We start from the raw sequence: 72,089 nt of genomic DNA, 5'->3' as shown, positions 1-72,089 counted from the left end.
GTCACGCGACCACTCACGCCCGTCTAGCGGCCCTGTGCGCACCTTGCTCATGTGCTAAGAGTTACAAAAATTAAAGGAAGCTCACACCAATGCATGGCGTCTCACTTCTAGTACGCCAGTGCTAAAGCCTGTGGCCTCTAGTGTTCACGTAAACAATCACAGCTCCTTGTCGTACGCCCTCACGCCAAACAAAGGAATAAATTCAAATACTCCTTGATGGCCACGCCACCACTCCAAGCCCCAGCATGAAGATCCCGGGCCTACATCTCGAGGCTAATACCAAGAGTGATGTCCCCTTGCAGCGCCCCAAAAACAGCATTAATCAAATCATGCACATCATTAGGCGAGTTGCCACCAAGAAGCGAGGCCTAAAAGTACCTTTCGATTAATTGAAGCTTTTGTCATCTCGAGAGCTACTTACGTCAACCCCCTGTCTTCTTCTCGACAGGGAATACATAGAGATGCTTTATAAAATGATTAGAAAGGCGGTCGAGAAGGCCGTTGGTCTTCTCGTTTGTGCGTCTACACAGAGGCTGCTTAGCACCGGGCTCCACAACACTGTGGAAGAGCTGATAGAAGGCCACCTTTCTAACCAGAAGGTCCGACTCAGGACTGCGATGGGTAACCGCATGCTTCACCAGATCGGCTGGGCAGCCCAGAATGTCACTCCGCTTGACGTACTCCCAGAATCTTGGCGACTAAAACTAAAGATGCTCCCTTTGCTTAGAAATATAAACCCCTCACATAACGAGGGTCACCGAAAAGCACGGGCTCAAGCGCTAAACACTACCCTCGGTTCGGATCATGCAGTTATCTGCACAGACGCCTCCAAACATTGAGGGAATCAATAGGCCATCATCGTGGTTACTCCCAAAACCAACCTCCTTGCGTGTAACTGACTTAGCACCCAAGAAATGACGGCAGCAGAAGAGGCAGCCATCACTTTAGCTCTCGCTCAACCAGGGGTTCGGAGGGTAGTCATCGATTCCCAGCAAGCCTACTGGAATTACCAGTAGGGTTGGGTGTCCTGACCTGCACTGCGCGTGATAAAAACCACTCCCCAAATGGTTCCATTCAGCTCATCTGGACACCCACTCACGCTTCAATGGAGGGCAACAAATACGCCCACCCAACAAGCCTGCGCTTTTACCTCCCGTGCTATGGAGTTGCACTAGGACAGTCACCCGCTTGTCACGTTCAGTGAGGTAACCCAGCATTATCGCTTTCTGAGACAGACCGTACCTTCGCCTTACCCTGACATTTCCAGAGAACAACAAACTGCCCTACGGCTCATACAATCCGGGCTCCTTCCCACAGCGTACGCGTGTTCAGTTAATGTATCCGAATCGCTACGACGCTGAATGTAAATTTTGCTCAGAAGTAGGAACACTCCGCCCCGTAATCGGGGTGTGTGACTTTAGCAATGAGCACCCTCCTCTTTTTCCGTCAACTACCCAACAAGAGCAATGGGAGATGCTGCTGTCCAGTCCCTCTCTGCCTACCTAGCTTCAGCGGGTGGACAGCATACAGGCCGCGCGGACTGCATATGGACCCCACAGAAGATGGAATCACTCCCCAGGGCTGCATTCTGGGCCGTTGAGAAATCTGAACAGAAGTTTATCTTCCTCCCATTCCTTCTCTGCCGGAAATCTCGTCGCCTCCGTGCACGGCGCAGAGACGGAGAAAACAGATCGTCTAACACCAGGTTGGAGCTTACTTTAATTTTATAATAAAAAGTTTCCACTCTTGTGCTATACCAATACAACTCCACCAAACACCTTTGATGCTTCATACTTTGATTTAACCTTAACAAGAATATCTCTTTGAAGTAATAAATGGTCTGGTTAAGTGCATTTCACTTCTGGCTGGTTTAGCTATTTGTAGAGCGACGTGAGTGAATTTAAGTGACGTCGCATGGGTAATCGTAATGGGTGCCGTTTACAGCTTTGCTTTCCAACCACATTCACGGGGTGGATTGGCGCGATTTTTTTGTTGTCAGCATCAGCTACCGTCTTAATTTTTATAGTACATGCCAAGTGTTTTTATATCTTTCTTGCACAATATTTGATACCTTGGTAACGATCTTTATGAGTGACTCGTCAAATTACACTGCATGTCGTCAAAACTATAGGTGCAGCACGTCACTGATTGCTTACGTCGTGCTTACGCAAAAAAACATGGGCGAGTTGCCGGCAATTTGTGCAGTCGAGAATAGGGCCCCATGTCAGCGCCATCGATTTGTACGGTCTCAGCTAGAGTGAACTAGAATACTTGGGTAGTGGAAAAAGTGGCCGCCTCCGACTGAGGCACTTAATATGAACCCCACGAGGTGGCGCTCGCGTGCCCCGTCCGAGCACTTTTTCGCCTCGGGAAGCGGCGGGAAGGCTTGCGTCGGGGCAGTCTCTCAGGAGCCACAGTTATTTTTTCGTGTCAAAACAGTAGGGAATGCTATTAATGTACCAATGTTTTTATGGGAAAGGTACCTACGTTGTGTATTTAGTGTTTCTCATTTTTTCAGCACATTTGACCAACCGAGTCGGCTGCGCAAGCCGGGCTCAATCCAGGCTAGCGTGCGAATACTTTCTTCTTTGTTGTCATTATGGTGTAGCTTTTGTTTCAAACTACTTTTACACGGAACAATTAACCCTTAAAAACTGCCGCCACTGCCAACCGCCAGTCACCCGCGCCGCTTATAAAATGTTTTTCCTCGCGTAGTAGCAAGCAGGTCAGAAAAAAAGACACAGAACTTTTGGACGACTTCTTTGCTTGCGCGTTACTCATAAAAATATGATAAAAAACAAAACTTGCGAGCGTACCCGCATGTTTCTGATCTCCTGGAATAATCCTTAGGGCACTATAAATAAAATATGGTTAATCGGAACTAAAATTTTGCGACCACCGGTTTAAATACAACGAAAACAATTGGCTCCAATCCACGCTGTGAAGGCGGTTGGAAAGCAAACCTCTGAACGACACCCACAACAACTGCCATTACGACGTCACTTGAATTCACACACGTGGCTCTACAAAGAGTGAAACCAGAGATTCTGCCTTACGCTACCTAGAATTCGCAGGGGCGTCGTCCTATACGAAGAGTGAGAGAGAGAAATAACCTGGGGCGGTGGCGGCTGCCCACACGGCCGCAGCGGCCTGGAGGCCTCGGCACGTAACTAGCACCTGGTCCGAAACCTCGGAGCTCGAAGAAGCGTCGTCCACGGCCGGGCTAGTGCGGCGGACGCCCCCGATCTAGCCCAGCCGTGCGTCCGAAGAAAGAAAACGGAGTCGAGCGCGTTTATACGGATTTAAACTAGTTAGTTTTGTGAATTGCGAGAAATCTGAGGGAACTTTTGTAACTTTTATAATTGCTATTTGTCATAACCAGTTGCTCCTTTCGCCTTTTGTAATAGTTGTTAAAACAAAACGGAATTGGTATTCACCAATTTAGAATACTGAGTCTCCTTCGTGGCAAGAAGTGTGCAAAAGGTAGTGCTTCTTTAGCGGCCAGAGGTCTGTATGTGGTCTCTACATTTTGTTTTCTTGCCCTGCAAAACAATCTTTAACGTATCTTCGCCGTACGACCACTTAACTCCGTCGTGTCCGGGTTACCCAGGAGGTGCTGTAGGACAATTTAATCAAGCCGTGCGAAAAAGCGCACAATGGACGCGAAGCTGCGCCTAAACAGGCGCAAAACACCGTCGCTAAAGCAGACGACAAAGCTAGTCGAGGCGCCCGCCCGCGTCAGCGAGCGGGGATCGCTGGGTGAATTCCCCGCGCCATCTACACTATGCTCCGTGAGTGAAAACCACCGTTCCCTCCGCAGCCCCGTTGGGAGTTACTTGCCCCGCACACCACGAAAGCACCGTTGGCTGATAGAGGTAGAAAGCTTTGCTTTAAAACCGACTCGAAACCGTCATAGGTCAGCAAGCTGAGTGCCTTTCACGGTGTGCACCCCTCCCCGTTTGACGCCTCAGTCACTTTTAGGTTTTATCGCATATTCCGCTACTTTGGGTCGTAATTGTCGTGTGCTTGCTTTTGTTTTCAGGAAGGGTCTAGCCTAAGATCCCGTAATAAAGCCTAAAAACCACCCAGTCTGATACTTTGGCTGCACCTCCGCAGGCATAATAGGGACTGGGAACGACGACATTCCTTCCAACCTCAAAGTACGGAAAAAAAAAAAAGAAACGGCTGCCAGAGCTACCAAAAATACAAATATACAGGTCCTTCTCACAAGCAAACGAATCTATGTTCTAACACCATTTATACGTAGAATGAATGAGTAGAATGAAAGGACTAGTTTTTCTTTCTCGCAGCAATCAAGAACAAACTTTGTCCCCATAGCGTGCGCTTCTCCTGAGTGTATAGATTTCGCATCGCGTAATTATAAACATATCATTTTTGTAAACGAAGCTGTTGATACACAGAATGTATTTCCCCGGTACCCTGAGGTTCCATGTAACGAGAGGTCACAGTATCTGTTTGCTTATTTGTCTTTTCGACGGGCTGCGTTATTATACGCACGTTTAACTTATATCTTCGAAGCAGTGCTGAAGTGCCGTGATGTGCGACATAACGGCATGAAAAAATCCCAGGCCATCTCCACTAACGTAAAATCTGGGCAGGAGCGAAACATGGAGTGTATAAGTGTGTTCTTGGCTCCTTGGCGTTTTGGCCAACGGAGATGAAACCGGTGGGGGGGGGGGGGGCGGAAGAGGTATACAGCTTTGCTGTAAACGTCTCTTGTCTTTAAAGAACGAAGCTCTCTAGCGCGAGGCGTAAATGACTGTTCCGGTGTTTTTTTTAGTACGCGTGTCGGAACCCTCCAGCGCGAGGCGTAAACAAGTGCCCCGGTGTTTTTAGCACGCGTTACGTTCCAGGGTGAGGCGTAAACGAGTTTCGCGCTGTTTTAATACCGTGACTACATGAGAGGAGCGACGATTGCGACGACGACGACGACAAGAGACGCCAACAGCCCCAGCCCCTAAGGGGGCTCTCCCCTAAACCGGCCATCGTCCCGCACTAATTCACGTCAAGAGCGGAGTTCCTTCATTTTTTTCTTTTTCCTTGCGTAGGGTCGCGCAGTCCTGTAATCACGCGCGTGTGTGGAAATCGTTTGCGGCTCGTGGCTTGCCCCTTTGGGCGGTCATAGCATCGACGACGGTCGCGTCTGTGCACGCGCCCCGTCTGCACAGCCTGCGGCGGGCACCTCAGGATCTCGGCGACATCAATCAGCCGGCCACTCGCCGCCGATAAGGCTGGCCAGCGCCCACCGCTCGCACTATCGTCGCCATCGCGGACCGGTTAGGAGCCGGACACTTTAGGCCAGCCAGGCAGGAAGCGAACGTCGTGGTAGGAAAATGGCGAGAAGTTTGCGCATTCGCGGCGCCCCGTGTGCATGTCGAAGCGGCCCTCCGGTAGCGTGCCAGGAACTCGTGCATGCGTAACGCCGCCTGCGCTTTCCCTATCGCGTGTGTGACCGCGGGCGCCGACCAGCCAGCGTGCCGCCAGCTGTCACCCACGCCCCGCTTTGCTAATCTCACTTAGGGCTTGCCTCGTTCCTTCCTACGATCTCGTTTTTGTTTCTCACATTCCACAGGACCCGACCCTGCTTCGTCCTGGGCGGTAGAAGGGGCGGTTGCATAAGTAAATCTTCTATGTTACACAGTTGCATGTCCGCGTGTTCCTTACCGCTGTCGTTGCCTGCACGGCGGGCACGCTTTTATGTCGCGAGGAGGACTTTTTACGGAAACGGCATGTCTTGTTTTCGTGCCTGAATCGATCGGTAATGCTACTGTTAGTCTCTACGCTAAGAGAAGAATGCGAACAGCTTTAGCTCCGGAAGAGCACGTTTATCCGCCCGCCCGCGCATTCGTGCACTCTGTGTGAGAGAGAACAGCAAGGGCCGGAAACCCTTATTGGCAAAAGCAAGACACGCCACACGATGTTCCTTCACAATTTTGCCGTGCATCGTCGTCGACGTCATCATCACCAAAAGCGGCAGCTTGTTCTATACTGGGGCAGTATTCTCGTAACTGTCCCTTTTGAAAACGTCCCTTTTGAGTCCCTTTCATCGTGACGTACTTCCGGTTAAGCAGTGAGCGTTGGCAGTAGGTTTGTTGCGTATGCGTTACGTCAGTTCCGGTTGTTTGCTTTTAGCCAATCAGAGCTCGCCAAAAGGGACACTTTTGAAAGGGACGCAAAAGGGACCAAACTCTAGAATACCGCCCCTGCAGGGAAGAGTTCTTGTCACACGGACATCTGACAGCACCTGCAACCGGTACCCGTGGGAAACCTTTCGGGCGGTAGGAATCACGACTGTGTCATCCCTTTCTTCTATTTATTTCATGTCTTTGTCGGACGTCCAGAAGCGTTGTGTGTGTGTGTGTGTTTGTTGTGGGGATGCAGTCTTGCCGTGCGCCAACGGCCTGTCCCTCTTTGGTGCTTCAGATTAGACAGCATTTTATGTCGTTAAGTTCGGGCACCTGACTGTACAAGCTCGCCACAGGAAGAATACTTGCTGTAGTTGTTCTTGTAGATAGCACTTATTTGTACAATTTTTGTGTTCAAAAAGTATGCACGAACGCCAAACGAGGCGTACGTTATCATGCCGTCTTCCTAAGCATGATAATACCACGCCGGGATATTTTGTAACATACGGAAGCGACAGCTGAGGTGGCTTTGCCTGATGACAGAGAATATACTACACAACGTTAGATACTTTGTAAAACGCTCGAATGCGTTTTTCCCTTTTTTTCTTTTTTCATGCGACGGACATGAATGTTCACATTAGATGCTAGATTTAGGAAGGATGGTGAATATTGCTGTACCTCGGCCCGGGATGTTTCGTTCAGTTCAAGAAACAAAGTCACATTTGTTCAGGAAATACCTGTTTCGTTAAACGCGTTGGTTTTATTTCCATGATGGGCTTAGAACAGTGTTGAAAAAACCAAATGTTGCCGAAACTAAAACAAGGTGTCAATCCTTATAGAAGTTATCTCCCGGCTTATAGGTAAAAAGTGTTCCTGCAAAGTAAAAGAACCAAGACCACCACATTACTTATTTTGCAAGTATACATGCCTCGAGAAGGTAATATTTGTCTGGAATGAAAAAAACACCACTCCGAACCACCACCGCACCATTATTTGTGCGTGACTGCGGGGGCCTAATTCTTTGCCCAATACTTCGTGTGCCTGCGTATTATAACCTGGCAAGCACTTGTTGCAGATGGACCTCAAATGTGCTCCAGCGATAGTCGATATATATAACGATGAAACTAAAAAAAGTAGGAGCGGAAAGTAAGTATACGGCCTTTGTCCGACAAGCGCGGTAAATGCTTCAATCTAGAAATGCTGAAACAGGCCAATGATTCATTATCACGAACGTTTGGGGATTGTTGCCTAAAGTAACGTAACTACAACGTAACTGCCTTGTCCGACTTGGCTGTTAATTATAACGAGGTGGCCGTAATATTGTAGCAGAATGCGCAACGCACACGCAAAAATCAATCCCTGCAAGAGCCGAGAATGCTGCGGGGGCACCAGTATGCTAGAATGTTTTCAGAATGAATGCAAGTCAAGCAGTAAGACGCCACTCATCGAAGTGCAGCTAGCGATCGCGGAGCCACCTCCGCGCCGCTGCCCAAATGGCGCGCGCGCGTGTGGGTGTGTGTGTATGGGGATGAGTAAAAGGGGTAAGGTGGGCGACAAAGAACAACGGAAATTTGAAAGCAGAGTCCGCTTGTTCGTTCATGCGTGTACCGGCAACACATGTCTCGCATATACGTTTACAGCGCATGAACGCTATATTTTCGCGCAGTGCACGTGCGTGCTTTTCGCTGGTACATTGTTTATATCATCATCATCATCACCAGCCTATCTACGCCCACTGCAGGGCAAAGACCTCTCCCATTATTCTCCAATTACCTCGGTCCTGTGCCAACTGTGACCAATTTATCCCCGCAAACTTCTTGATCTCATCTGCCCATCTCAATTTCTGCCGCCCCCTGCAACGCTTGCCTTCTCTAGGGATCCACTCTGTTACCCTTAATGACCAGCGGTTATCTTGCCTTCGCATTACATGCCCTGCCCACGTCCATTTCTTCTTCTTAATTTCTACTAATATGTCTTTAACACCAGTTTGTCCCTGACCCACTCCGCTCTCTTCTTGTCCCTTAATGTTACACCTATCATCTTCCGCTCCATTGCCCGCTGAGTCGTTCTCAATTTAAGTTGAACCCTCTTAGTCAGCCTCCAAGTTTCTGCCCCGTAGGTGAGTACCGGTAAGATGCAGCTGTCATACACTTTCTTCTTCATCGACAATGGTAGGCTGCTATTCATTATCTGAGAATGTCTGCCATATGCACCCCACCCCATTCTGATCCTTCTAATTATCACTGCCTCATGGTTGGGATCTGGGGTCACAACTTGACCTAAGTAGATATATTCGCTTACCACTTCCACTGCCTCGCCACCTATTTCCAACTGCTGTGCTGTCCCGAGGTTATTGATCATTACTTTAGTTTTCTGCATAATACTTTTCAGGCCCACGGTTCTACTCTGTTCGCCCAGTGCGGAAAGCATGCTTTGCAATTCGTCCCCCGAGTTACTTAGCAAGGCAACGTCATCAGCAAATCTGAGGTTACTGAGGTATTCTCCATTAACCCTTACTCCCACCTGTTCCCAATCCAACGTTCTGAATATTTCTTGAAGCATGCTGTGAATAACATTGGAGAGATTGTGTCTCCTTGTCTGACACCCTTCCTTATAGGTATTTTACTGCTCTCCCTATGGAGGATGATGGTAGCTGTAGACCCATTGTAGATATCCTCTAGTATTCTTACATTATGCTCATCTACCCCCTGGTTCCGTAATGCCTGAATGACTGCTAGGGTTTCGACCGAGTCAAATGCTTTCTCATAATCTATAAAGGCTATATATAGGGGTTCAGTATACTCAGCGCACTTCTCTATCACCTGATTGATCGTGTGAATATGGTCTATTGTTGAATAACATTTACGGAACCCTGCTTGTTCTTTAGGTTGACTGAAATCTAAGGTTGCAGATATTCGGTTAGCGATTACCTTGGTAAATACCTTGTAGACGACTGACAGTAAGCTGATCGGCCTGTAATTTTTCAAGTCCTTCATGTCGCCTTTCTTATGGATTAGGATGATGTTCGCGTTCTTCCAAGATTCCGGTGCCATTGCGGTCATTAGGCATTGCGTATATAGGTTTGCCAGTTTTTCAAGTACAATTTCTCCGCCATCCTTCAAGAGGTCTGCTGTTATCTGATCCTCACCAGGTGCTTTGGCCCCTTTCATTTCTTTCAAAGCCTTCCTTACTTCTTCGGTCGTTACTGGTGGGATGTCTATCTCCTCTGAACTACTGTCTCGTTCGGCATTGTGCTGAATGTCCCGGCTACTGTACAGATTCCTATAGAACTCCTCGGCCACTGTGACTATTTTATCCCTATTTGTGATGACATTGCTTTGCTTATCCTTAAGTGCATACATCTGATTTTTCCCCACGCCAAGACGTCTCTTCACTGCTTTCAGGCTACCTCTGTTCTTTACAGGGTATTCGATCCTCTCCATATTATACTTCCGTATGTCAGCTGTCTTGCGCTTATTGATTAACTTCGAGAGCTCGGCTAGTTCTATTCTGTCAGCTGCGGTAGAGATTCTCATGGTTTGCCGTTTCCTGATTAGATCTTTCGGCTCCTCAGAGTTTACCAGTATCCTCTCTAGCCATAGTGCCCCCGACTTCTACTGCACACTCCGTGATAATGCGTGTAAGGTTGTCGCTAGCTTCCCGTGTCGTAAGCTCAGCTTCCTCGTTAAGGACAGAATATCGGTTCTGCAGCGCGATCCTGAATTTTTCTACTTTACGTCTTACTGTTAGCTCATCTATCGGCTTCTTTCGCACTAGCTTGCTGCGGTCCCTTCTCTGATCTAGCCTAATTCGAGATCTTACCATGCGGTGGTCACTACACCTTACCCTTCCGAGCACTTCCACATCCTGCACTACGCCGGGGTTATCGCATAATATGAAGTGTATTTCATTTTCGTGCTCCCCATTCGGGCTCCTCCAGGCCCACCTCCGACTCTCCCGTTTACAGAAGAACGTATTCATTATGCGTAGGTTATTCCGTTCTGCAAACTCAACTAGTAGGTCCCCCCTGCTATTTCTACAGCCCAGACCATAGTTCCCAACTGCCTTGTCTCCAGCCTGATTCTTGCCTACTTTAGCATTGAAGTCCCCCATAACTACGGTATACTGTGTTTTTACTTTAGCCATTGCCGATTCCACATCTTCATAGAAGCGTTCCACTACTTGGTCGTCGTGGCTGGATGTGGGCGCGTAGCCCTGCACCAGCTTAAGCTGGTACCTCTTATTGATCTTAATTACAAGACCTGCTGCCCTTTCGTTAATGCTATATAGTATTCGTCTATGTTGCCAGCTATGCTTTTATTGACTAGAAATCCCACTCCCAGTTCTATTCTGTCCTCTAGGCCACGGTAACATAGGACGTGTCCATTTTTCAGCACCGTAAAGGCTTCCCCTGCCATCCTAACCTCGCTAAGCCCTATTACATCCCATTTAATGCCCTCTAATTCCTCGAACAACACATCGAGACTTGCTTCGCTAGATAAGGTTCGCGCGTTAAACGTTGCCAGGTTCAGATTCCATTGGCGGCCTGTCCGGATCCAGGGATTCTTAGCACCCTCTGCTGCGTCACAGGTCTGACCGCCGCCGTGGTCAGTTGCTTCGCAGCCGCTGGGGACTGAGGGCCAAGAGTTAATTGGCGTATTGATGGGAGGTTGTGGCTGTTACTACACCAGGGTGGCCAGTCCTGCTCTGGTGAGGGAGTGCATTACCGGCAATGGTCGCCGGGGTCAGGCCGCACCACAAGCCCCTTTGTGCAATTCCATTAATACGCGAATTTTTTTTTTAATCCGGTGGGAATTGTTTGGCACCGGGATTCGAGCCACGGTCCTTCTGCACGCGAGGCGGGTGTTCTACCTCTACGCCATCGCTGCATACATTGTTTATAATACTCCGCTTAATCTTGGTTCCCGTCCGCCGGTTTCCCGAAACGAACGAGACATCCTTCAAACGCTTGCTTACCTTGTGACGACTTTGCGGCGTCCGACGCGTTTGTATAAGTCCTCTCCGGGCTTAACATTGTTTATAATACCCCGCGTAATCTTGGGCATAAATGGTTGCGTATATACTACTACCAAATACTTCATGCAGTGCCTAATATTAACATAAGGAATAGAAACCCCATATGCTGGTTCCCCAGTTCAGAAATATTCAGAAGGAACCCTCTAGCTCACGCCACAGTCACTGCTTTGGGGTTCTCCGTCGTGTAAAGCAAATTCAAGCTCCAAGATACTTGAACCAAGAGCACGAAAAATTGTAAAATAAACTTGCAGTCATGCGCGAGCACTAAACTGCAAGCTAAATTGCCGAAAAGGTAAGAGCCGCTGCCGTGCGATCGTTCCCAATGCTTCCGACAACCCGCGCGGCCAAAGGGTGTCCTCCTTTGACGTCATGACGGGCGCAACCAATCAGAGGCGTGAAAGACGAAGAGCGCGCGTCTTCCAAACGGGACCGTGCGTTTTGCAAGATAAATGCCGGTTGAACTCATGTGCGATAAAATTCAATGTGATATTCGGAGTCAGCGCGCAAGAAACTACATAAACGTGCCTCTAACGCATTTTTCGAAAGCGTTTCAGCGTCCATTTAAGTAATGGTTGCGCGAGTTGGTGTTTTGTCTGTGTTGGGCTGTTCCCCTCTTTGCAGTTTTGGTTCGCCACGCCTTTGTGTTCTTTCGGCGGGAAGGCCCGGAGAGGACTTATACAAACGCGTCGGACGCCGCAAAGTCGCCACAAGGTAAGCAAGCGTTTGAAGGATGTCTCGTTCGTTTCGGGAAACCGGTGGACAAGAACCATTGACATTTTAACGACCGCCATTACCATCATTAGAATGCCCGCGGCCCGCAAAATCTGTGAGGTGGTTCAAGGGGTCAGGAATTGGAAGGGGACACTGCCATTCTGTCTACGAAGGATATACTGCTCAAAGCTACTGGGCGAAGTTCCCATTCGTTCCTCGTCTCAACCTATAGCGACGCGGTGGCTGGGATACGCCAACGGGTAGGCGGAAAGGCTTCGTGATGCGCGCGACGTGTTGATAAAGCAAGGAATTTGTGGCACAACTGAGCACAATCCTTAGCCTGCACGGTATGGACGATACTTTAAGACGGGCCGCCGGAAAACGGCGCCGAGAGCGACAGCGGGCGTTCGAGGTGGTTTTTATATACTATGTTATAATTGTGTTTTTTAGAACACCTTTGAGTTTCCGTACGAGAGTGAGAGGGGTAGGTTATATGGCTATTTTTACGCACCTAAGTCTGTTTGTCCTGTGGCGAATCAGCGTCCTACTACGGGTTAATCATTATTACACCCTCACTCTCGAATTGTAACATTCCGTTTGTGGGTAAGAGACCTCGGTATTACCCCGGAGTTTGTTGTTTTTGGAGAGAGGGGAGCCCCGATTGATACAGGCTGCCCCTACCTCTTTTCTGCGATCATGAGCCTCGAGGGTTGAAAATACGTTGTGTTATTATATTGTACATATTGTACAACTGCTTGGAGTCGACTATAAGCCATCGTTTCATGTGATCGTCTCGACATCGATTGACCGATACCCAATAGGGTCACTTATGCGGATGTAGGGAAATACGAAATGTCCTGTACATAATACGGCTGTGCGGCAGCTGTCCGAGTGTGTTCTCAACATGATTCTCATCGGGACATCTAAGTTAAGAAATTAAGATACGCAGGCAGGGGGGACAGTAGGGGGAGTAGAGCAGGAGGAAAAGGAGGATCGTAGGCACTAACTGCCTCGCTAATCGACTCGGTCACCACATTGCAAGCAGACGTTGGTCTTCTTTCGCTACACATTTTCTAGTGCCGAAACCAGGGAAGCGAGGCACGAGCGGACCCACGTTTGACGGCGCAGCGGCTCCGAGGCACACGGGGCTTGGATACCTTCGTACTGCTTTATCCTGGAAGCCTTGCACTCGGCCGCCGCCCCTTTCGGATCGTGCTCTAGCCCGCCCTTGTCCCCTAGGTATTCGAAACCCCAGCCTCTTCCTTCATCGACTGGTGCCATGGACGCTGTTCGTATTCGCCGAGATGTCCTGCGAGCGACCGTCTTCGGGAACATGACAGTCCTCGACGCCTTGCTGTGGAGCCAGGCAGCAACGGGCCTTGACAGACAAAATGTCGTCGACCTCATCTTGCACAACCAGGTGAGCCTTCACAAACTTCACGTTCAGCTTCAGGAGAACCTGAAGGATGAAGAATTTGATGCTGATATTTTGGAAGCGATCGATTACGACGAGCGTATCTGCGCCATGCGAACGCGCGTACGCTTTTCTGCGAGCTAAGACTCTTCCGCAAGCCCTGTCCTTCAACCTCAGGCGGGGCTTCCGTATCGCAAGCCCCGCCTGTATCGCAACCTCGACTATTTGCTCGCTTCCCAAGGAGGCGCGCTGGACAATGGTCCCAGGTAACGTGCCTCTCGTCCGGGAAATGACTGTTGCGCGAGTAGTAGAACAGGACAACGACGACGGAGGCGCTGCGGCCTTTCAGGACGCCAACGAAGACCCCGAGGGGCCCTGCCCGAGAGAATGGCTCCAGCGACCACCCAACCATGGTGTTTCCATGATCACCGTTTCGAAGAAGTCTCAATGACACTCTCGGCACCTCGGCGTCGCTCACGCGACTATCATCTCGTAGACAGCTCAGCGACCTGTCCTGACTCTAGCTTTGCCGATAAGCTTCAGACTTCTGCTTTGGAGATGTCTCAGTTGCCCCAGACGGACGCTGGTGTTACAGACATGATTCTCATTTCGTAGACGTCACTACAGCCCTTCCGCAACTTTCGCATCGAGGAATCGACTTCCGCTCTGGAGACGTCTGACCCGCTATGCTACGGACCTAGCGCCGATGATGCGACTGTTGTTTTGGAAATATCCGGGCTTCCCTGTTGCCAACATTACGTCGGCGATGCATCACTCGTTTCGCAAGGAGTTCAGTAACCCGGTTTCGAGTCGAAGATATTTTCATTGGGTCCAGCAACAAAAACACGATTCGCGCAGAAGGTGAACTCGCTTCAGGGGATAACAAAGCGCCGGATCCTCCGACGCTCCATAAGCGAGCTTCGACGCCGGAAGCGAGCTTCGGCCGTGCTAGTCCAGGCCCAGTGGGGAGGCATCCTCAACAAAAGCTTCGATTGTGACTACCCCTTCAACAAGAGCAAGTCGATGCTGGACGCGCCTTTCTACAGTGTTTATAGGTCCGAAGAGAGCGAAGTCCCGTGGTTCGCAGAGAAACCGGGTGTGCTCCTGGAACACACCGATTACTTCACGGAAGGTGTATCAGACGTGGACGCAACGACAATGCCACTACACTTGCCGCATGATCTCTGCAAATTTGACCGACAGCATCAGCTGTTCCCATTAGATCCCGGCGGCAGCCTTGACAAAGCTGTTTACAGAAATCGAGGGCAACGAGATGCCCAGCCAAATGCTTCCCTGCATCCCCAAGCCAGCCCGCAAGCATCGCTGCTGTGAAATCATGCGCCGCTATGGAAGTCGAAAACTGGTCGTAGTGGGGCCCGGACTTCGCCACTGCACGTGCCGCTGCCAGCTATCTCCTAACCAACTTGGCGGCGGCGGGAGTATGTTAAGAAATAAAGATGCGCACGCAGGGGGCGAGAGTAGGGGGAGTAGAAGAGGAGGATTGGAGGCGCTTACTGCCTCGCTAATCGACTCGATCCCCACAGTGCAAGCACACGCTGGTCTTCTTTCGCTACACATTTTGTGCAATTTGGCGAGCACCTTGTACAGGTGGTCGTTCACGAGAAGGTCCTTCCGCCCAAAATGGTTGGTAATGATTTTAGCGGCGAAGTCGTACTTATCGTCGGCCAGCCTGATGCCATCGATCGCGTCCTTGGCGGGACCTGTCAAGTACGAAAGCAGGTACTTGACCTTCTCGATGCGTGGCAAAGTCGGGTTCGAGTGGATGCTGGAATCGAACTGGTCCCAAAACCTTTTCCCGTCACGTCGTTCGCCCCAGAACGTCAATATCTGGAGCTTCGGGAGTGCGTCGAAGCGGGTTCCTTGCGTTGCCTGCTGGATTCCCGGTCGAGGCTGCGAAGGTGCGCTCCCGCAAGGGTCACCAGTCTCGGCTGTAGCTGCGCCGGCTGAAGGGGCCGGGCTCAGGACGAAGAGCACGCGCGTGCGAAGGGCGCAGATGCGCTCGTCGTAGTCAACTGCACCCGAAACGTCGGTGTCAAATTCCTCTTCCGTGAGAGTCGCCTGAATATGGCTGTCCAGCTCGTGCAAGGCTCGCTGCTTGTTGAGAGTCATGTCCAGAAGCCTCTGCAAGTCGAGAGTCGGTGCCGCTGGGTTCTGCAGCAGCGCGTCGAGTGCCGTCATCTTCGTAACGGCGGTGCGGAGAACTCCCCTTCGGTGACGAAGCGATTCCATGGCGCGAGTAGGCGAGACCTGACGGCTGGGGGTTTCTGCACCAGGGATTTGTGTAGCGAAAGAGAACGAGGAGGCCAGACGTCCGGCTATCCAAGATGGCTACGACCGACTGCCGCGTGAGCCGCGCTCGTGGAGCGAGCTCCCGCTAGCTGAGCTGCTGGCACGCTTCCTTCTCTTTATTTTCGTCAATCTACGCACGTTATAAATAAGCAAGTTCAGTTTGTATGAAGCTTCACTATCTTTTCGCCCAAAAGGCACGACGGCGACCGGCCCTTCTACCGCACCGTCACACAGCGCTTCCTGCGGTATGTACTGTGGTCTGCAATTACTAGTTCGGCTGGCTCTTTTAGTCTTGCTCTTTGGGAAGTAGAAAATGCACGACTCATGCCAGTTAAAGTACCTACGTACTGGGCCTGTTGCCGCAGTTTGAGAATGAAAGTAGTCCGAAATAAGTAGCAATGCGTAACAAAAAACCTTTTTCCCTTAGTTATAAAAAGAAATGTTGAGGTTTCTTCAGCGAAACTCGGATTTTAACAGGAAGGAAAGTTGGGCGAGTTCTCCCGCGGTAGCCGAGGGGCGGCGCTAGTTGACCGGCCTCAGAGCTCTTGTAAATATAAACCCCCGCTTTAAAGTCGAGAGAGAAGCCGCTGCGGGATAGCGTAATGGCAAACGCACCCCACCGGTTATGCGGAGATGTGGGCTCGAGTCCCGCTCCCGGAAAACGGCGGATTTTTTCTCGACTTATATTTTCGCTCATTATCAATGTATCAAAGAAACGTGACAAGCACACGTCATTCGGCCCTATTAAATATTTCTAAAAAAAGCCGAATAGCACTGGCGATGACGACTGCAACGTTGATATGTATATATATATATATATATATATATATATATATATATTGTAGAACAGAGACGTACGGGACGAGGGATTCCGTAAGGACTCGTCCCGTACGTCTCTGTTCTACAAAATGCATTACGAGGGTTCTGGCTTCAGCAGTCTGAAATGCCTTTGGCTATCCCCGAATTCCGACCACGTCTTACGTGCGGCCGCTGGGAAAAGACGTTGTACGTCTTCCCGCGGTGGTCGAGGGGCGGCGCTAGTTGACCGGGATCTGAGCAGTCGTAAATACAAAACCCCGCCGTATAGTCGAGAAGGGAGTCGCCGCGCAACTAGCTCAATGGTAGAGCACCGCACGCGTAATGCGGAGGTTGTCGGTTCGATTCCCGCTTCCAGAAAAAACGGCGCATTTTTTCTCGACTTGAATTTTCAATTATTTATTCCCGCAAAAAAAATGCAATCATACCTCATTCGCCACTATAAAACACTGTTAAAACGCCAAACAGCACTGGCAATAAGGACTGCAACTTTGATATATATATATATATATATATATATATATATATATATATATATATATATATATATATATATATATAGCGAATCAGAATAGGAAATGAGGGGCTCGTTGAAAATACCACACAAAATAAGAATTGGCAGTCAAGAAGACCTCGGAAAGCAACGGGGAAGATGTAGTAGCTCAAGATAAAGAATTTGGAAAATAATAAAGCGGAGAAAAAATGCCCTCCAGGTGCGATCCGAACCCGCGACCTCCAGAATACGGGTCTGGTGTGATAACCACTACGCTACCGGCGGGGCTACTTTAGCCTCCACTTTCTGGGGTATTTACGTTCAGGTGTTTTTGTTTCCTGCGCTGGGGGTGGTAGCCAGCGCCACTCGGACTACTCGGGGTGAACGGGACCTTCTTTTTAACCCCCGGGCCGTGATTCGAGCGTCTACGACATGTCGAGAGTGGTCGACCAGCGTTGAACTCGCTACATGCATAGCGAGGACCTCTGTTATGGCAGTCTTGGTGCCATAGGGAGCTTAAGAGGGTTCAAAGCTGGTCGACCACTCTCGACATGTCGTAGACGCTCGAGTCACGGCGCGGGGGTTAAAAAGAGGTCTCGTTCACCCCGAGTAGTCCGAGTGGCGCTGGCTACCACCCCCAAGCGCAGGAAACAATAACACCTGAACATAAATACCCTAGAAAGTGGAGGCTAAAGTAGCCCCGCCAGTGGTGTAGTGGTTATCGCACCAGACCGCTGTTCTCGAGGTCGTGGGTTCGGATCCCACCTGGCGGGCATTTTTTCTCCACTTTTTGATCTTCCAAATTCTTTATCTTGAGGTACTACATCCTCCCCGTTGCTTTCCCAGGTCTTCTTGACTGCCAATTCTTATTTTCTGTCATATTTTCAACGAGCCCGTCATTTCCTATTCTTATTCGCCATATATATATATATATATATATATATATATATATATATATATATATATATATATATATATATATATATCAAGGTTGCAGTCGTCATTGCCAGTGCTATTCGGCTTTTTTCGAAATGTATAATAGGGCCGAATGACGTGTGCTTGTTACGTTTCTTTGATTCATTGATAAATAAGCGAAAATATAAGTCGAGAAAAAATCCGCCGTTTTCCGGGAGCGGGTATGTATATATATATATATATATATATATATATATATATATATATATATATATATATATATATATATATATATATATATATATATATATATATATATATATATATATATATATATTACAGCAGCGGAATATAGTCCAAAAAACCTATATACAGCTATATACAAAGGCTACAAAATTTCCACGATGCGACACACATAATTTCGCCAATATACATAACAGCCTTGTGTGTTTTCTCACCCATTCACAGAAATGTCCACGCATTTAATAGTGTTCGCACATCGGCATCATTTGAAAAAGCTCCCTTAATGCAAGGAAGGCTTTCTTTTGATTGCGTACATTGTCCCACGGGCGTAGCAGTTTCGGCAACGATAGGGGTGTCCGAGATAGCAGGCTGAGCTTGTCACTTTATTTTTTCCGCTCGGTGGCATATAGAGGACACTCAAGCGGGACATGATGCACATCTTCAGTTTGGTGTCCACAAGCAGAGCAGCTGTCATCAGCAAATCGAATACGGTAAAGGAATTTCATGGTGTAGGCCACGTCAAGACGAAGTCAATGTAATAACGTGTCGAGCGAACGGCCGAGATGAGATGCACACTGGTATGCAAGGTGAGGGTCCACTTGGTATAACAGCGATGAACGATATTTATCGTTCAACCTGGTTCCAATGTGAACTTCGTGATTCCCATTTATACCAATTTAAAATAATTAGTTTAGTAAGTTTGAGAATTGCGAGAAAGCTCAGAAAACTTCTATAATTGCTATTTATCAGAACCAGTTGCTCCTTTCACCCGTTGTAATACCTCTTAAAACGCAACCGAATTGGTATTCACTAATTTACAAAACGGCAAGCAGTGCGCAAAAGATAGCGTTTCTCTGGAGGCCAGATATCTGTTTGTGGTCTCTAAATTTTGTTTTCCCGCCCTGCAAACCAATCCTTGACGTATCTTTTCGTACGACCACTTAATTCTATCGGGTGCGGGTTACTGTGGAGGTGCTGTTGAACATTTTAATCAAGCCGTCCGAAGGAAGCGCCCAATGGACGCAAAGCTGAGCCAACACAGGCGCAAAAAAAACGTTGCTAAAGCAGACGACAACGCTGCCACCGCTGGAGAGCACGCACTTGCGTGCGGCGAACGCTGGGTAAATTCGCCGCGCCATCTACAGTGTATTCCATTAATGACACCCTCCGCCGTCCCCCACCACCCTCCCTCTGCCGCCTCCGCCGCGTTGGGAGTTTGTTGTCCCGCACGTCACGAAAGGACGGTTGGCTGGTAGAGGTAGAAAGCTTTGCTTTCATATCGTCATCTATATACACACATAAAATCCAGGGAGCAGTTGAACTTTTCAAGATGGTAGACAACACAAGAAAAGGAAACTTTGAACAAGACGAAAGCAAGTCTCTTTGCTCAAACGTTGGCAACAATCGTGCTTTTACCTTGTTCAAAGTTTTCTTTTCTTACACACATAAATGCATACATAATACATTCCTCTACAACCCTCATTCCTCTAAATGCGTGCATCCGAAACCACCTGGACAGAGGACGCACGCAGACGAGGGCCCAATGAATGCTTGACTAGAAAAGCAATGTTGAAGAGGAAAAGTTAACTTGGAGAATGCTGGCCGCCGCGTACCCGAGAAGTGCGCGTCACTCGATGAGCGAGCGTTCCTTAGAAGTTGCCCTCGTCGTCGGCTGTAAGGCCGAGTTCCCAGCTCTGACCCGAGTGGAGAAAGATGACAGATTGTTGGCCGGCTAGCGTGCCGTCGCCCGCGCCGCCGGTGTCGCGAAGAGCGGCGGCGCCTTTGTAGCCGATACGACGGAACCGCTAGACACGCTGGCTTTAGGGAGCGAGGGCTTTTCCGATGGCAGTGATCGAAGGCGCGACGAGAGAGCGGCTATTTCACCGCATGTAGCGCGGCACTGAGACACGGTGCGACAACATCATTTTCGCAGGCTCCAGCGACGGCTGGCAAGGTATCTCTTTCGTTCGCGAGCTTTCTTGCGTCTCTTCGCAAAACAAAGAAGCGCGAAATTTCGATGTGTCCACGTAATTTAATTTCGCAAAAGCGTTGGTCGTGTACAACCGTACGGTGAACACCCACCCCGTGCGATGCTCTACAAATAAAGCAGAGGAAAAAATTATCGTATTTCGCGCTGTCCTTTGGTTTAGTTGCTTTTTAATGCGTAGCATTCTTTGCCGAGTACCCAAACAGCCAGAACCACGTAACGCCCTGAATTACCGCAAAAAAGCAAATATCGCATACGTTCCACCGGTAGTCATTATAACAGCGTAAATGTAGATAATTGCTCGAACAAAATTATGAAAAACGAGAAAATAAGAAAAATATAAGCAAATTACGCACAATGGCGAACCATATAACACCCTGCATCTCCGCAAAAATGCAGATTTAGCGGAGGTTTCACCTGTATGTTTGTATTGGTTTTCTAAAGAGGTTTATGTTCCACGCCTTTCCGTAAGTTCCTTAGGGGTGCTACGTACGTTTTGTTGTTAGGTAAGATGCAGTTTAAGAATGTATATTCTACAAGCTAAGCTCAGCCTTTTCATGTTCTATTAACCACCAAGTGATTCTATAAGGAGGATATTAAGGAACCTTGCTGTGGGGAGGCTACGGAAAGAAGACTATGGGGAGTGCTTGGCCAGCATACATTTATGAGTAATACCATCTTATTCGCTGAGTCTCAAAAGGAGAATGAAAGAAGTGTTCACGAGGTAAGGAAAACGCCGAAAAAATAAATGATGGTGTTAATAAAATACATTTCTTTCATACTGCCTACCGTCTTGAAGATGAGCAGAAGGAGGTATGCAGAGGATGGGCAGCATATAGAAGGGAACAAAAGAGACCGACGACAACTACTAGAGCAATGACATTTTCAAGAAGTTTGAAAAAAAAATTAAGCCCACCTCCCCGCGAGGGGAACCCTGTGTAGATGCGACGCATCGTGGGGTTCACTTGGTGTTTCCGTTTGATTGATTCTGAAACCGCGTGAAACTTGTCAGGAAGGCGTATGAATATTATGTTTTATGATTATTATTATGTTTTATTGGCCAGTCTTGGTCAATCTCTCTAAGTGGTATGCTTGGGGCTTCGCTGTCGCAACGACCTTTACTCCATCATTGTTGCTGTAAGTGGCAGCTTCTTTTCTTTTATTGCAAGTGTTAATCATTGCCCCAGCATGCGTTTTATCAGTAGCTTCTTGACGTAGTTTGAATGAGTCAAGGATATAAGGCGCGTTCGTAGCATTTGATTCGGTCTCGGTTTTGTGGCGCAGTGGGAACAGCACCATGTACCTCGCGTTCCGCCCACGGGGTCGTGGGATCGAAACCGGACGCCGCTAACTATTATTTTTTTTATAGTGAAGAGAGAGGGGCATCGGAGAGGAGAGGGGGTGAGCGGCGGAGAGCGCAGCTCGCGCGGCGAGGAGCATGGGGGAGGGGCGGACGACAACAACGCCGACGCTGCATGGACAAGGCGAGTGAATGAGATGCAGTCGCATCTAAAAAGCGTAATCACATGTTGGATGTTGTGTAAATCAAACACCAAGTGAAGTTCCAAATACTTCAAGAGGACTGTGATTTGGGCGAGTTGGTGAAAGTTCATGACTGACAATCCAGCGCGCGAAAACACGGCACAAAAAAGAACGAGAGTTAGACAGGACAGCGCTGCACTCACAACTGATTTATTTCGACGAAAACATTGGTCATATATACAGATCAGTCTCCCACGTGGCGGTAACTTATTGCACCCGATAACCACAAACAAAAAAACGCAATCATTAATCGGTTTGCACATGTGTAGTCTTTGGTTTACTTGGTCATGCAAAGGCGTCACTCAGATACGCGTATTCCCGGTCATGCAGCACTATTGAGGGCATACTTATGCAACGGTCAGCAGCTCGTCTGATTTGAAAGGCCTCGATAATTTCCCGTGTTGTTTTATCTTTGTGCCTCGACAACACAGTGGTTTCATTGAAAAGCGGCTCACAATCTTGTTTGCAGCAGTGTTTTGCCAGGTGGCTGTGTGGATTCGTTTTAAATGAACGCTGGTGCTCGGACAACCTGGTGTTCAAACACCTCCCGGTTTGTCCCACATATATATGTCCACACCGAAGTGGTAACATATACACGACACGAAACCGGGAGGTGTTTGAACACCAGGTTGTCGGAGCACCAGCGTTCATTTAAAACGAATCCACACAGCCACCTGGCAAAACACTGCTGCAAACAAGATTGTGAGCCGCTTTTCAATGAAACCACTGTGTTGTCGAGCACCAAAGATAAAACAACACGGGAAATTATCGAGGCCTTTCAAATCAGACGAGCTGCTGACCGTTGTATAAGTATGCCCTAAATAGTGCTGCATGACCGGGAATACGCGTATCTGAGTGGCGCCTTTGCATGACCAAGTAAACCAAAGACTACACATGTGCAAACCGATTAATGATTGTGTTTTTCTGTTTGTGGTTATCGGGTGCAATAAGTTACCGCCACGTGGGAGACTGATCTGTATATATGACCAATGTTTTCTTCGAAATAAATCAGTTGTGAGTGCAGCGCTGTCCTGTCTAACTCTCGTTCTTTTTTGTGTCGTGTTTTCGCGCGCTGGATTGTCAATCATGAAGTTCCAAATAATGTAACATCAGGGTTCTCAATAATGTGTCGGCGGTAACTTATTACGCGCTGCTATTACATCTCGAAAAAACATCCCGAAAAAAAGGGGGGTGTTGCCGCGTAGTGGTTTAGACGGCTGATGAGGTTAAAAATCTAAATTTTATTCGTTTTTATTTCACATAAAATTACGTGGAAAAACTATCGCCAGCGCTGCTTTTGTCTTCAACTTCGTAACGATGCTAAACGGGATAGTTTTAACCCGAACCGTCTTCCTAGATGCACTAACAACTGCACTAAGGCTCACGGACTCGAAAAGGGTTAAAGGAGCCATGAAGACAAAACACAAGTCTGTGTTATTCGAAACATTTCGTGTTTTATAGTGCCTCAGCGCTTCTCCGAATGCAAACGGTGCTTTATTCATTGAGAAATTATTATTTAGGTTAAAATTTTAATTTTCCCGCTAAATCGTGCCTTTTCGTTGTCTGCAATGTCATCACAGCGCCTTCTTTATCGTGATTGAACCTAAATGGCGCCACCACACTCCGGCAAGCCATTTCTGCCTTTGGTTTGTTTGTGAACGTAATTGTACCTCGCTTGTTTTGTTTATGGAGGCAATCGTTTCGTGAAACATGGTGCTCGCTGGACAAATACCGTCACGTAAGACATCGTCGCTTGCGGAATCGGCCAGCGCCGTCTGAAACAACCCCAAAGCCCCGCATTCCTGCGCAGCTAAACCAAGCATAGTCCGCGCAGTGCCAACTGCAGCATACGCATAGGTACTTCAATGTTTACGTGATCTTTCGTAACTTCCACAGTTTGTCCCACCATTATTAGGGCTTTCAAAAGAATGTGCCCTAAATTTAAGCGCAAATAGCTCGTTCGGCAAGCTTATATGATCTGCCTAATTTGCGTTTGCTGTTGCCCCCATCCGCCAATCGCAGAGCTGTATGGTGTGACATCACAGGTAAGTAGTGGGTCGCATGTCCATTCCTTTTTTTCTTAATTATGTAACCTATTTTAGCGAAGCATACGTTAAAAGTTGTGTCAGTATGATCCTAAAGAGGCAATATTTTGAATGAATAAAACTTGTGTTTTCTCTTCATGGCTCCTTTAAATACGTACACCGACTCGGCCGACATTTGGCTCCTGATAGAATGTATATAGTCTGCTCGTTTGTCGTCATGGGGCGTGGTTTACGCCAATGGTGTATTTTCTTTTTAATTTGTTTGTATCGAGACGACCACACGTGCGCCGTCGGCGCACGTGTGGTCGTCTCGATGACGAGTGTACAAGCGCCGCGCAGCCATAAGCGGCCGCATTCTAACCGCGCCAACAGCGGAGCTTTAAATGGACCAGGTGTGTTGTGTATGCATCGTACTCGTGTATTGAATGACGCCGCTTATGCGAACGCACGCTCATCCTCTTCGCCCTAGCCCTGCGTAGAGAGAACCCCGGCGTGCCACCTGCCGCCTTGAATACATATCACAATCAGAAGGGAAGAAAGCAGCACACACGACGATCGCTAGACTTGAACGGACTCGGTCAATGTATCTGTAAATTTCCCAATTACAATTCCTTTTCGTCCCCCCCCCCCTCCAAAAAGAAAAGAAGGCAAAAGTGGTGAACATCGTGCTAGCACCAAGACGGCTATGCCGGGCTTCCCTCAAAAGGTTCCCAGCAGTTATGCTGACTGCTATCAGTGCCTTCTCGCCCACTGCCCCTTCTTCAGCAGTCGTAGCAGAAGTAGTAAACTTTTTTGCGAAAAGGGGTGAGGAAAAAGGGGGAGAAATTAAGGGTGGGATCCAAGTTCCAGGACCCCAGAAGCTATTTGGCGATCCCTAGCCCTACTAAGCAGCGCAAGCTGCTGTGCAGGGTCCGAGCTGGACAGGGCTTCCTCCCAGGACTTTAATCAGGTTTGGTGGCTATTTTTGCCACAAGTAATTGGGCAATTCCAGACTGTATGGAATAAATCGACCTTCTGGTGACATTGCTTGTAGTCCTCATTATATTTTTCTGGGAACATAAGGGATAGTCTGGACTTATGTAAGTAGGTGTTCGTCTGTATTTTTCTAAAATTTCTCCTTCTTCAGCAGTTAGGCTGGGGTGTGGCGTAGGCATTGATCTTCGGTGAAGCCTGTAGGATGTTAATTCGTCTGTGCCTTGACAGTAAGCAGGAGGGCGTACGAATGTTTTGGGTCTCTGCGGTGTATGGTAGTCCTCGAAAGAGAATCGGCCGCCTCGTTACCCTCTAGCACCTGATGGGTGGGAGTACAGACGAGTGTGTGGTTCTGTTTTAGAATTTGTGGAAGAAGTATTTCAGCATTCCTCGGGACGATTCCGCAGATTATCTTCCTTATGGTCCTAGTCGAGTCAGTGATAATTATTGAGTCCTTATTCTTGAATTCAGCCCATCTGGTTGCTATTATGACGGCAGCAGATTCTGCTTCTTGAATATTTAGTTGTTTGGTAATGATGAAATCCAGCATCTTCCTATGTTCGTTGGTAGCTACGGCTGATGCATTGCCTTGCTTGTGTACGGCCGCGTCGGTGTAGATTGAGTTTGGATTGTCCTGATATGTTTTTCGAATGTAGCGAGTTCTTGTCAATCTTCTGCCCTTATTGCGAGTGGGGTCCATTTCCTTCGGAATTGGAGATGTCTTGATACAGTGTCTTTGAGCGGGTGTTAAATCGACCATCCTAATAATGAAGGCTGCATGAACCTCCTGTCCAGATCTTCTGAGAATTTCTCTGCCCGTTCTGGTTTTCAGGAGGCGTTCTTTCTGGGCATCTAATACCGTAGTCTTGATTTCTCTGAAGGTGTTGTGTACGCGGAGCTTCAGACATTTTTCGTTGGATGTGTAAATTGGTATGGCCTAGAGCGGTCTTTTGAGCTGCTCTTATTTTTGCATCGGCCCTTTCCTCCTGTTTGTGATCCATCCGCTGGAAGGGGAGGCTATATGCAATGCGGCTCATTATGAGGGCTCGAACAAGGCGGACGGTGTCCTCCGCTCTTATGCCCTTCCTAGCTCTTGTAATCCATCTTACTACTCTGGCCAGCTTTTGAGCCGCTTTGCTCAGCTTGCTAAGAGTATTTGTGGCTTTATTGTCTCCCTGAATGACCATGCCTAGCATTCTTCTTGCGGGGTGGAAAGGGATGTTCTGTCCATCCAGTATAATTCTGCCTGGAGTGATGCTGTTTCTCGTCGATCTTAGCCTGATGAGTTCAGACTTTTCAGGGGCACATTTCAAGCCCGGTGCAGATGGAATAACTTACAATATGCTAAGAAACTCCTTTACCATTTTCTTTTCTTGTTTTATTTCTTTACATACTATTCGGGGTGTTTTTTAAATTTCTAAGTTTTGATTTTATATTGGTTTGAACACTTCCTGCTCCGGCAGTCTATTTTTTTCTGTTTCTATTTCTCCCCTGAACGGATATTTGGAATAGATTTGTTAAATTTATTTCTTTAATCATTGATTATATAGTTTCTGTCGGTGAGCGTCTTTTCCTAGCCAATCCCCCTGAGTGGGTATGAGGCATATCTTATGGCGCAACTACCACTACCCGCACTACGGCAGGTTTACAACCAAATAGATATAAACAAACACGTTCAGGTGCCTAAAACGTAAATTTATGACAAAAACAATTAGTCTATTAATAAATAAAACCTCAAACATGGAAATTTTAGTGAGTGCAAATTTCCCAGTTGAAGTGTAGTCTAGCGATCTTTCTGTCTGCTTATTTGTTTTCTTTCGCTGGTAACATGCATCCAGCCATCTTCCGCCGTATGGCCGACGCTTCATTCCAGAGATTCCCCGCACTCACGTTGATCGTGACACCCGTGCGCGTTGGGCGCGCTGCGTGTGGTACTTCTTATGGTTTACATATCCGCCACAACAGAAGAAAGACACGCGAGCTGCAACTGGCCACGTAGCGCCGCTTCCGCAGTCACAGCGGGCGCTACACCGCGTGCGTCGAAGCGAGATGAGCGGACTCGGCCAGTGCACACTGCTGTCTGTCAGCACGTTTCCTTGGGAAGAGAGCTTGCCCGCGGCGTTGTACCCCCCCCTCCCTTTATCTTTTATTGTGCGCTTCGCTACCCAACGGATGCTTTATTTGGGATTCATTTCATTAATATTCCCGCCAACATGAATACCGCGGAGACTGTCATAAGCAGTATACGACGCGGACACTGTGCAGACGACGCCTCGTATTCTGGAGGGTGTTCCGGGGGCGGAGAAAGATGCTCTGAGAGATTTGCTGTCGCTCGGGCGTCGTGTGCACGGCGTGGCTGAGTGCGAAGTTGTGAGGCATCACCCACCTTTCTATCTGAAAGAGAAAGTGTGTCACACAGCGAGAGTTCCGCAAGAACGGGTCGTGTTCTCGTCAGAAGTGTGTGTCAGACTGGCGCGGCCTTCAGACAGCTGCCGATCAATTTGAAAGACCGCAGAGAGTCTTTTAAGGCAAAGACATTGCGGTAGCCTAAATTGCTACACCTGATAAAATGGTTAAGACTGATAGACACGGTCTCACCCCCAGATGTTCAGCAGGAGTCTATTAATATCTTGTTCAGCTAGCTTTACCAGAGACTGGTGATTTTGCGCTATGGGCCCTGTTTTCCGATGCTGACTTCTCATACGCCCTCACAAAAAATCCTGTTGTGTTTTTGATGTATCTCTTTAGAGTTTTGTCTTCCTCTTGTGTAGAGATTTTGTAGAATTTAAAGAATTTTTTGACAAGCTCTTGACATGTTTCAACGAGTGTTTGTCCACGGCGTTTCTGTACAGAGTTTGACGAGTGATTTTCTGTAGAACTTCTCATGTATTTTTGCAGCCTTTTTAAGTAGATTTATGTGTACTTCTTGATGCACTTCTATGGCTTTCATGATGACATCTTATGTACTTCATGACGTATTCTTACGGAGCTTCTACATTTATTTCTGCGTACTTCGTGGCGTGTTCTTGCCATTTTAGATGTGGCGCATCTCTTGCTCTAAGGCATGTCCCTCCTGCGTCGTCGTTGTCGCGCCGTCCATCCGCATCCCTCCTCCGTTCTTCTCTCCGACAGTTGTGCGCCACAGCTGTGCGCAACACTCTCACTCCGTCTCATTATCATAAACAACAGCTGCGTGCGCGCGCTTCGCTCGCTTCATTCCACTGCCGTCGCGCAGCGACGCGCGGTGTGCGCAAGAGCGCGCATGCGCGACTCTCCTACGTTGTCTCCTCTACTTCAAGCGCTGTGAATATAAAGCGGGTATCACGCTGCGGCGGTTCGCCCATCTTCCGCGTATGAGAACACTCGCATGTGATGGAATTGCATCATACGCGTTCACAACACGTTTCACCCGATTTAGAGAATCAACCCAACGGAAACAGCAATTGATCCCCCCCGATGCGTCGCATCACACCAGGGTTCCCTCGCGGGAAGGTGGGCGTAATTTTCTTGTAATGCGTTTCTTGAACAACGTGAAAACTTTAGGTTATAGCAAATTGACACATAATTACACATAGCACGCTTTGCTGCAAGTACGTGTTATTGGGCAATATAGGGACATTTTTGGCAGTGTCGTATGATGTAAATCGGAATGAGTAATACGCACACATAAATTTTGTCAGACACACCTAGCTGAAGTCAAAGCTGCCAGTCAAAGCTGCTGAAATATATAAGCAGAGACAAATCTCAGCGACTCACGACCGATTTAATTTTGAGACACAACTTGCGGCTGATTGAGCCTTGATTTCCCGTGACACAGGGACAAGAGGGTCGCCTTGATTAGCTGCTGTAGCACAGAAAACTTGGCACGTGTGCAGGCTGGAAAGAAAGAAAAAGCAAGCTGATATCAGAATACAACATATCAAACGTAACATTTTTTTAATATCATTTTGTTGCTTATGTTCTGTTTGACTCTGTTCGGTGGTGATATTTAGACTATTTTTATTTTCCTTAAAAGCTAATCTGACAATATATTCTTAGCAAGAATACACTAATTCTCATTTTTAAAATTTTTTAAGGCTGCATGTGTGCTAAATTATTTTTACATTAACCGTACAGCAGTGGTAGTAATTCAAAAGATTTTGCTCCCATATACGTGATCTTCTTTCACTATAAAAAGCAACCTGATATCACCAAACGTTTAGCACCAGCAAAAATGACTAAAGGCTAAAAAAGTTTTATATTAATCCCCAGAATACCAGATTACAAGCCAAAAACAGCTGTCCAATAAAAGCACCAATGATGTGGGTTCACTTACGAGGAATATTTGGACACTTAAATAGCCTGTGTGCCTGTATACAGAGGAACCTATGCGGTTGTCATTCCCATTCTCTACCTATGTCCGTCGTCATGTCTGTTGCCGTTTTAAGTAGCTGGTGCACATGAGAAGCCCATCAATATGTTTTAGGCAATATAGATGCCCACGGGACCACTGCTGTACGAGGGAGGCTAACTCTAAAAAATTCCGGTCATTATTTTTTTGTAAGCAGTGTATGCCCAGCTGCGATGTCTGCTCTCTCTCTCAATTGCCATCAGCTATTTTCAATGGCTTTTCAATGCCTCGAAGTTTTTTTAGCTTTCAAATTCATTCATTGCTGAGACGTGTGGATATCTCCCGCTTATTCCTTTGGTAGACCAGAAAAATCTAAAATACTATCCACATAAAAAACAACCACTGTTCTGAGCGATGTGCAGGGCACAGGTTGCCGCAATTGATGGACAATTTCGGCTCAGATGTCAGCTATATTGAACGCATAGCATTCAATGGCTAGCAACACGTAGTGTTGTAGGCTTCAAACAAATTTTCCTTCGTAGTGTTTGTACCAAATTACCGCTTTCCAGTGCGAAAAACCCCTAATGCCATGATGGCCATTCCATAATAGTCAGCCCGAAGACGAAGTACGTATAAGAAAAACTCCTCCAACCTACTACCACTGGTTGCGTGGTTCATGTCAACACTGCTACTATGCCGGCAAGGCAGCCTTGGGTAGAGATATGGAAAAAAAACTGATGCATAAAGAAAAATTACAGAGCTTCCTTAAATATGTTCGGTTCTTTTCAACTAAAAAATAATGCAGGTTAAGAAACTTAAAAATAGGAGAGACTAAGCGGCACAGAAAAATACCTATCCTTTTGTGGCCGCAAAGGTTGCCAAATACAACAAAAATAAAACAGAAAGGATGTTGTCCGTATGGGGAGACGTAAGCCAGAGCAGAGCAAAAATTAGCGACGGGATAAACTATTTTGTCATGAGCAGCGAAACAAACCAACATGTACAACTGTAGTAATGTTGGTAAATGATCAGCTCCACAGTCCAAAACATACAGCACAAAGGGACAAGAAAACAGAGGACAGGCTCTGAAGTTACACCAAAATTTGCAGCCAATAGCCACACAAAAAACAAAATTTAACCCGATGAAAGCCTCGTGCATTATTGATTTTGATTTAAATTTCTCGTTTTTTGTATGCATGCTGGGTATACATTTTGTGCAACGCCAATAGGTATATTTCAGTTGACATTCAGAGCTTGTCCCATGTATTTCTTTTCCCTCTGTCCTGTCTGTTTTGTGCTGAGGATATAGACATGCAGAACTGCATTTGGCTGGTTTATTCAAGTCAACTCTATGCGGTCTAAAGGAAAAAACGCGATGAAGACGAATAAACTACAATTGCTATGCACTACGTGAAAGTTTCTAACAAAGTTCTGTCCAAAAAGTTTTAAATGAGCATTGAACCAAATATTTCACAACTGGAACTATACAAATAGCTTACTCACTATGTAGAGATCTGTCAAGGAAGTTGGAACAGCAACACGTACGGATAACACACCTTGTCATATTTATGGCTTTAATAGCAGAAAAAAAGACAACAAAAATTTTTTTAGTACTTTTTCAAGTTTCAAATGTCCCTATCGACGTGCACAGCTACGGATAATAGTCGTCATCTAACAATTGCGACCAATCAAACTTCGCACGCCCACAGAATAGTCATCAGCCACAAATATGCAAGGGTAAGTTCGACATCCACCTGAATGCAGCCCCACGGCTACAAAGGAAAGCCATACAGCTTCCTTAGAAACTTCGAAGTTGAAGAAAAATTCGTCCTGGTCCAGAATTCGAACCCGGGACCACCGCTTAACCGGAGCAGTCGCTGCACCAACTGAGCTAAGCACGAGGCTAGTCATTTATAGCGTGAGAACAAATTGATCAACAGCTCGAAGAGAAGGACATGTGTTGAGAACAGATCAAGGGAAATCCCCAAGGTTGAGTAATTTTCTGCAAGGAAAAGTTTGACATCCACCTTAATGCAGCCGCACGGCTGCAATGAAAAGCTATACATCTTTTTTAGAACTTTTGCAGTTGAAGAAAAATTCGTCCTGGTCCAGGATTCTAACCCGGACCACCGCTTAACCGTAGCAGTCGCTCTACCAACTAAGCTAACCAGGAGGCTAGTCGTTTGTAGCGCGAGAACTAATTGATGAACAGCTATAAGTGAAGGACACGTGTTGAGAACAGATTTAGGGGAAATCCCCAAGGTGCAGTAATTTTCTGCAAAGGAAAGCTTGACATTCACCGGAATGCAGCCGTACGGCTACAAAGGAAAGCTATACAGCTTTCTAAGAAACTTCGCAGTTAAATAAAAATCCGTCCTGGTCCAGGATTCGAACCCGGGATCACCGCTAAACCGGAGCAGTCGTTCTACCAACTTAGCTAAATGCGAGGCTTGCCGTTTGTAGCGGGAGAACAAATTGATGAACAACTGGAAGAACCGATTTAGGGAAAATCCCCAAGGTGGAGTAATTTTCTGCAAGGGAAAGTTTGACATCAACCTGAAAGCAGCCGTATGGCTGCAAACCAAATATACATCTTTATACAGGTATACATCTTTATAAACTATACAGCCCTCTCAGAAACATCGCAGTAGAAGAAAAAAATCGTCCTGTTCCAGGATTCAGTACATTTCAAACTTTCCCTTGCAGAAGATTAGTTCCTCTTGGGGATTTCCTCTAAATCTGTTGTCAACAGCCACAAATATGTTTGTGAAATATTTCCTTTACTGTTCATGCTCTTAGTGGAGCAGCCAAACGTACACTGGCACTAAAGATTGAGTAGAAAGTGCTCACAATTTACATTAAATACAATAGTCGAATCCCGTCAACCCTAATAAACATAGCAATAAATTGTTGACGTAAATTTTGCAAAAAGCCATAACTTGCTTGAAAAGGTTTTCTGGCGATTGAATATCTTACCAGGCAAATTGGCACTTGTAAAACATGACAAACAGCATGAAAACTGGACCTAAGCTTACAATGGCAAAAAGACAGGGCAAAAACATGGGCTAATTCTCAGCTGTTCATCAACACAAAGAATGTGTATATGCACCGAAATATCACACCGGTGCCCAAATGCTTCAAAATTGTCAGGCATTTCGAACAGGCAACGCCTCTTTTCCCAAAATTCCTAGGTGCATCCAAAAGAAGAAAAAAGTCTGAGTGTAAGGTGCTGAACCAAGTTTTATTTTTCTCTCTCGGCGTCACACAATGCAATATTGATATAGCCAAGGAAATAGGCATTGACCACTTGCGACAGGCAAAATTGCAATTTGGCCCACACGCCCCCATTTCGTCCCCTTTGTGGGTCCTGCAATCGGGACCAGCAATTCAGTGGGGGTAGGATTTTAGGGCAAAGCAGACACCAACCAGCCCGGAAGGTCATTAAAGCTTTTACAAATGGATGCACAGCAGGACACTACTGTTTAGATGAATCGGCCAGAAGTTTTTAGCTACAATTGCTACACACTACGTGAAAGTCCCTAACAAGGATTTTTGTCCAAAAATTTTTAACTAAGCCTTGAACCAAATATTTCAAAGCTGGAGCTATACTAACAGCTTACTGTGTATAAAGAGATCTGTGAAGGAAGTTTGAACAGCAACAGGTACGGATAATGCATGTTGTCATATTTATAGCTTTAATAGCAGCAAAAAAGACAACAGAAATTTTTTGAGTAATTTTTGAGTTTCAAATGTCCCTATCAACGTGCACGGCTACGGATAAGTCGTCCCCTGACAATTACAACCAACCAAACTTCGCACGCCCACAGAATAGTCATCAGGCACAAATATGTATGTGAAATATTTCCTTTTCTTTACTGTTCATGCTCTCATTGGAGCAGCCAAACGTACACTGGCACTAAATATTGAGTAGAAAGTGTTCACAATTTACATTAAATACAGTAGTCAAATCCCGTCAACCCTAATAAACAGAGCAATAAATCCTTCAAGTAAATTTTTCAAAAAGCCATAGCTTGCCTAATGCCTGAAAAAGTTTTCTAGCAAAAGAATATGTTACCAGGCAAATTGCCGCTTGTAAAACATGAAAAAAAAACAGCATGAAAATTGGACCTAAGCTCACAATTGCAAAAACACAGGACAAGAACAAGTGCTATTTCTCAGCTGTTCATCAACACAAAGAATGTAAATATGCACCGAAATATCGCGCTGGTGTCCAAATGCTTCAATAATGCCAGGCGTTTCGAACAGGCCGAACTTCCCGACATCTATTTGTGCATCCAAAAGAAAAAATTGTGTGTAAAGTGTTGAACCAAGTTTTATTTTTCTCTCTCGGCGTCACACAATGCAATATTGATATAGCCAAGGAAATAGGCATTGACCACTTGCGACAGGCAAAATTGCAATTTGGCCCACATGCCCCTCATTTCGTCCCCTTTGTGGGTCCTGCAATCGGGACCAGCAATTCAGTGGGGGTAGGATTTTAGGGCAAAGCAGACACCAACCAGCCCGGGAGGTCATTAAAGCTTTTATAAATGGATGCACAGCAGGACACTACTGTGTAGATGAATCGGCCGGAAGTTGTTTATGCATATTTAAGTTTTTTATCATCACGCGCATTGCTTGGGTTGAAAAAAGGGGTGATCTGCCTTTAAAAATTCAACTTGTGGATTGTACGCGCTGAAGCTATATCAGGGCTATGAGGGGGCAGTAGCGGTTTTAGATTATTTTAAACCACCCGAGGATTTTTAACGAGCACCAAAATCTGCACACTCGAGCACTTTGTTTTTTTTTTTTTTTTCATTCCAAATTTGGCTGCCGTGGCTGAAAGAACCTCTACGAAATGGTTGGCATCGTTCGAGGTTCAGCAGCACATTTGCGTCTCCAAAAAATTTCAGTATATACATACATTTAGTGGGCAATAAACAAATGAGAGTCAGCTCGTACCTTGTGTTGTTTAAATTGTAAATCTTCATCCAGCATTTGCAGGGCTACATTGTGTCGGAAAAGACCCAATCGGCACAAATGGTCACCAAAAACTGCACTGGTGTTAGACGGCTTAAACACCTTCTAAAGAGTCCCTTGCCATAAAATGCAGAGTTCAGGTTACTGAAATTTTGTTGTGCATGTAACTGCAAGACGAGATCCATAAAAACCTTAAAACAAGCGTGTTCACCAACTGTTGCATAGACTCACAAACAGTGGGTGATGTCCGATGACGAAACAGCCCCGGTCCTTGAAGTAGGCCGCATCAATAAGGCATTTTGAATGTAGGTTGCACCAGTCAGCAGCCTGCAACATGTAAGCTATTAGCAAACGACAGGCCACACACCAGAATCGTAGAATCGTACTCTGCCTTAATTCTGCGAAATCTCAAATGGTACGTTACTCTGAGCACCAAGGTGTGTTGCACACTCTAATCTAGAAAAGTCATTAAGGTTAAAATTCTATAAGTGACAGAAATTTATCAGCCATTTTTGAATATTTTTACTAGATTCTGAATGGTTAATTTACGTTTGCGAGTCTGCAGTAAGAGTACGAAGCGCAAGGAGCGCTGCTCATACTACTGTACCTAAGTTATGACATGCGTGTAGTTCTGACGTTACAAACAAATTCGGGTTCCATGCACGTTGTTCATCCCAACATTTCACGACCAAACTGAGCGTTCCGAAAGATTGAACATTCAATCGACATGCGACAAAAGCGTCGAGATGGAATTTGAATCTAATGCTGTACGCCCGGAAATCACTCGATTGAATAATTTATTCTTATGCTACACGCAAGGCAATCATTCATTTATTGTAGACGTTTTCTGACCGTATACTAATATGACAAAAAATACGGAATCGGCATTAACAAAAGAAAAACCAAGTGTGCATAACATCACGCTAAAAGTAGGCGATGTGCGTGTAATGCATACACGCACTTATATTCACACTCTCCAGCTTCCCTTATTTCATTTCATATCAAAACATTGGGCTACCAAAACAGGACAGGACACAAACACTTGACAAAACACAGGTCTGGAAATTGCGCAAGAATTGATTCTGTTTACACACGCAGCACCCAGGCACAAAGGTCTACCGACAATTCTGCGCAACGCACAAAGCGTGTCACTGAAAACTTTAGGGCTAAACGCTTACGCGGACCGACGTTTGAGAGCAACTCTGCTACGCTAAATACAGAAGACAAGAAAACAAGATTCACTAGTACTCACTTACCTTCACTACTTGGCAGTATTTCTTCGTCCGGTAGATAAATCCATGGTAGTCAAATCACTGAAATAACGAAAGTTGAAGGTTTTCACACCCGGGCCGTCACCGGCCAGTAGCACGCGCATCGATACGGAGTGCAACTGTCGGACGGTCGGTCTCGCCGCGCAGCGACTTTCCCGTATCATGTTCGCCCGAGGAAAAAAGTAGTTCCTGAAATGACACCCACCTTGATAAAAACGCGTTGCGAAATAGATGCCCAAGTTATTGGTAAATATAGATATTAGTTACCAATTATAGACAAGAAAACATTGAGCTTGGTTTTTTCAAAGAAAACAGTAATTGTACCGACAATCTTCATTACGGAATTTAAGGCAATTTCAGTGTCTACGGTAGAAATACAGCTGGCGTGGGGTTGCGGGCGCCGTAATTTTACGGTTTTTTTCTGAGGCCGCAACCACGTGCAGCATACCCAAGAGAAAATATGCTAGCTAGTTTCCGCTGGTCCCAGCTGGGACCAGCTGCTAGGTAGCTGGTCCCAGCTGCTAGGTAGCTGGTCACAGGTGATACCAGCTGGGACCAGCTGGTTTCTTTCCAGTTGTTTCCAGCTGCGGCTGGGACCAGCTCACCTATTCTGGTCTCGGCTAGGACAAGCTTAGCTGCTGTCCAGCTGGCAGCTGGCACGAGCTGGTTTCAGCCCAGCTGGAGCCAAACTAGCTTGTTCCAGCCTACGTGGTTTTATTTCATTTCACTTTATTTACATTTCAAGAATGGGTTAAAAAAACAGCTTGGACGGGTAGCCAAAGGTTAGTATAGGGTTAAAAGCCAGTGGCCAGCCGATAGGGTTGAACAAGCACATAACTTGAAAAACTGACCTCAGCTGGTCTGTTTCTCAATCTGTGTGCTTATATCGAATCGGACTGCAAGCGCACAAACTTGAATCACAGCCCAGTTTGTATTCCTCATTTTATTGTGCACCATCCAAAGAAACTACAAACTCGTAATATTACATTAGCAGGCAGTAGAAGTACAAAAGAAAGAATAACACAGCCACATAACGTATGCGTAGCTTGAATGGGTGGTGTTATTGCTCACTCTCCACACCGTCAATGCCGCTGGATAGACGAAAGAAAGCGATACTGGCACACAGCTACATGACACCGTGTGTACAGCCTACCCCACTGGAGTACTCCCTACTCCTTGCAGAATCACGGGAAGCGATTGTTACAATGACATGCACTCTGTACACAGCCAGCAAGGTGGTGTGTGGCAAAAAATATTTCACACTGCATGTACAGCAGAATGCAGGGAACAAGTTAATTCTACAAACAGTAAAATTACATACACTAATTACACAGCCTGCATGGCTTGTATATTCTAAGCAACTTCCTCCACTGCAGGCACAACAGAATATTAGTGAACAAATGATTTTAGCAAACAACACAATGACATACACTACTTGGCTGGCTGGGACATTGCAAATAACTTCCCTCACCACAGAAACTAAAGCATAATGTAAAGAAATATTAAAAATAAACAACACAGTGATATACACTATGTACAAAGCCTTCCTGGCTGATGTGCATTATGCGTTAGCCATCCCCTACAACACATATGTAGGCAGCATTGAAATGTACCAATGAAATTTGAGGCTACCAAGAATAGCATACATTATTGACTCTTAAAGATAGCTTTCCCAGCTACAAGCACAAAGTAGACCTTCCTTCCAACCTCCATGTATATGCAGGGCAGAATGCCTTGAGCTAGGTCAACGAGAACTCTGGGACTGGAAGGTCCCTGCCGCACTTTCAAAATGTGGGCAATCCTGTGTGTGGCTGCAGTCGAAAATTTATGGGAAACCGCAAAGATCCTTTCATTTTCCGCTAGATCTTTAAATGAGAGTATATGATGTGCTTTAAAGCACACTCCAGAGGGCAACATTGCAGCTGTGCTGTCGGTCTTGTTTGGTTTTTAATACTGCTCACTGTGAATCAAAACGTGGTGCACTGAAACCCTGGTGCACTGAAACCCTGTCCCTGAAACCCCCCAACTGGCCACCCGATGATGTCACCAATCTGGCTTTGAGCAATACGCAAAATGAGTGGTGACACGGTCCGCGGCTTGCCAAGAGGCACAATAGACTTTTGGTTCGGGACACTCCCTCCACCCAGAAATGCAAGTACTTTTATTAGCATTAACTCTGTACTTCTCAGCTGTGCAGCTGTGCAGGTACAGAAGTGACATATCTTAACACTGCATCCAGCGTATGTTGGATGAGAATGCAACTGAGAAAACACTTAGGCACGCTTAATAAATGTTTTTGTTTCTAATTAAAGTGCACCATGTAGAACAGAACGCTTGCATATCTTTGACTTGACAGTCTCTGTGTCAGCATTCCAGGTGATGCCTTCGGCTGATATGACTCCATTTGTTCCATAAAGCTGCTGAGAAACGGAGTCATATCCGGATGGGTTTGGCCATATACCATAACATGGAAACAAACACATTTTTGAGGCGGAGATGCTCAGCAGCTCATTATTCATGATTTTAACTGACCAAATAGAGTACTTGGACGATTTGAAGAGTGGGCTACCATCACAGTTGATGGTCCGAGTTACGTCCTGAGAGTTCAACTTCTGATGGACTGCTCTGTACACTGACCCATCGGTAATGTCCGACAATACCGTGCTGGTGTAAGGTCTAATATTTATGTCCCTCAGGCGCTCGCTGAGGGCTGTAGACACGTCGTTGGCGGCAACTAGTAAAGTCAGCTGCTGCTTGGTGGGCAAGCTTAGGTAAAAGTTGCCATGCTCTAATAATGGGCGACCGTCACACATTCTGCCGCAGCCAAGAGATTAAGTGTGGACGGCATTGCGGTGGGCAAGTGAGACCGACGTTTCGGCTTCTACTGGCCCGCAGTCATCACAGTAGAAATGAAACCATGGTAACACCAGTGTTCTTCTAGAATAAGTATTTGGTTGCCGGCACGTCAAACCGTTGTAGAACTGAGGAGATCAATTGCTGAAGGTCTTCCGCCGCGCTCCATGACAGGCCATGTTTAACAACGTGAGGGTTCGAGCTAGTTGGTACTCCATAGTGCAAAGTTAAAGCGCAACAAATTTAGACAAAAGACGACTGACACAAGGACAAGCGCTACTTTCAACTGGAAATTTTATTAACGAAACAACATATATATCCGAAAAGGTGAAAAAATACAAAAAACCAGTGCAAGTGCGCATCGTCCTAAACTAGAGTATGTGCGCACTGTACAGGCACGCACACGCTCCTCATGTCATGGGCGTACCCAGAAAGGCCAGCTCTTTTGCTGATAACGATACGGAGGTCGTGTTCACACAATATTTGCCACCACAATTTATCTAAGCCGCCTTCTCAATCTCCCGTGTGCGCTGATCGGGATCGCGAAAGACAACTGTACATTCATGAAATCGAGGCGAACGCTTGCAGTTCTGGCAATGACTCGCGACGTTCCCGTCTGTGCCTTTTTCCGCTCGATTGGCGTACTCACGGAGGCATTGATTAAGGCACCGTCCTGTTTGTCCAACGTAGGCTTTATGGCAAGACACTGGGTGCTTATACACCACTCCCACAGTGCAATCAACGTACTGATTTTGGTGCTTCACCCCGCACTTTTTCTTTTCTTTCGGAACCGGGCACGTAACAGTGCAAAGCCACGACAGTTTTTCTGGAGCAGACATCCAAACATTGACGTCAACCCTTCCACCAATCTTTTTAAGATTGTGTGAAATGCCATGTAGGTAGGGAACAACCACCACCTTGTTAGGTTGGTGGGTTGCCTGGTTATCTTGGTCGCCTTTCCCGATACCAGCCCGTCTTTGCTTTGAACGAATTGCGTCGGCCACCACTACAACCAGGTTTGCGGGGTAACCAGCCGACCTTAGGCGATGCACTTGCAAATGGAAACTGTTGTCCATAAGGTGCTCGCATGTTTTGTTCACGGCACTGTTGAGACATATGCTGGCAATGGCTCGTTTCACCAGTTTGGTGTAGCAGACCTGAACGGCAGTACCGGCTTCCGGCTGCGGGGGTCATACATCCAACAGACGTGTTTTCCCGAGAACTGAAGTCTCAGGTCCAAGAATTTGAGACTGCACTGCTTAGGGACCTCGTGTGTAACCTCTAGGGGGTTAAGACATGCCTCAAAAATCACCAACGCTCGTGCCACATCTAGGGAAAACGCCTCTACGCCACTGTCAACCAGCATCAAGAAATCGTCAACATATCGGAACACTTTTACAACCGTTGCCTCCTTTAGCCTGTCAGTAATTAACCTGTCAAGGTGGGCCATCACCAGGTTGCTCAACAGAGGGGCAACGCGTGAGTCTATACAGAATGCTTGCTTTTGGATGTACACGTGACCATCCCACTGGAGATACGTTGATTTTAAGTAGAGCTTCAGTAAATCCAAAAAACCTTGAACAGAAATGCCACATTCACTTTGAAACGCTACTGCACCAAAAGCAAAAATGGCATCTTCAACACAGGTTAGCATCAGGTCATGCGGCCAGGAGCACGTCGGCAAGCGGCCATGTTGTATCACGAAGCTGACAGTCAATGCAAGCAGGTCACTAGGACCTAACTCAGCATCATCCTCGATTGCCAACCAGCATCGAAGAAGTCTTCCTGAAGAAGTGCAGGCTTTGGAAGTCGATCATCATCAAACTGGAATTCATCAGGCCATAGCAGCGACAGTGGTGTATCTGTCAACTGCGCTCGCAGAAGTACCGGGCGAATGCACGGATGCGTCGCATTCGGTAGGCACCGCACTTCCGCTATGTGGGGTCTCTTGCTGCAGCCTTCTTCTCGTGGAGCACGGAATAACATCAACTCTGCCTCCAGGGTCGAGGTAGTGCTTCCGAGGATGCATTGTCCCTATTTTCAATGCACATTACAACGAAAGAGACGCGAATATGGGCCGATACCAACACAAAACACATGGAATTACGACGGCCAATAGCCGACACGAGCCAAGCCAATACAGCCTAACGTTAAAAACGGAGTAGAAATTACGAGACAATTTTTAGTTCTCCAAAGTTGTTTTCGAAATAATGTTTAAAGAAAAACAATTTTAATTGAGACTGATTCTCCCGTTTTCGTTTCTGTATTTTGAAAATAGAGCTCTATTTGCCCGTCGCTCTATTCTGGAAGTGGTTATTTGCACGTCGGCACGCGGGACTCTGGCCCTGAGGCTTGTGCTGTGCACGTGCGTGTGGGTGTGAGAAGATGTTTGTGCTCGTGAGATTTCTCCACGACCACGATAACAAACGCATGCATGTTGTGCCGGCAATCGATGTAGAGGATTTCGAGCCGGCACATGTAGAGGACCTCGATCGCACGACTTCGTACAGTGTATTCTTCCAGAACACCAAAGGAAATGGGGAAAACACGGGTTTCTACGATCCCACGTGTTGCTGCTTGCCAGTAAGTTATTCATCGTTAGCTTATAACTCAGTGGTATTTGTAAGGTTAGATGTTATAAATATCCAAAGGTGGTAGCAATTTTTTTGTAGCTTTAATTGATGAAACGGCCCGGCTATATAACTGCAGCATATTCCCTCGTGCAGTGACAAAAAGCTTCTCAATTCAGTTTTTCAGTTTAAAGTGCCTGTGAAGTAGATGGAAATTTTAATTGTTAATGAGTACAGCCGGAAAGATTATCCGCGCCGTTGGCTTCCGGAATTAAAACTTCGGTGGCCCGATCATTGAATAACATATATTTGCCAAAAGGCTGTGTCTGGATGGAGCAATAGCAAGTGCTAAAGTTTTCTCTAGGTGGAATGTCAGTGTCACTAGTAAGTTCCGCCCCGAGTCAGTGGTAATTTATTAAGCTCTCTCAATAATTACAGGAGATTGATCGTCCCTAGCGGTGGCTACGTCGACCTTGGTCTCAGTGAGCGGTAGCGGTTCGGGCGGTTGAATAAATATCAAGACCGACTGTTCTCGCTGAAATATTGTGAAGTGGGAGTGAAGTGTAGCTATACGCTAGCCACGGCCACAGAAAAAAAAAGAACCTTGGGTGAATCGAACCCGGGTGTACAACGTCCTTAGGCAGTGGCTCGACCGCTACACCAAATTCAAGGACGAGAAATGGCGTCTAATTGGCTGGTTTTGATCTGGCGTTCTGTCTGGATGGAACTTTAACCCTTGCCACCGTTCCGGCTGGGCGGAACTTTAGCAGTGCTTAGCGTTCCGTCTAGACGTAAGGCTAGAGACTTGCCAAAATAAGTGTGTCATGCTTGACCAACTTGGCGTATTTAGGGCAACTTCTGCAGTTTTTATTCAAATATATATAAGCGCCATTTCGTAGGACCAAAATAAATAGGCCGTGCTGGATCAAACTCTTTGTAATCAGGGTAACTCGTGCTTTTTTTCGCTAGAAACCCGGGAGTAACAAGAAAAAAAACGATCCTCGAAGCGGGTTGCTTTCTCCAAAAGCGGTAATCGCGATGAGCTGAGCTCGGATGATGGGGAACGGAAGCGAAAAAAAACAGGTAGTGTGGCGAACACTGTAGTCCCAGTTCTTAGTGTTGATAAATGCGCACGTTGAGGTAAATACGAAATGATTGTTGTGGCTGTTTGTGAGCCAGGTATATCACAGAAGAAGAAACCCGATGGCAAATGGCTGGCTACAACCGTATCATCAAAAAGCACCAGAAGCGCGCTCATGACAGTGCTAAAGACGGATTCTCGACGAACTTGACCCGCCACGTTGAAGTGAGTAAATCATTGCACGTGGAGCAACAGGAAATTGTATGTAATGTTGAATGTTTTGATTTTCAGAACACAATGATTGCCCGGTGGGAAACGATAAATTTATCGAGCGACGATGAACCTTGTTGCTCATGGTCTGCGCTGCGGCAAGCACGTGCTGAGATAAAAATGGGGAAAGAGAAGGCTAAAAAACTTGAACAAGACAAAGAATGTTTGAAGGGGCAGGTGCCTTCGTTGCAGCGATGCCTCGAAAATAAAATATTTCAGTTTAAGTATGAAATAAGGAATCTCTGCGCGGATTTTTTAATATTCCTTAGGGAGAGAGAAAGGTGAGAAAGTGGGAGCTGCTCCATATATAGCACTTGCAAATAACTGAAGGTTTTCAGTGTTGCAACAGCCAGCCACGATTAAGAGCTGGAATTTTAGTTTTCTTTAGGTGTAGTGCATTAATACCCAGCATGCTTTTCAGAGCATAGACCTTTTGTGATTTATAAGTCAGTGTGTAGGTGATTGTTTTTATACTAATTGTGTTTTAATTGTGGAATAAACGGCTATAATTTCTGTCGCTGGTTGGTCTGTACCAGTAGGGAAAAAAACCCAAACCAGGGCCAGCAATGCGCTGGCAAGTCTACAGTAAATATTTGACCCTGTATACAATATAAAGAACAGTGTTTTGCTTTGAGGCACTGGCTTTTTCATTAACTAACCACATCATAGAACTGGTTAACTAAGCATTCATTACTTTCATGTACAGTCGAACACGGATATATCGAACACGGGTATATCGAATTATTGTCTATATCGAACTCAAGAATTATCCCCTTGAAAATTCTGTGTAAAAGTATAGGAATTCGTACGTTTATATCGAACGGTATTTTTCCCGACATTGGATATATATCGAACACCGCACGAGCTGGAAGGTGCTCTTCGGCGGTCGCTTCACCCCCAATTTCCGCTGTCGCTTAGTGCCTTCGCCGAAACCCAACAGGGACAGAAGCCGGGGCGTCGGAGCGTCACTCTTGCCTTCTCATGGATAACTACTCGGCCAACTAAACCACCTGCGAGCTTGACAACATCGAGCTCAAGTTTCTGCCTCCGAACACAACAGCCAGGCTGCAGCCGCTCGAGCTTCGTTCAAGGTTAGGTACAGGAGGCGACTCCTCGATAGGCTTTTGATGAACCTCCGCGTGGGCACCGAGCTTAAAGTTGACCAGCTGGGGGCCGTACACATGATGACGGGTGCCTGGAACAGCGTAAAGCAGAGCGTGGCCAACTGCTTCCGGAAGGCAGGCTTCGTGACGGCCGAACATTCGGAAGCTTGCGAAGACGGCGACGACGACGAATAGGGCATGGTCGACACGTTTCGCAAGCTGTTGTCCCTTTTCCCGGCTCCTGTTCCAGCCGGACTGTCTGCTTCGACTTTGTGAACGCTGACAGCAATGTTTAGGCTGTTGCGAGCGTCGGTGACGAGGATATCGTAGCTACGGTTGCGGGAACCCAGGTTGATAGCTCGAGTGGCGAAGATCGTCCGGACGAGGATACGGCCACACGATCGTACTCCGCCGGTGAACTGGCGGCTGCGTTCAGCTTGATTCTACGTAGTTGCGGCGACATGGGAGGAACTGGGCTGTCACACCTGGATAGCCTCGAGAATATCGAGACCAGCGTCTTTAATTCCATGTACACGACGAAGAAGCAAGCCAATATCAGCGATTTCTATTCACGCAAATAAAGCATCCTGTTGCGTCGTTAGTGCAGAATTAGTTGTCATTCTTGAATGCGCCGATCGGTAAGTGGTCGTCCGCCCCAGGTGAGCTCTCAGAGCCCATATTTTTTATATCGAATTTTTCATATATCGAACTATTTCGCGATCCCTTTGGAGTTCGATATATCCGCGTTCGACTGTATTCCAGTTGCACATGCTCAGTGCAGTGTACCAGCACGAAATGACACAGGTAAGCTGCTTATAACCTCAAAGGCTTATCTGCAGGCTACAATCAGTGTCTATATCTTTGTGACGTGATACACATAATTTCTCCACTTAAGATGCATTTTTACATTACAGCTGTCTCTACACAACATAGTGAAAGTGCAGCAGATTCCCCCCTAGAAGAGGTGAAACCACTGACACAGATGCCAGATTATCTTTTCTGTCCCTCAAAATTTTAAAATGCATACATGAGACCAGTTTTGTTTCACGAATTGAGGTGCAGTTGTTCTGTTTTAATCTACAGATTCCCTTTGCCTGCTGCAAGGTACCCAAAGTGCGAATGTGCCAGGGGCCCAATACAGCAAAAGCCATGGTTGCAGCTTTCTCTGCTTTAGACTAGTCTGCATTACAAAGGCGCTGATTGTGGTAAAGGGCGCATTGTAACTTTTTAGTATGATTTAAGCCTTTCTTTGCTTTAGCTCATGGGTATGCAAGGAAGTTTCGACTTCATCACTCACACATGTGGCATTTGCTTAACAATCAGAGTAGTGAGCCCAATACAGCACCTGTGCTTAAAAGGTCAACATGTTCGAAGGTATGTCTGAACGTTGCTATTTCTTATTTCACCCTGATAAGTGATCTTATCACCTGTTAATTAAAATGCGAGTTAGCACATAAGTACCTCAGGCAGAATTGATCTCATGTTTTTGTTCTTTTATAGTGCCTGAGGAATTCACGCACCTGACCGAGGGATCTGGAAGTGCCTTTTTTGTTTTTAATGGTTGATGATAATGTTACTTTTTTTTGTGTCTCTTCTGGTACGAGGGTTGCTGGATATACTCCCAGTATCAGCACACTCAAGGTTTTTTATCAAAAGGATTTGGATAACTGAGGGTTCTTGAATCAATTAAAGTCAAAGTCAAAGTTTTTATTGTCTGTACATAAATACATCTGCATGGAAATATACAGGTGGGACCCCAGAACCCAAGAATGGGTTGTAAAAGGGGTCCCTACGATAAATGAGGTGATCACAGTCTGTTTGAGCATTATTTAAACAAAATACATTCTCCTGGTTTGGACAGCCGCTACAAAGGCTTGCAATGGGATCAGGTATATAACAAAACGAAAAATGTACAATCAAAAAACAGGAGAACGGTCATTGGCAAATGAAAAAAAAAATAGAAAAGTTTGGGGGAAAAGAAGGAAGAAAAAAAAAGAAGAAAGATCCTAATGTGAAAATAAAGATAAAAGCTGTTGCAAAAAACAAAACTCCGGTTATATAAACACAACTACAATTCCGTACGTCAGTCAAATAACATAAACATTTGTTCTCTTAGTTATTTTTTATACATATAGAACGATGGTGTGGAGGTGACAGTGTGTGGGAGTTTGTTCCATAAGTGTGGAGCCATAGAGGAAAAGGAAAATAATCCATAGTTAGTTCTAATCTCGGGTATTGCTAATGTGGTTGAGCATGTGGTTAGAAGGGAATATGTAGTGGTGCGGTGAGTAATTCGAATCGAAGGACAGCTTATGACATTGTGAATTATCCCATACAGAAGAAACAGGGCATAATATCTAATACAGGTGTGTAAGGGCATTATATTGAGCATTTGGTATGCAAATTTAACAAATTCTTGTCTATGCATGAAAAGTATCGCGCGGAGAGCTGGGTTTTGGCCGGTTACAATAGGCACAAGAGTGGTGCGATATGTTAATCCGTAGACACTGACTGCGTATGTATGTGGGAATGTAGTAAGCTGTGGTACAGTATAATAATAATTTTAAGAGGTAAGACATGATGTAGTTTACAGAGCATTGGAATTTTTTTGTAAATCTTGCAAGCAATTTCTTCAACATGCTTGTGCCATAAAAGTTGATTGTCTAAATATACACCTAAGAACTTTGTGTGTTTCACATTTTCTAGAGTAACATTGTCAAGCTGTACGACTGCATTATTTGTTAGAGGGGTGTTTTTTGATGAAAAGACAATATAGTTACTCTTTGTTACATTCGCAACAAGCTAGTTGCGCTTTAACCATTGGGACAATTTAGATAGGACTGCATGAGCTTTTTTATAGAGATCTGTTTCGTTATGGCTGTCAGGAAAATGTTAGTGTCATCAGCATATAAAACTCATTGTTCTGCCAAATATGCAGGCAGATGATTGATGTAACAAAGGAAAAGAAAAGGTCCTAGAATTGACCCCTGTGGCACGCCATTATTTGTGGTTAGTCTTCGTGATGAAGCGTCGTTGACGACGACATATTGCTCGCGGTTTAACAGATACCTTTTGATAAGTTCAAGAGGTGTTCCACGTATACCATATTTTTCTAACTTTGTTAATAATACTTTGTGGTTTATCACGTCAAACGCTTTCGTTAAATCTATGAACACGCCCATTGTAAGTAACTTGTTTTCAATACTTTGCTTGGTGTTTTCAACTATGTTAAGTAGAGCCAGCTCTGTCGACTTTCCTTTCAAGTAACCGTACTGCTCTTGCGCATATAGTCCGTTTGATATAAAGAAGTTATCTAAACGAGACAACATCGCTTTCTCGGCAACTTTCGACAGTGGTGATAAGATTGTTATTGGTCGATAGTTTTCTGGTTTTGTTCGGATTCCCTTTTTGAATATTGGCACAATTTTTGATATTTTAAGCCTTGTTGGAAATTTACCCATGGTGAACAAGTCGTTAATAATGTGCGCTAAAGGTTATTTTACATGGATTGCGCACGTTTTCAGCATTGAAACTGAGATGTCATCATAGCCTACTACTGCAGTGAGTTTTAAATTTAGAATGAGCTTGCAAATTTTGTGTGCATCGACTGGTCATAGAAAAAAGGATCTAGCACTGTTTGCGCCTTGTATGTGGACAATGAATGCTTCCCCTGAAGAATTGAAGAATTTTGTATTATTTTAGATGTTACCGTGGCAAAATAGTTATTAAAGTCTTCTGAAACTTCGGTGCTATTTTTAACCATGCTACCATTTACAATCAGTTTTGTTACAGCGTTGACAGTGGTTGTTTTGTTTAATGCAGAATTAATTACCTTCCAGGTTGCGCTGGTGTTTCCATTCGCTTGCTGTATTCTCAGGTGGAAATAATTCCGTTTTGAAACATTAATTAGGTTTGTAAGCAATTTATTGCAACACTTGTACTTGTTTTTTAGAGAAACTTTGTGGGTATTGCGTTTTAGTTTTTTGTACATGTTATTCTTGTGGTTGATTGATTTTAAAAGCGCAGTCGTTAACCATGGTTTACGCTTTACTGTGGTTCTAGATTGCGTAACAGTAACTTCACCGCGTTTTATGTGCTTGGCAAAGGAGTTTAGAAATTGACCAAACATATCCTCAGTGGATAGTGCTTCGTACACAGGGCGCCAATTTTGCGCACATAGGGAACGCAAAATTTTATCGTGTTTGTAAAGAATGCGTGATTTTGCTTGTTTTATGCTATAGCGTGTGGATGCTGTTGCAAATACTGGCTGATGATCTGTTATGTCGGACAAGATTGTACCTGTTTTGAATGTGGTTGACGAATAGTCTGTTATTATGTGATCGAGTATACTTTGTTTGCTACTAGATATGCGAGTTGGTGACGTTATTAATTGTTCTAAGCCTTGACTAGTCAGGAGGTCTATATAATTGAAGCTGGATGAACCGTTTGGCGAAACGTCAATATTAATATCACCCATAATTAATATTTTAGTTTTTGAGTCACGGTAACTGCAGAGTATTCTTTCTAATTCAGCTGAAAAGTGTTCCTTTTTATTTTGAGGCGACCCATATATTATACCTACGAGAGTAGACTTCGTTTTGTGAGGAACTATATCTCGCGACGTGTAGTCAGATGGCACCTCAACGAAGAGTGTTTCACACCATTCAAACGAAATAGTAACGTCATTTCTAACAGCATAGGGAAGATACGAATTGATTTATAGGGCAACGCCCCCATATGACGGCTGTGTCGGTAATCGACTTGGCTGTGGGCGTAACCGGCATGAAACTTCTAGCTGGTAGCCTGATAAATTATAAGCACCGTCGCTTTGCTGTGATAACCATGTCTCCGAAAGAGCAATGAAATGAAATGCATGATTCAGATTTGTTCCCAAGTGATAGAGGGCGTCATAATGCGCTGGCAAGCTTCTGATGTTCAGGTGCAAAAGGGATAGTTGCGATGTATCTTTCTTGTAGAAATCTTTTTTGTTTGAGTAATTCGTAAGACATGAGGAAAAAAATGGAAAGGGCGTAGATACTGTAGTGCGACTTCGTTTAGGTGATGAGGCGCAGGCCATCGCGCGACACTATCCTATGAACTTTGCTCTTCGGTTCTTTCCGAACCTTACTGACACCTTGATCGGTCCATAGGAACTGCCACTGCTTTGCTTTCTTTAGCTTGAGTGCTTCCGAAAACAGTGTCTTGTTTCTTGGCGTCAGGTGATCATTAAAGAATACTGGAGTCGCTTCCGTACTCATCCCTAGATCTTTCGACGTCAAACGAGCCTTTCTTGCTTTCTTCTGGAAATCGTTCCTTTTGTCCTGAGAGACAAAGCGGATGATGATATTGTTGGCTGTTGCGCTGTTTGGTGTGGGGACCCTATGAACAATGTCGATATCTGATGGCGTGATGGTGCATTTCACCTTCGATCCAATGTCAGCAAGCAGCTGTGGAAGATTCTCATCTTCAGCATTTGGCACACCACGTATCTGGACATCGTTCATACGAGAGTACTGTTCTTGTTGGGCTACCTGTTTTGTCACGCTGATGTTCGAAGCCCTGAGTTCATCGTTGATGGCGTTAAGGGCCTTGGTCTCTGCAATCATGCCGTCACGTTCACCCTTGATTGCGTCGTACTCCTGGCTTAAAAAGGTCAAGATTTTCGTGGCTTCTCGCAATTCTGATTGATACGACACCATTTTTTGCTCGCTGAGAGCCAGTTCTGCGCGAAGTTCATTAAGTAGCTCGCTGAATCGTGCTTCCATTGCCATTTTCAGCAGCCGAACTTCCTTAACTAATTCAGCACAGGTGGGCGGCATTCTAGTATCTACCAAATGAGCGATCCGCAACAACCACAAGCAGTAACTAAAACAAAAATGGAGTTCCCACCTGGGTGGAAGAGACGAATTAGGCGTTTGCTGCGTAGTGCAGCAGGCTGTGCGGATCGCTCAAATGGTGATGCGCCTGTTGTGTCTGCAGCCTAAGTAGGCTTGAAGATCTTTGGTGGCGCTCTGGTAGTTTGTGCGTCTCGCAGCTTGTGGCCACGTGCGGTTGTTTCTTGCTGAGGTCATCCGGGGTGAGGGGCAGGAAAGGGTGCTGTCCGGGGCAGGTGATCTGGGTGGAAGAACATTTTTGCTGCACTAGTTTTTTAATTGATAGTTAATTTGTCACTGCAACCACTTCTGCCTTGAGTGCGCACAGACTGAAGGAAAAATAATGTTTTGCTCAGGCGAAAACGCCCATGTGTTCAAGATTTCGGTTCACGTTATAGACCTCAAGGTGGTCATAATTATTCAACAAACCTCCACTATGGCACACGTCATCGCCTGTGTAGCCTGTCTAAATCAATCAGTGATTTGCCCCAGTTTTTGCTTGTTGGCATTGCCTTAACTCACATTAATTTTCAACGCAGCTTTTACCCTTTCCAAAAAGGGACTTCGAGTCATGTTTGAATGACAGCTAGTTGCTTGCTTTAGTTTGCTTGTTAATGCACTCAGCTATGTGCTCTGTACGCCCACATGTGATGAGCATGATTTCTTTTTCAATTGAAAACATAATATGATGATGGGTGTTACATATGGCAATCCATAAATTACTTTTCTCATTACATTTATACATTTAAAACAACAAAAAGTTCCACAAAGTCATCGTACCTCTCATTGACTTTCCATTTACCTTTACCAAATTGGCAAAATGCTCTTGATCTGGTAAAATTAGACTCACCTTTAATGTTTCTAATTTTCAGTTACACCTCACACGGGGTATGGTGATCAAAGATAGCCAGGTGACCAAGATCCCCAGCAACAGGGAGCCCTCTTTTGTTGTCAATGACACTGCCCAGGCCGTGTGGGGCATTGAGGTCCTCGCCAACCGGGCCGTGAGCGCACCGTGGTTCCGCAGCATAGGGCTCTTGGCCAGCTTCCCAAGCCACAATTGACAGTAAAGAAAGTCGACTTGTTGAAAGGTGAGTCATGCTTTTATAACACTTTCCTAATCTTGTAAGGCGAGGTTGTGATGTCCCTCGTGGCTTCCTTATTGTGTAATTCATATGCACTTTATCGCATGAGGCACCTGCCGCAGTGGCTACGCCATTGTGCTGCTTAGCCCGAGAGCATAGGTACGGCTCGTGGCCGCGGCAGTCACATTTTATATGTAATTGTGGAAAACAAAAAACTCCCACGTGGCGATATTCCCGCACAAATTAAAGACCCCAAGTGACCAAAATCATCGACAGCCCTGCACTATGGTACTCCTCATAGTGCAGGTGCGGCTTTAAAGGAGCCATGAAGAGGAAATACAAGTTTGGTTCATTCAAAAGATGGCCTTGTAAAAATCACACTGGCACCACTTTTAACGTGAACTTCGCTCAAATAAGCTACATAATTAAAAAAAGGGAATGACCATGCGACCCACTAGCTCATTTCCCGCAACAGAACCTATGATGTCATACCAGACAGCTCTGCGATTGGCGGAGGGCGGCAAAAACAAACGCAAATTAAGCAGAGCTTATAAGCTTGCCTAACGAGCTTTTGCCGCTTACATTTAGGGCACATCCTTTCGAAAGCCCTAAGAATGGTGGGACGAACAGTGGAAGTTACGAAAGCATACGTAAACATAGAATTACCGATGCGTATGTTGCTGTTGGTACTGCGCGCACTATGCTTGGTATAGCTGCACAGGAATGCGGGGCTTTGGGGTTGTTTCAGACGACACTGGCCGATTGACGCAAACCACGATGTCTTACGTGACCGTATTTGTCGAGCGAGCACAATGTTTCACGAAACGATTGTCTCCATGAACAAAAGAAGCCAGGTGCAAATACGTGCATAAGCAAACCAGCCGCGGTGTGGTAGCACCGTCTAGGTTCACTAACGGTAAACAGGCCCCGTGATGTCATTGCAGACCTCGAGAATGTACGATTCAGCGGAAAATGAAAATTTTAACTAAAAAAATTAATTTCCCAAGCATCGTTTGCATTCGGACAAGCGCCTGGGGCAATATAAAACATGAAATCTTTCGAATAGCTCAAACTTGTGTTTTTTCTTCATGGCTCCTTTAATGTCTTAAACTCACACGATAAAAAATATCTTTGTGACTCAAGATCGAAATGGTGTTTGCCCACGTGGAAAAGATTTTGCTTTTCTCACCATCATGCTTACTTTTTCTACAATTAAGCGATTTGAGCATAGTGCAAGACCAAAAAGATTGGACGGGGGTGGACACTAATTGTTTCTGTCATGTCTGGACCATGTGTGCTGAAGTATCCAAAACAAATGTCGGACAGGAACTCATGGACTTCTGAACTACTATAGCTCCAATTAACCCACCCTTATAATCCGTGCAGGCTTACTAACCACAGATCTGCCGTATTACATCATAGCATGCACAATATATGGCAAATTGGTTCTTGTTTCTTTGCAGCCACAGTCAACTTCTGGAGCACGCGGCAGCAAGTTGACGTCACGCCCACTGTCACCGCGATAACTCGTTTGCTCCCAGAAAAAATCAAAGATGTACGGAGATCACAGACAAACAAGCAGCAGTGCTAACACCAAATGAAAAATAAACCCCTCATTCTTTTTTCCATCTTATTATTGAGCATTGTGTCCTTGGAGCAATTATTACTGCTGCCGTCATACCAGATCCCAGCTGAAACCTGCGAGACTAGCTTGTCCGAGTTCAGATAAGCTGGTTCCAGCTGAGACAAGCTACGACTAGCTGTCCTGGCTAAAACCAGCTAAGACCCAGCTAGTGCCAGCTGGGGCGAGCTTGTAGCTAGTCCCAGCTGGCAATTTAACCATAAACCATTTCAGCTGGGACCAGCTGGGATCACCTGGGACCAGCTAGGATATTTTCTTCTGGGTATTTTGCGCGCTTTCACACGTCGACATCGCCCCGCGTTGATGGTGTCGGCAAAATGCACAGCTACGTGAGCTGACGGGGGCACTACGCCGATGTCTATACCCGCCAGATATCAGCTTCGACGCACCGCCAGAAAACGCCCGAATACAGCATCGGCATCGTCCATGTTCCATGTCTATCTCCTGGTTTGGGTCATTACTTTCACAGAAAACAATCCATTTCTTTTTAACCTGCTGTAATGGGGTGCCTTGAGGTAAATTACAAGGTATTTCTTTTCGAAAGTGCGCATTCCTTCGTTGCTAGCTTGGATTTCACCGGGGAGATCGGGGGTTTGAGATAGCTTTTGCGAGTTAGAGACGGGAGCTCTGGCTACATTGCTTGAGTGCTAGCATGATGGGCTTGTCTGCCAGATCGGTGCGTAACGAACAAAGTTTATCAACACCAGAAATCTAGCGGCGCACTCCATTCCATTTCCTTCACGTCTACCGTAGCTTGCATAGGGAGACCCATGATACGCGATAGCTTTTCTTGGTTCAAATAAGGGAGCTTCGGTTACATCACTTGCAGTATTAGCATAATTGGCCTCACCTCCAAGATCGATGGGGAAGAAACAAGTGTTATCACTGCTCAAATTTGTCAAATACGCCAGAAAAAACCTTACAATGCTCGTTGGCAACGTCACTTAGTATACTAAGTTCTGCACAACTTCCCTGCCTCCTTCCGTGGTCAAGAGGTTCGGTACTGGGCTACTTTTTTGAAGGTAAATGGTTCGAATTCTCACACTAACTCCCCGTTTTTGTTTGTTTTTTTGACGATAGATAGATCTCCCTTTTTTACCGGTGTAAACAAAGGGCACCAGGACACCTTGCCTTTTAATCTACAAGTGAAGTCCAACTCTAACCTCAGCAGCAAGGCACCACTGAAAATTTGTTTTGCTCACGCTTTGAATTCATGAAGCCGTACGTACATTGCATCAATGTAGGACATGAAGTTAGTTAACTAAATTGTTAGTGCGTTTTTGTTGATGAAGCTGTGTTGTTATGTTCAGATTTGACGGTGATAACTTGAAATACATTTTGCAGCATTGTAAAAATGGGCCGCAAGCATTGTTAGCAATGAGTGGAGTAAGGCAAGTGCATTTTGTATGGTAAATCTATAGTGGTAATTACTGCAGTTCAACAATCGAAAATAACTGCTCATAAACGAACAAAAATGAATTAAAAATGATGCTCGATCGAGTTCATTGAAACGTGTCCAGCAACGCTCGTCGACGCAGCGGTTGTCGCGTGACTTCGCGGGTTCCCGGCGTTTGCATGTGGTTTCTGCAGGTTGCGGCTTCTCGCCTCCCCTGCACGATGGTGTGGCGCCGCCGATCAACGCCGACGCTCGCGCGAGGCGTGAATCGCGTGTATGTGTGTGTGCGCGCGTGTATCGTACTGCCTGAATGGAAGGACGGCCGCTGGTAGGCACATGAGGTATGATGGCAAACAATAGACGTTCTGGCGAGCTGGCTTTTAATTGAGTTAAAGTTCACAGAGTTTCCATGGAGAACTAACTGTATAAATTCTATAGTCTTTTTGGAGGCTTTAATGAGGGGAATCTTAATGAACTTTTTTGGTGAAGTCACAACAAAAATTCTACAGAGTCTTCCTAGAGGCCTTGAGTTGTTTAAGTTCTTGGAGCTTCTATGGAGAAGTGACGGTAGACATTCTACAGAATATTTATAGCGATGTTGAACAGTTCGCTCTTAATGACCTTAATGGTAAATTCACAACAAAAATTCTACGGAGTCTTTATAGAGGCCTCGAGTTGCCTAAGTCCACATAGCTTCAATGGAGAAGTGACTATAGAAATTCTACAGAATATTTATAGAGGTTTTGAAGAGTTAGATCTTAATGAATTTCTGTGGAGAAGTAGCTATAAAAATTTTGTAGATTTGTTTATGGGGCAACTTCATATTCGTAGACGACCTGATGAGTTTCTGGCGTGTTTCTTGTGACTCCATAAGATCTCCGTGAAAACTCTTCAGAAATTCACAATCATTTTTGTGAGGGCAACCAAATGCCCTGTAGGAAACGCAAAGCAGATCTCCGGTTGCGTGAGTGCTGCCTAGACAACATAAACTGGGGCATTAGCACAGAACGTCTGAAACGTCATCGTACTGCACAAGCTGGACTCACACGCGGAACGCATTCACGGAGTTTAAAACAAAATATCGGCGTAAGCCCCGTCGAGAGTAATTCTTTGCAGCAGGGCATTGCTGCGGTTTTCGCAAACAGTATGCGAAAATTGCAAAGCACGTACCAAGTTACAGTATTTAGGCACACCGGGAAAGCAAACGTGCTGGGGCAACAATGGTCTGAGCTCATTTCCCGGGCATTCCCAGGAAAATACCAGCGAAGAACCGGCCCACCATGTTTCTCCACTCCACCCCCTATAACCCCACCTATTATCTGAACACAGTAGGCCTGTGTCCCGCAACCTGAAAAATCCGAACTACTTCTCATTGCGAAAGCTCGCTATCAACGCTAACATAACCACCTCATCACTTTCGCAATGGTAAGACACCCCAGCCCTCGCGCACTATCCTACCGAATTTTATAATTACATATCCATGAGTCGTGTAATCAGGCCAATGTAGCAACACCGTTAAACTTTGCCATCAGCTTACGCATCTAGTGCGCGGAATTGTCAATGAGCCCGCGGGTATGCACAAGGGTCAAATAAGGCAGCCCGCACATGGCTTAGGTCTGAGTAAAATTAATTACACAATTCCTTGTTTTGCTTTGTCTTCTCAGCACTGTATAAAACCACCCACAATGTTTCCGTAAATACGCACACTGAGTGCTTATATTCTACGGGGCTGTTCTTACCCCTGGGAGATTCATACGACAACATGAAAACAGGCAAATGGCGTGTCTTTCTAGCAAAAAACGAGGACAATGGACGCTTTACCCACTTGCTCTCAAACCTGTTGACCTCCCTATCATCACCCCTCCTACACCGCACCCAGATAACCTCAGCATTGCTTACATTCCAAAAAATTGGCCGCGTATCTGCTCCTTTCGTTGCAAATGTCGTCAAAAGACGATAGTCTTTGTAGACATTTAACAAGGAAATTCCCCCCTTTGCTTTCCCGCTCACCTCTCATGCTGTTCCTGTACCGTCGCGCTCATTCCAAGGTAATGTTTGCGCAAGGCGATTTGAATTTACCGCGTTCCGCTGCTACAGGCCGGGTTCCTCGATGCCAGCGCTGCAGTACGGCGGAGACGCGCGTGAATGGAGGCGGCCGAATAGAAGGTTTATAGAGCCGCGTGGCCGTGCTCCACGTGCGTTCCAAGCAGAACGTGGAACCTAGCTATTGGAACCTTTCGTTGCTGTTGCCGCGTGATTTTTCATATGCCGCCAGGAGGCGGCGGTTTTCTGCAGTAGATGTAGAATATCATTTGCTAAAAAAAAACCAAGCATCCATGAATAATTTAATAAAGGAACACTGTAAATATCCCTTGTGTACTAATTTCCTGTCTTATATTTGCGAAATGTCTTGTTCTTGTTCAACAAAGTTGACAAGTATGAACATATGAAAGTTTACATGTGGCTGTGAGTATATAAGACTATTGCGCTATATCAGTTTTACTTTGGCCGGGTGGCTGAATCGAGTCACAGACAGACAGACGGACAGACAGACAGACAGACATACAGGCAGACCAAAATTTCTGGGTTTAAGTAGCCCAAGAAAGACTATCGTCTTTAAATACATTGCACCTGGAACCAACCCAGAGAGACTTTCTTCGCGCGTTGCCAATCATGTCCCTCCCATTTATTCTACGATCGTCTACACTGATCCAGCACAGACACACGTCGACGCAGCTGCTTATTCAGTCATTAGTGGCGACGAGGAAGTCACACCCACCCTTGGTCCTTTCACTTTATTCCCTACCTACAGTGACACTATACAGAAAAGGTTTAAGCAATACAAATACAAATTCCTAGGGCCGGATTGGCGACGGAAAAAATTTAAAACTGTCGGATGTCACACAGTATCCAATGTACCTTGAAAGTCTAGCGAAATTAAACCGAATGCAGCAAATTTTTACGAGGCTCCTGGAGAGACAATCTTCTATATTAAAGTGCCAATGTTGTGTTTTCGGATGAGTGAATACGAATAGGGAGGAGTGAATTGAATTATTTATAGCAAGAAAGGAGTGGAGACGAGAGTACAGAAGGCGCTCTAAAACCTTTCCAGAAACGGAATTCCTACAGATTTGGCGGTCAAGACCACGGACTGTCTGGCGGCCGACAAAGCTTAGGAAGGAATACCACACGGTCACGCTTTCACACTTCCGGAAAGTGCCGGAAGTGCAGCGCACTGCATAAAAAACGAACAGGAAAACCGACGGATGCGCCCGATAGAAAGACCGCTCCAGGGTAGGCGTCAGTCTAAGCCCGCTGCCGATCGCATCTTCATTAACTCCACCATTGCGCGAATTCGAATTCCTCGGACATAACATCGTCTCGTCGATCTGGATACGGCGCCAAAGCCAAGAAACGTTCGCGCGTGTGATCAACTGGGTAAAAAGCCCCCGAGCGGATCTGCGTGCTCAACAGCTACCTAGCCAACTGCTCAGGAAACTCGGTAAACGTGCCGTCTGAAGGGGAGGGATAGCAACCTGCGAGCGCTGCTTGTCAAAGGCCAATGTAAGCGTTGCGCTGCTGAGCACGAGGTCGCGGGTTCGATTGCCGGCCGCGGCGGCCGCTTTTCTGATGGAGGCGAAAAGCAAAAACGCCCGTGTGTACGAGATTTCGGCGCACGATAAAGATCCCCAGGTGGTCAAAATTAATCCGGAGCCCTCCACTACGGCGCGCCTCATCGCCTGCGTTGCGTCGGCGCGTTAAACTCTACAATCAATCAAATCAAAGGCCATCGTAAACGGTTCTGAAAATAAGAAATTTTTACGTATTTTCAGCACAAAAATTCTAGATAGCATGGTCCTTACCTTTTACAATTTGGCGTATGTATTTACTGAGGGCCTAATAATAAATATGCTGTCTCATTGAGCATTCAGTCTGGGCTCGTTCGCGCTGGTACCTACGCCTTAAAGAGCGCACCCACTAGCGCTCGCGAGCAATGTCATCGCTCCAAGAAGGCTTTGCTTTGGGGTATTGTTTGCCATTTTGGACATTACCCCAAACTTGGCTCACAACTTGGCTCACCACTTCATCGCATTATCAGCCATAACTTGCGTCGCAATAGGTACATCAATCCATGCTTTTGAATATTCAGTGCAAAATGTTGGTAGCGACCCAGGGTCAGTCAGCACCACGAAGTTATGTGCCACCAAACTTGCAACAATTCTGCTCCCCTGGCATTTATCACCAACACTCCCCAGAGAAAACTCTTAGCATTTAGGTCACCTGCAATGATTACCAGCGTAATCAAAATTCAAAAAATTCAAAAAATATAGCGCGACTTGGAAAACGACGGTAAAAAAGGACGACGGGACAAGCGCTCACTTGCAACTGACATTTATTGAGGCATCGTCTCATATTTATAGATGAATCATCAGGAGCATGCGGACGCGCACTTCGGTACACTACATGGAACGCATCAACCAGATAACATGATCAAATTGACGTTTTCAAAAATTCAAACTCGCTGGCACGCAAAACCACAGAAGTATGGCTGACGCACTTGTCCCCTTTCTGCGTAATATAAAACGCTTCCAAGGGCTCCCTCGCCACTGTATTATCACTCCTGCCGAGAATTGTAATCTGCTCAATGAAAGGTCTGCATTTTTACAAAGGACTGACAGGCCTGCAATCTTGGCAATGCGCGGGTAAATGCACGCGCGTACTTATTGTCAACAGAAGAACTATGCTCGCGTGGCCGGTCATTCACACATCTGCCCGTCTGGCCGATATAGGCCTCCCCGCATGAAAGCGGTATCTCGTAGACTACCCCGACGTCACAAGGCACAAAGCGCTTGGCAGGCTTCTTTTCGCACTTCTTTGGTTTGGGCTTGCCGGAAATTTGCGCACACAGGCGGCCAAGTTTTTGTGGAGCAGAAAACACCGCCGGCACTTGGTACCGTTCTGCCACTTTCTTCAAGGTACCATGGTACCAAGTGCTGGTGGTGTTTTCTGCTCCACAAAAACTTGGCCGCCTATTCTAGCAAACCAACATTCGTTTTGTGATTACACGCTTGCTTTCATTTGATTTAAATTCTTTGTCCCCGCAGACCCCGCCACCCCATCCCCGTCTTCAAGTTTGAGGGTGCCGCGCATCAGTCATATTATTTTCGGTTTCACCTGAAAATCTTACAGGCCTAGCGGAGTTCACGGTATCCGAAGCGTCACTTCATTTAAGCAAGAAAAAGCGATACATTCACCTTGAGATCACACAACCTCTCTAATGAGCAACAAAAAGCCTCCCTAAAAGCCCCTGAGGACACAACGACCAGCATCATTGGATCCTCTCCCTAACCCACCCCCCCCCCTCCCCCGAGGAACAAGCTTGCTCGCGACACCCTTCCGCGTGTCATGGTCATACCGACGGCGTCCCCCTTAAGAAATCGCTCCTTTGCCTTCGGCTGTCCCATCGGCAATCAATTCCAAGTCGCCTGTATCACGGGCACCCCAGACATTCCTCGGTTTCTTCCATTATAAGTGTGATGAGTGGCTCGGAGAGGGCACGTGAAAATTGTGGAAGCAGATTTCACATCGGGCGAGACACCAAGCGGCGGCTGGAAAAAAGACACACCACCGAGAAGAAGAAGACGAAGGCGTGGTGTCCTTCTCGCAACTTAGAGGTGGTTATTACAGCCTTACGTTGTCGAGTACCCCAGTTAAATAGGTACTTACACAGGTCTCGTCTTGCGCCAACAGCACTGTGCAGCTATTGCAACGAAGACGAGTCTGTCGAACACTACCTTTTGGCATGCCGACGTTTTTTCCGACTGAGACGTCAGTCCCTGGAGGTGCCACTTTATAGTTTGGGGATATCCCTAACAGTGCCGGCTATACTATCGTTTGGGGCATCCGAAACGGGGTTCTGCCGCCGGGATGTATGCTCTGCCCTCCTGCGCTACATTGAAAATTCAAAACGATTCTCTTTATGATTGCGATTGGTCACCCTGGCTTTTATTTTTCAGGGGTTTTTTTCAAAACTTTTTCCAACCGGTCTAAATTATCTTTCCTAAGCGTCTCGTGATTAGATAAGAATTCCATTCATTTTAACCATGCTCAGTTGATTGGCCGATCCCCTGATTGGCTATGTGCCATATATAAATGCGCAGCAACAACAACAACAGCAACAAGAGCTGGGAACCCGGGACACTCAGGGCGACCGAGACAGGGCGCGGTTGGATTGGACATACCCACGTCAGACGTCCGGTCGACGTGCCGTCCGTTACGAGACCGTCGCCATCGGTCACCAAGGCGAGCTGCCATCTGGGTGCGGCTCGGGCACGAATGATCACAAGGCACTGCCGCGTCGTCCCGTTCCGGCTTGAGCCAGGGTTCCTGCTGCTGTAAAACCGACGTTCGGGGTGCGTCAGCGGCCCCATGCTCCTGCTTGGACCGCCGGTTTGCTGAGTCCTGGCCACGACTTCCGGGCCTGGTCGGCTTGGTCGCGGAGGTGTTCTGGAGCGTCTCACACCAGCTCGCTGGTGACCGTGAAGCGGCCGGCCAAGTTCTGCGACCCTCACCCTCGACGATCACTGCGCTCCAGCAGGACATACCTGTGCGCCGTGCTTAACATAACTGTTTTGCGGGCCTAGCGCCAGCCAGTGCCGCGGATAGCTAACTGAACCCGCTTTGTGAACATTTCTTTTTGAGTTACCGTCATTTTCTTTGAGTGGTCGTCCAACGTCTCGTATATCTTGTAAATACACTTCGTCCTGGGTGTGCGTCCGGCATTCCTCTCACTGAGTTCCGCACGATCCTAGCGTAACAATAAGAACTAAAACACTGAATAGGCTGGTTTGGCGAGGGCTGCGACAGTCGTGTCAAGTTTCCAAGGTCCAGTTTCCACATTGGAAAAGCAAAGTGAACCCGCCCCCCGCCTTTACCAGAAGGCTGATACTCGGTGTCAGCCCCATACCCCCACTCATTTAGCTACGCCAATGTAAGTGCGATTGTTGCATAGTTTTAAGTAGACCCAACACCGAATGCAACGAACACGAGGTTGATAGAGGAAAGAATGAAAAGGGAATACACATGTGCTGAAGCCTGCTCATTTCCTTCTGTTATTTTTTTCACTGAGGTTTGGAGGGCGGGGCGGGGAGAGAGGGAGGGTAAGAATGGACCGAGAGCAAAACATTGTCTTGGAGCGTGGGGTGCAGTGAAATAAAAGAATCTTAGTTAAACACTTAGATTAAAAATTGGGCTGTTCGCATGAATGCTAAAATTACAGAACGGTTGAGTGGAAGTAAATTAACAACGCTAATTTTAAAGGGGTCCTGAAAGGCCTTTTGAGCACACTAAATTAACTCCCCCAATCGCGGGCTTGGGTGTTCAATGTCATCTGTGCAAAGCATAACATTTTTACATACTGCGTAAAGCGCATACTTGCTTTGCAAATTTTGTTCCCGCGTTCCCACCCTTTCCTGCGTGTTTCTGGGCTCCGCCATCTTCCCCTAACTACGCTAGTGTACGTCACAAAGCAGAAATCTTGCAATAGGACAGCTCTTGCTCACACTTCCGGCGAAGAGAAGCGTCGTCTACTCAGCGTCCCCATACAAAAATATTGTATGGTCGGCTATAGAAAATCCTTTTTATGGTCGGCTTTAGCTATTTGGCCCAATATTCTTTAGACGTTTCTATGGGTGTCTTTAGCGAATCGTATCGCCATTCCTATGGGTGTCTTTAGCTTCTTCTATAGCCGGTTCTGTGGTTGTCTTTAGATATTCCTATCGACATTCCTATGGGTGTTTTTAGCTTCTTCTATAGCCGGTTCTATGGCTGTCTTTAGCTATTCGTATCGACATTTCTATGGGTGTCTTTAGCTTCTTCTATAGCCGGTTCTATGGCTTTCTTTAGGTCTTCTTTCGATATCGCTATGGCTATAGAAGAAGCTAAAGCCATCCATAGGAATATCCATAGAAACGGCTAAAGACAGCCATAGAAATGTCTAAAGATAATTGGGCCAAATAGCTAAAGACAACCATAAGAAGGATTTTCAATAGCCGACCATACGATATTTTTGCATGGGCTGCAGCCAGAAGAGAATCGCCACTACTTGAAACACAGCGACAGCAGCAGCCTCTGGGAAATTATTAACACGCTGCCATGCCGGCATATAGCCTTGCGGATCTCTAGAACTGCTCCTGTGGCACTTAGGTTGTGTGGCTATCTGCATTCTGTAATATATGCTCCATGAACACTTCAGCGATATAGGGGGAGTGCAAGGTTGCGACTGCAAACACGTCGCCAGTTTTCATTCACAAAAGGCTTAAACATAGGCAAACAAAAAAAGCAAAACCAAGGGGTTTATTCATCACATTCATTACATAAAGGGTACTATCTACGCTACTTCGCTGCCACAGTAAGCTGTTGTTCACATACACCGATCGAAACACACAGCACACGCATTCCAACACTCTGGCTCACGCTTACGTCATTCGCTCTACAGCCACACTACGCGGCACATTTTCCACGAACGCCCACCGAGATATACCTACAGGTGCTGGGTAGTCCACAGAAAATAGAACACTCAGAAGCTGGCAAAAGACAGCTCAATGATTTTCAGTCTGTAGAGTTAGAGCTAAACAACGGCCTATAGCCAGCCAAATGAGCTTTTATGGCTTTCTCTCTTTAGCTTTAGCACGAACTCTTTTTCAATAGCTGGTAAAAGACAGCTGAATGGTTTCAACTCTGTAGTCTTAAAGCTAAACAATGGTCTATAGCCAGCCAAAAGGACTTTGTCGTGGCTGGCCTATAGGGCTAAAGCCATAGATTTTTCTTTAGCTGGCTACAGTAGCCTGAATAGCTGTGACTCTATAGACTAAACACACTAGGATGTTCTATAGTCGTCTAAAGACAATTGTATGGTTTACATTCTTTAGTGCAGGATGCATAAAAACTACAATAGCTGGCTATAGCCTAATTTATGCACTTTTATGGGTGACCATAGGGACCCATAGGTGGCCATAGCTCACCATACATTTTTCTATAAACGCCCATAAGGCATTTTTGTATGCGTCAACGGGTTGCGGCGGCGCCCTTTACCAATTAGCGCTTCCTGCGGTACGCTTAACGCTAGAGTGTCCGTCCATATTTATTTTTTGAATTCATTACCGCTTCTGGTTAAGGAACCTTGGCTAGGCGGACACGACGACGACACTACAGCGACGTCGACGCCCCAGTTGGCAGAGCGCTTTGTCAGACGACGCCGACAGCGACACGAACACGTCGGCCGATCGAAAGTCCGCGACGTGTGACTGGCTTGCTGTCCGGAGACGCCGACAAGACCCATCGGCCGAACGGTCACCGGGAATTGTTCAAGAAGCCAAAACAGCTGCCCTCCACAACATTCGTGCCCTAATGAATGCGGCTCAGTTTTCTTTGTTGCTAGAGTGTCAAAAACATATCAAGATCAATGAATTTCATACAACCCATCACTAGCGCTAATGCGATCCGCAGTTCGGCTTGCGATGCTTTTGCCGTTCGCTTTGGCGACAATTCAGTTCCCAGAATTGAAAACTGCATATTTGTGCGCAACCAGCAACGCTTGCTGACGATATCAGCTCAGTTAAGAGCAGAAGCGGAGTTATGGAAGGTTTAATAGGTAATAACCATGGTAATAACGAATGGCTATCTACCAAAGTTTTTAGCGTAAAGCGCAAAACAAAAGCACGGCAGGCAGCACTCCCGCAGGGCGAAATCGTATGCGCCGCCTCTAAATGCAGACTGCAGAGTTTTTGTGGCGCAGTGGACTAGAGCCTCGCTCCCGCTCAATCAAAGCCGCGGGATCCAATACCGGCAGGGTGTGGCTTTGAAAGCAAAGCTTTCCACCTCTGCCAGCCAACGGTTCTTTCGCGGCGCACATGAACAATAAACTCCCAACGCGGCGGAGGCGGCGGCGGAGGGGTGGTCAGAGGGTTTCACTCACGGAGCAGACTGTAAATGGCGCGGCGATTTTACCCAGCGTACCCCGCGTGGAGGGCCTGCTCGCCGGCGGGCGCTTCGGTGGTGACGCTTTGTCCTCTGCTTTAGCGACAGTTGTTTTGGACCTGTTTTGGCGCAGCTTCGCGCCCATTGCGCCCTTCCTTCGGACGGCTTCATTAACGTTTTCGACAGGACCGCCTGGGTAACCTGCTTCCGACGAAATTAAGTGGTCGTAATATGGTCCTAAGTGGTCGTAAGTGGTCGTAAGTGGTCGTAAGTGTAAGGGATTGGTTTGCAGGCCGGGAAAATGAAATATACAAACCACATACAGACATCTGGCCACTAGAGAAACGCTACCTTCTTCGCACTGCTTGCCACGAATGGGACTCCGTTTTCTTAATTGGTGAATGCGAATTCCGTTCAGTTTTAAGAGGTATTCCAAAAGGCAAAAAGAGCAACTGGTTCTGATAAATGGTGATTATAAAAGTTCCCTCACCTTTCTCGCCATTCTCTAACTTACTAAACTAACTAGTTTAAATCGGTATAAATGGGAATCACTAAGCTCACATGCCGAATTGTATCGGCGTCCGCGCTTGTGTCGCGCGGTGGTGTAGCCCCAAGCTAGCACATCAGGATGGCTAGGTTCCACTGTCGCACTCTTCTAAAGAGGCTCTTCTCCGTTTTCTTTCTAACGACCCACGGCCGGGGTATACAGCAGCGGCGTCCGCCGCTCTAGCCCCGGCCGTGGCCGACGCTGCGGAGTTCGGGACGCCGCCCCAGCGAATTTCAGGTAACAGCGGGCAGAATGTCTGATTTCACTCTGCAGAGCCACGTGTGCGAATTTAAGTGACGTTCCATGCGCAATTGTTGTGGGTGTCGTTTAAAGCTTTGCTTTCCACCCGCCTTCAAAGCGTGGATTGGAGCCAGCTTTTTTTTCGTTTTTTTTCTCCCTTCTGATTGGCGTTCTTTACGAACCGTATTCGCGAATCGAAAACAAAAACATTTTGTTGATTTGTTGAACTATGACACGATTTGTTCAGTTTTAGATCGTGCTTTCTAACTATAAAAAGGCAGTTGTACTTTCAGAAGACTAAATACTGATGTGTGTATTTGCGACATTGGTATGTCTTATATAGAGTAAATATAGTCTGCTTCTATCGTTTTAAACAACACCAAAGGTATGCTTATGGTAGGAGGCGGAGAAGGGGGATTATAGTGCCCCGTACAGCAACCAAACCCTCCGCATATCGCGATCGGCAGCCCTGAGCGCGGAACAAAATGAACGAACAGCCTTTATAGAAAAAGCAAGGGTGGAATAATTGTGTTGTGCAATCATACGCAATGTCGAATTAAGAGGCATGTGCACGCGGTCCCAAAACCCGCAGTTCTCTTCCGATAGTGTTCGTAATATTGGTTACGGTGTGCGTTTTTTTCTTGCAGTTGATAAACGGAGGGTTGCGTAGAAGTGTCCCAGCAATTTGGAAAGGGGAATGGAATGCACCACGTACTCTAAAAAACCCTCCAGCTGGTTTTTGTTACGGGTATAAATGTTGAGAACCGATCGGTATGACGGAATAAAATACTACAACTGCTTGCGTACGCGTGTGCACATGCGTCACGACAACGCAACCAAGCTCGACATTGGCGCGAACGAGCGGCCAGTTAAGCAATATATAAACCGACATCGGTTTGGAACGCATGTGCGTGCTCACTCTTACAAATTGTGAGCTGATACTTGAGTCATTTGCTTACATATTTTATTATTCCATATGTATACCAGGACAAGTCGTCGCGGTGAACGTGTGGTGACGGGGTCGTTCTATTTTCGCATGATCTTTCGGCGCGGTGTGTGAGCGTAAACGCCCCGCCCCATTCCTGCCATCAGCTTTTCCACCCTTGAAAGGAGTGCAGGATTCACAAGCAAAAGGATAAAAAAAAACGGCCCAAACGGAACGCAGGAAGTCAGGTGACCCCATCCCAAACCGATGCTGCGGCGTCGAATATCGCAGCAGCAGGCGACGCGCACTGCCGTATGGTGTTGCAGACGGCCGAGGCTTCACGGACAGTCACGCTCTGGCGGTGCAAGGAGGTGGACGATGGATTGATTGTAGGGTTTAACGCACCGTCGCAACGAGGGCGATGAAGCGCGCCGTAGTGGGGGGCTCGGGATAATTTTGACCACCTGGGTATACTTAACGAGCGCCGAAACCTCGCACATACGGGCGTTTTTGCTTTTCGCCTTCATCAGAAAAGCGGTCGCCGCGGCCGAGACTCGAACCCACATCCTCGTTCTCAGCAGCACAACGCCTTAGCCACTGAGCCACCGCGGCGGGTTGCGGGGAGGTGGACGAAACGAGTGAGTGTCGCGGCGCTGCCGAAACTGCAATATTTTGATTTGTAATAACCATTAGCGCACTCGGAATATTTGTCTGGGGGGGGGGGTGTAAATTTTGACAACAAATATAAAATATAAACATATTAAAATGTAAAAATATAAAAGAACAAATATAAAGACAAATGTGACTAATACAAATAAATAAACACTGATAACAAATAAACACTGATGAACGGAACAGCCACTGTCTTCGCGTCACCAACGTTAACGCGACACACCCTACGTTATTGAATCACTCGAGCCTGCCCTGTACCAAAAAAACACGAACTGCATCGCGGGCAGAGAGGCACATATGGTAGAGTAGCGACCGCCTGCACAGCGTAGGGCCCGTGCAGACGACGTTGTTTTAGCAAAGGGGACACGCAGGCTCCGGCATGGTGGCGCACACTCATGGTGGCCGGCATGCGCGCACACCAGTGAACACAACTTATAGTGCTATACTTGAACAACATGGCATCGCCTGGTACCACTGCTATTCAGGCAGAAATACGTACAAATTTCGTTGCCTTAAGAGCTGCAATTTTGTCTCGTCTAAAAAACGCTATTCCAGATTTCAATGCACAAATATTGTGTCGCTGCTGTATTGCGGAGAAAAAGCACGACGACCGGTCGCAGACAGGAAATGTTCTTCTTGAAAAAAATCTGTCATCCCAGTCGTACGGTGAAACACGAACACATCCCACTGTCGCCGGCCCAAACGGCGAGGCAACCCGCGGTGCTGGCTGAGGCGGATTGTCAACTGCGTGCATGCATATTTCATGCCCGGAAATGGTGCCAACGACGCTGCCTGTCTACGGCTCCTGATGCGGTACGTGGAAGCGCGCCGTGCGAGCTCTTTGTAGGTCATCCTCTTCGTCTGTATGTAAATCCAACCCGGGTAACGGGAGTTAGAAAACTGTCAATGTGACCTGGCGGACTCTTTATGAAGACAGAGGTGCAGTCAGTGGACGGGTGTGCATTCCCAGGAGAACAAAAGATTACCGCAGTGAACGGACAGCCCAGTGATGGGGCATGACCTGCTACAGTGGCAGCTACACTGACGAATGCACAATGAATATTATTTTCCAAGGACAGTGCTTCAATCATAATCCGCAAAGCTTATATGTAGGTCTCGTGGTCTTTCGAGCTGGAGTGGTCATTTTATTTTTCAGAGGTAGGTTGGTAGGCGCGCGCGTCCTTGTACCGTATTTGGGCACAGTGCGGGGCCATCTACAAAACCTGTATCCTCTACAGCAAATACTGGTGAAGCTTCCACTAAGTCGCGCAAAGCTTGACCATAGCTGCCGGATTTCTTTCTACGTGAGCACTGAAGGACACATCTCCACGCATTTGTACCGCGAGGCACGCGCTCACTAGTGGTCGGTATTTCCTTGGCATTTTTAACACCTTAGGCAACACACATTACGGCCAGCTACAACGGCTGCGGTGTTAAAACTATCCCCCGCCATTACTGCACTCTCTGATGGCATCCCATGAGTACATCAACCGTCGGACTTTATATTAACCACAGTATACATTATTCAAAGTACTACTGGGTCAAAAAGGCAGTCAAACGCCGGTAATGTTTTCTGTTTTGCCAACTGCTTGCCTCGTGCAAACAGTTGAGCTCATGGTTTTTGGCCGGAAGGATATATCTGGCAACAATGTCTCAATTACGCATACAGCAATTACGAGGATAGGGGATACCCTCGTTTAAAGGGGGGAAGCTGAGACATGTGAAAAAGGCATTAGTTAGTGTTACAAGTTCCGAAGCAACGGCTAGAAAGAAAATGAAAAGCTTCACTATTCTTCCTATAGAAATCCAAATAAGGCTTCCCAGTGGCCTGTGTATAGACTTTGACGAGACCGTTCAAGGCCGCTATGGTAGAATACGGAATGGGCATCACAGACAGCACTATTCGCTTCTCTTCCATCCTCACAGCTTGACATAAATGTTATGTAAACTGTGCCAAGTATCATGGGAGCCCCTAGTTCTCATAAATGTTGTTTTCTTACTAGGTACGTAAGTGCGACGCGGATACACTGAGGTCGACGCCATGCTAAAAATTCGCCCTGTTATCTGCTCACTTCTCTGAAAATGCCATTTAAAAACGACAGTCTTCTGGCGCCTTTGCCCCGTAACTGCCTAGCTCTCTGGTCTGCCTACCTTCACGCTCTTCCCCTCCCGTTTTGTGCCTATACGGTGAACACTGAGGCGCTATGATAAAATCAATTCAATTTTCCTGCGTTCCACTGTTCGCGCGCATGTACTAGGAGAGAGAGAGAGACATGATTATTTGCCCGTCTCTAAAGGTCTCTGGATCACTGAGGTGGAGCTTTTGCTACCGGTCACCTCGTAGTGTACCTATTCTGTACATCTTAACCAGGAGGTGGTCAAGTTCCTGGCTGAGGATTAGTACCGGCCGATGCTTTTCGGGCGCTTCGGGAGATCCAGTTTGAGCTGCTTTTGTGGGTCCTTTGGGGGGTCACGCCACCCCGCGCAAGTTCCAGAAGAAGGGGAAAGGAGTCTATGTACGTGTGCCTTGTCTGTATAACACCTGCACAGTTTCTCATATAGTTCTGGTTGTTGGGTACCCGTGATCGCAGCGTGGGCAGATAGGGTGGCCAGGGTTATTTTACTTTTAGCGGATTCTATGGCGGTGTGCGTAAGACACCTGCTTGAGCTCGGTGGATGTACCGTCCTCGCTTCGTCCTCAGTTGTTTTAGTGCGCTATGTTTTCTTTGTAACTGTGAACCAACACGGCCAAACATCTTTTTTTTCTGAAGATCTACCTTGTCTTCGATCGGGCAGTGAAATGCGGCAGTGAAAACTGGTCCGTGCTTGGGGAAACCTAATGATCGGATAACGATAGCAGTTTGATATGTGTTAATGAATGGAACTACTGCTAACATATTTGTCATTCAAAGAAACCATTCGGTGGGCCTCAATGATATCTCTAGTCTACTGATCTCCGTGTCAAGCTACTGCGGTAGTAATATTGAAATGCGGATTACACACATAGTCCCTGCAATGAATGCCCTGATGTTGATGACGTGTTTTGGTCATTTAAAACATTCACTCAGAATTGTCTGGACATCCATTACCACGATGCCAAAGTTGCATTAACCATGTTTTGTAAGACACAAACGGGGTTTTTTTCCTTTTGTACGTTGCAGGCTTCTTTCACTTGTTGCAAGGACTGTGCGTGTGCGCCGCATTTCAGGACGACCACCGCTGTAGCTTTTCAGAGGGATCAGTTGACTAGAAAAGTCGTTGAGGTCCACCATGAAGTTTCCTTCTCTACCAAATACATTAACACTACTCCCATATCATGAACACGAAGAAGCAGCTGAGGATTACTATACTCCTTAATGCGAAATTTGTTCGCATCCCAGCGCAAATCCGCTGTGTCTCAGAAAGCGATCGCGTGATCACCGAACGAACAGCGGCGCACGCTATTCTGCCGTTATCATGTAGCGCGTCGCCGCCGCTGGCGAGCCGGTCGTTGCATATTGTGTTCGAACCTCCCGCGCAAATGTGACGTGGTTCGGATGAGCTACGGACGGAGGACCACCGCCTGGAGAAACTGCGAGGGGGAGGGCGCACCATCGCGGCGACGAACGGCAAAAATGCAAGGGGGAGGCAGTGAGAGATTTATTTATTTATTTATTTATTTATTTATTTATCATATAATGCGAACCATTTAAGGTCCAAGCAGAAAAGGTACAGCAGGTTCGAAGGTAAAACAAAAGCACTACAAAGTTACAACAAAATTGTTACTAGGATACATCAAATGTAAGAAAAACATGGCAATCGCCATCAAATTTTACTCGTTTCCATAGGGCTGAGTACACTCACTGCAACACAACCCATAAGCAAAGCACCACACTGTTAGGCACACAACATGTTGTTAAATCAAAGAAGTATTGTGAAAGTCAGGAAACAAGGCGCATTTTATGGTTGAATGGAAAGTACAGTAGAGTTCCGGGGCAACAAATTCCACTCAGTGATTGATTTCGGGAAAAAAGAGTGTTTGTATCTATTAGTTCTTGTGAAGATTGGCTTGATGCTGCAGCTATGTTTGTGACTGAAAGGCCTGGAAGAATCTTTTACAATGTAATTTTGTGGCTTTATTTCTAGTTCAGAAAAATATATTAGACGGAGTAAGTTAGGTCAAACAGCTCGTCGTCTGTCCTCAAGAGGTTCAAGATTTGCCAACTGCAACATCGCAGAAGGGGAATCGCGACGTTTATACCTACTGTAAATAACACGGGCTGCCAGGGGCTAAATTTTTTCTATCTTTTTATTTTGCTATTTGTGCGAGGGTCTCATCCTTTGGAGGCGTACTTCAAGGACGGTCTTACCATTGTTTTGTAAGCTTTAAGTTTTAAGGAACTGGGGGAATGCCGATGCTTTAGAAAACCTGGTTTTTTACGTTCGGCAGAGCATGCATTATCTATATGGGTTGTCCAGTTGAGGCTCGAGGTAATTGTTACACCCAAATATTTATATTCTTTCACTTGTGTAATCTGTGACCCTTTTATATTTACATTTGAACTGAAACTTGTTGATTTTTTTGGTGATACAAAAATGAGCATGCTTTTCTAGATTAATTACCATGTTCCACTTGGAACACCAAGTTTCTAAGCTACCGATATTTCTGTTTAAAACTTGTTGATCTTCCTTCGAGTTTATGACTTTGAAAAGAATGCAGTCATCTGCGAACAGTGTAACTGACACACTGGTATCTATTGCTTCTACCAAATCTATAATATAAATGTTATATAAAACAGGACCCAGTACGGACCCCTGGGGTACTCCGGAAAAAACGTCTAAAAACACGAGCGCGATCCCTCAACCTCTACGTACCGTGTACGGTTTAGTAGGTAAGATGTGACCCAGTTTGTTATATCTGAAGGAACACCAATTGACTTCAGTTTATTTATTAATGTTATTTGTGGAAATTTATCGAACGCCTTCGAGAGGTCAAAAAAGAACACGTCAACCTGACTGCCAGCATCTAGAGACTTGGCAAATTCAGTAATTGTAGTTAATAACAGCGTAGTAGTAGAAAGACCTCGTCGGAATCCGCGTTGGTGTTCAGTGAGAATATTTTGGGATTGGAGAAAGTTATTGAGATATTTTGCGAAAAGATTGTTCCAGCAATTTACAACAACGACAGGTGAGAGAGATGGGCCGATAGTTACAAAAATTGAGACGGTTACGCTTCTTAAAAAACAGGAGTCACACGTGCAATACGCCAATCATCAGGTATCGCACCAGATGAAACGGTTTTATGAAATATGACTACAAGGAATCTGGCTAACAGTGTAGCATAATGTCTGAGAAATGCGGAAGGGATATCGTCAGGGCTTGTCGATTTTTTTTATCTAATCGAGATGACGCCATAGCAGCGCGTTCTACCCTCCCACTCACACTTTCGCTATACGCTCCTCCTCCGTTTTCTTTCTTCCTTGGGTGCCTTGTTCCCTAGCTCGGTTCCGCAGTTATCGAGTTCGCCGCTTCCGCCGCCGCCGCACCGAAACTCCTTTACAGGGCGGAAAAGTACTGCACACTAAAATAACTGCCGTTGTTATAACATCCCTAGGTTTTACCCAGCACGAGCGCCTTTTTACCGCTACCTTCTCATGTTGCCCAACTTGGCCCTGAACTTTCTAGCATCTGTGTTGTTTGTGCTCTCCAGATTTTTCACTTTGTTGCGTTTGCAGCTGTATGAAGTCGACCAAATCAAATTCGAAATAAGGAGTTGTTAGCAGTGTTTTGTCCTATTGTCCCTTCTGCATTTAATTTTGCAATAATTAGGCTGATAGAAGCTTTCTAAACAAAATGAGAACGACACAGAATAACTTGGTAGGCGATTATTAATATTTGAAACTTTAAATGGTTGCTGACTCACCACTCCTTTTTTTATTTTTCCAGGAGGGCCATGCTTGCAGTTGAAGCGGAGGGTTAGGGAAATAAAAAGCACCAAAACAGCTAAAAAATACATACAAAGTAAGGCTCACACTCAAGTGAACAATGCCCAGCAGTTTGATCGGATGAGGACCATCATGTATACTGTCCAAAGTTAGTGGTACATGCATTGGCAGTGTTTTTCCAAGAGGAGATTCGAAATAGATTGAGGACATATCTGCCCTATGTGTGTCAAGGGCACGTTCTCATTTGATACAGACAATCACTTTTTTCTAAATGAGGACTGATGCAAATGAGATGTCCATTAGGATGATTTAAGCGTGCAAGTGCTGTTAGTCGGCACAGTTTGACCTGTCAGTACGTCGTATTCGGAGGAATGGTTGTGCTTGCTAGAAAATGTACGCATTGCAGCAAATATTTTTGGCATACAGTTCCAACTCCTAAGCATGAAATGGCCGCTGGAATTTGATTGCTTTTTAGGCAATCCAAAGCAGATGCGGCGGGATGCTCCAGAAAAGAGAGAACCAGTGGGGTTAGTTTGAAACAATATGCATTTTTATTATTAATGCCAAGCCAAGAGCTACACGGTTAACTGTACGCGGAGAAGGTATTCTGGTATATATAAAAGCTTGCCATTTATTAAGAAAAATGAGGCTTTCAAATCAGCACTCATCACTAGTCTCTCCAGTAAGATTAGTGTTGCTTGTGATGCTTCTGGTGCGA

The sequence above is a fragment of the Haemaphysalis longicornis genome, unplaced genomic scaffold, assembly GCF_048455015.1.
Source record: "Haemaphysalis longicornis isolate Haplotype H1 unplaced genomic scaffold, Haemaphysalis longicornis Haplotype H1 scaffold_4, whole genome shotgun sequence".
In the NCBI taxonomy this organism is placed as follows: Eukaryota; Metazoa; Arthropoda; class Arachnida; order Ixodida; family Ixodidae; genus Haemaphysalis; species Haemaphysalis longicornis.
This window is presented reverse-complemented; position numbering follows the sequence as displayed.